The following is a 69,577-nucleotide window of genomic DNA, read 5'->3' on the forward strand; positions in this document are numbered from 1 at the left end:
CCCTATAAAATTGGAACATCTGGTCACCCTACCCTGGTTGTGCCCCTCAAGGGTGTTCACCCCCCTCCCCCTGAGAAGCAATGGCTTTAGCTGGCCATTTAGCCCAGGCATGGGGCAGACGCAGATGCCAGCAGCCATGGCCCGGGGAAAGAGGAGCGGAGGGTGGCGAAGTGCTGTAGGTACTAGTCAGTGGCATTTGAGTGACAGCCCAATGCAATCAGAGTACGTGAGATGGCTGCAGGCTGCCACAGGCGGCTCATCCAGCTCGGGGCTCACCCAGCTTGGGGCTGTGTAACAGGACGGTTCGGTGCTTCTGTCTTGTGCTGACGCACAGCTACTGTCCAGAAGGGCTGGACAGACTCAGAGGGCCTGCCAGGGTCAGGGGTCAGGGGGCTGGGCTGCTGTGACTACNGGGGGGCTGGCTGGGGGGCTAGGCCAAGGGCTGGATGAAGGCTGGGCCAAGGGCTGGGGTGCTCAGCTAGGGGCCTGTACCAGGGGCTGGGTCAAGGGCTTGGGTGCTTGGTAGGGGGCTGGGCCAGGGGGACTGGGTGAGGGCTTTCACTAAGGAGCCCCCCTACCCCCGGCCCTGGGCAGCATGGCCTAGTGTGTCAAGACCTCTGGAGCTCTGGGTTCAATCCCTGCCTATGGCACAGGCACCTGATGCGCCCTTGGGTGTCACTGAGCCTCTCCGGGCTGTACTTCCCCTTGGTGACATGGGGACAATAACCTGTAGCCTATGAGTGCTCCAGGCAGGGGCTGGGGCACTTGGTGTCTGGCCATGACAGTGCCAGTCACTGTAACACCCCCCAGCCGTGCGCCTTGGGCTGCCATGGCTCCACTGGGGCGCCAGGGGAGAACCTGGGCCGGGGGCACCCTTGGGAGGAACCACTCCCAGCTCTCCTTATGACAGGGATACATCCCGGCTGCTAACAGGGGGTGGGGGCTGCACTTGGAACCCAGCAATCAACCCGCTGGGTATTCACGGCGTGCGCCGGATGAGGGCAGTGACAAGTGATGGGTGAGTGTGCAACAGACACTCGCTCACCCGCTGGTGCCCAGCTGGATGCAGCGCCCAGGGAGGATAAAAGCCCTACTATTAGTGGTGGGGGGACATGCTCCATTGGGGGGTGCGGCAGAGGCTGCACTTTGCACCCCATGCTCCCAGGGGCTGACCTGGGGCCATGGCTCAGCTGGCAACCGGGCACGCTGGCTCTGTGGCCCACTGCAGTTTGCCAGGCTGTCCTGGACCAAGACCTCTCAGCCTGGGGTCCTTATGCCCATCTCCGAGCTCTGTGCCTGCCCAGGGCTGGCAGGAGCTGGGCGCCCAGCGGGAGTGTGGGGGACCCCTAATGCCTTGCTTCCTCCTCAGTCGCCCAGGGGCACCGAGGCTGAAAATGCTCTGGGGCTGCCATGAGCCCCCCTCATCTCTGTCCTTGGGGAGAGCTGGGGGCAGCTTCTCAGCCAGCTGCTTCCTTCGGGGTTGTCACGGAGTCTGGCCCTGCACCCCTCTTCCTGGGACCCACAGTGACTTTTATCCAGCCAGTAAAACAGAAGGTTTATTGGACAGCAGGAACACAGGTTACAGCAGAGCTTGCAGGCACACTCCCGGACCCCTCCACTGAGTCCTTCTGGGGGTTCAGGGTGCTTGGATCCCAGCTAGGATCCCCTGAATTCCTCCCCATAGCCCAAACCCAAACTGTCCTGCCTCTCCTCCTCCGGCCCACTCCAAAACCCCTTTGTTTCCTTCTCCCCCGCCCAGCAGCTCCCCCTCCCCCCTGCCGGCTCACATTACAACCTGACTACCTGTCCCTCACCTACAGACATCCCCTGCTTTCCCGTTCCCCACACAGACAGTCCCTACTCCATCACAGGGGTGAATCGGATGAGCAGAGGGAAGCACCCTGGAGGTCAGAGGTCAAGGCAGGGAGGGGTACCTGTCACTCCCACCAGGCTGGTGCGATCGGGTACCCTAAAAAAGGGCCATAGAACTGGGGAAAAGCTGCTCAAGCACATCCCCAGGGCTGGGCAGGGAGCGGGGGCGGGGGGGGTTTCATTTGCCCCCAGGAGGGCAGGGCTGGCACTGATGGCCCTGCCCATTGCATGGCTAACTCCCCTGTGCACATCTAACACCCCCATATCTCCCAGGAGTTGGCCCATCTCCACCCTTCAGGGTTTAGGAAGCTGAGATGTCAGGAGCCCAATTCCCTCCCCCACACACCCCGTGGGACTCTCAGACCCAGAGTTGGTTCTAGCCCTTATGTCACCCGCTGGGAAACTGGCCTCCTGCCAGCCTGAGTGACCCCTGGAGCGCCCCCTGCTGTGGCTACACTTTGCTGCAGATGGGAATGGGCTGGGTGTATGTGAGTGTATCAGCATTTCTGTGTATGGATCTCTGTGTGTGTGTGTGTGGATCAGTGTGTCTGTATGGATTAGTGTGTATTTGTGTGTATATGTATCTGTGCATCGTTGTGTGTTTCTGTGTACCTGCCTCTCCTTTAGAGGGCCCTGCCAGCCTGGCCCAGGGGTGGAGTCTTCTTCTGACGATCCAGTGGGTCCTGAGGCGACAGCGGCGGGGACGAGTCCAGGAGCCGTGGGGTGGGAACAGCTGAAGGAATGCCTAGAAAATATGAATGTGCACAAACCAGTGGGGCTGGATGTTAGGCAGCCGGGGGCATCCTGCAGATCCACAGAACCCAACCCACTGCTAACACCAGCTGTTTGAAAAACTAACAGAGAGCTGGGGAGGGGGGAGTGTGTGTGTGTAACTCTGTGTGTGTGTGTGAGAGAGAGAGAGAGAGACAGTGTAACTGTGTGTGTGTGAGAGAGAGAGAGAGTGAGTGTGTGTGACTCTGTGTGTGCGTGAGAGAGAGAGAGAGAGAGAGAGTGAGAGTGTGTGTAACTCTGCGTGTGTGTGTGGTACCCACCTGCCAGCAAGAAGAGGAGAGCAATTCCTAGCAATCACGGCCTGCTAAATCTCATCAGTCCCAGTGAAATCACCCAACACAGCCTGAGCCTGTTCCCATCCAGACGATAGCAATAAAAACACCGGCCCGATAACCTGATGGGATCTGGGCTAGAATTACCCACCACCTGGAGGAAAGATGTAACATATCCGGAGTTCAGTAAACATGGGATACACTCAGCCTCTCCTTATCTAATCTCCCCTGCCCTAACCTTCTCTCTCCTAATCCAAATTGATACAGTCGATCTAATCTACCCTCTCTCGGCCCCTGGCTGCACCACCTTCCGCCAAACAGAATCTAGAAGCTCCCGCTTTCAAATCAGGTCTTTGCCTTGCCAAACGTTATTCACAAAATTCATTGACTCTTTCCCAGGCCAGGTCTATGTGGGGAAGTTCCAGTGGTTTTATTCAAGTCCATTTTAAAACCGATTTAGAGTTAAACTACTGACAGGCCTCATGTGGACGCTCCTCTTTCAGTTCACAGCGACTCCATGTGGTTTAGCTGAAGTTGATTCCTAACTGAGTCGGGAAATAACTCAGCTGAAATAACCTCCCCCTCCCCCCCGAAACAGAAATGGGCACCTTCACGCAGGGCCCTGCACCAGTTTAATCCGCCAATCACATCTAGAAGCAGAGCGCTGCATCTGTCTCATGCAGACAGTCCCAGGTGCTGATGCACAGGTTCCCACCTGGCCGATGGGAAGGAAATGGCAAATAGCACTGTAGCATGTCTGGGGAGGAGGGTCCAGGGCAGGGCAGGGACCAGAGTCAGGCCCTGGGTTGAGATCTATGGATGAAAAGTGCTGTAGAAGAACGGAGTACGAGCATTCGTTTTGTACAGCGCCTGGCACAACGGGGCCCTGATCTTGGTTGGGGACTGTGCAGCACCGGCCCAATCAGACCATGATCTCAGAGAGTTTAAGGCCAGAAAAGACCACCTCATCATGTAGTGTGACCCCCCGTCTACCACAGGCCACCAACCCAACCCACCCCCGCACACTAAACCCAGCAACTGAAACTGTCCTGCTGAACAACAGAAGTGTGAGGCCAATGCATTGCACCACACCTGTTACCATGTCCGGCCAAAAGCTTCACAGGTTCCTGGATTCCAAGGCTGCAGGGACCTCGGGGATCATCGGTCTGACCTCCTAGACAGCACTGGACAGAGAACTGCCCCAGATTAATTCTCAGAGCCGTTCTGTTAGCAAAACATCTCATCTTGACTTGAAAAAAGCCAGCCATGGAGAATCCACCACAGCCCGTGGTAAATGGTTCCAGCGGTTAATTATTCTCACCCTTAAAATTTACACCTTATCTGAGGTCAGAGTCTGTGCATCACCTGGCACAATGGGTCCCTGATCTCTGGCTGGGCATCTACACAATGCTACAATAGAAATCATCCTTATAATGAATCCAGTCAATGGTCAGAGGACAGAGGTGAACAGCATGCTAATAAAATCAACAAGGTAAAAGGAAAGCAGGAGCTGAGAGAAATGATACAAAGGGAGACCAGAAACACAGGCAGGAAACGCCAGAGTGAGATTCAGGCTGGCGGGGTTGGAGCAGATCAGCCAGTGAGGAACACGGGAACGGGCTGCAATGCAGGAGTCAAGCACAGACCCAAGAGCCCATTCTGTCACCAGCGTGCTGCTCAGACCCCATGGTCACCCCTCTGCTGGGCAGCAACAGGTGTCTGGGGGTCTTGCAGTTCAGCCTGGCCAGTGGAGGAGAAATTAGTGACGTGGAGTCCAGGGCTATTCTAAGCGTATCTTGTGGTGTTACACACATGCACCAGTTCTGGAGCAGGGACAGCCACAAACAGTGCACGAGGCGTCTCCCAGGAATCTCAGCCCAGTGCTAACACCTGGTTCCCAGGGAGTGACTCTGCCTCAGTAATCGATTCCAACCACTCCCGCTGCTTGCACCAAACTCTGCATCACCCATCCATTAACTCCATCACAGCATGTCTCCCAAGAGTCCAAATTTGCTCACACGCGACGAACGAACCCTTGGAAGGCTGTGGTACCGCGTCACCTGGTGATGCCGGCCACAACAGTGCTACTGACACTGACAAGGATTATACAAGTTACTCCTAGAGCCCACAGAAATTACCAGGGGCTCAGATCTGTCCTCTAGGTTTTGGGAACCATCCTATTGCACTCTCTCTCAGGGAGAGGATGAAGGCTAATGATTGTCTGGATTCCCCAGGGGATGTTTGCTGGGCCCCTGCTGGGGGGAGAATTTCACTTTTTGAGTGTTTGTGTTTCACAACTCCCCCGCCCCGCAGCCACGCCTGTTGCTGTTGCACGTCTTGTTGACCTTGGCTCACGCTCACCATGTGTAAGTGAGATGCAGGTTACGGATCTTCCAGTCTGGCAGCAAAACAAACAACTTTTTAAAGAAACAGAGGTGCCAAATATCCTCCTAATCCTGCAGCTACTGTATTCCTTGCATTAGCAGGGCCCAGACAGGGTTTGGGAGCTGCAGAGGGAGCCAGGAGCTAACGCTGATCTGGAATGCAGCAGGCTGGGTGCCACAGATCCGTAGGGTCAGTGCTACGCCCCCCTCTCCCCCCGCCCCAGCTTTGGAACTGTCTCTTGCAGGAACTCTTCAGTGGGCCAGACCCCAAACGGATGTCATTCTTCCTCCAGGGTAAGCCATGTGGCCTTGCCGCCTTCTTGACTGAACCTTGGGGGCTCCAGCCCTCCTGCTTCACCCCGTGGGCTCTGCTCAGCAAGTCCAGCTGAGTCAGGCCCCTGGGACAGACGTGTCCACTCCACAGGGATTTGCGCACCTCTCCCAGCACTTGCAATGTGCAGTATTAGTAGGATGACCAGATGTCTCGATTTTATAGGGACAGTCCCGATTTTGGGATCTTTTTCTTAGATAGGCTCCTATTACCCCCCACCCCCGTCTCGATTTTTCACTTTTGCTGTCTGGTCACTCTAAGTATTAGGTCCCTGGAACCCAGCAGCGGAAATCCTTAGATTAGCACAGATGGTTGCAGCACAGAGCCCAGCCATGCAGTGAACCCCATGTTCAGGCTCTGTCTCTGTCTGACCCCCTCAACTCCCAAGTGAGAGCCCCCCACTCCCTCCACTAACCAACTCTTACTCCTCCCCCCAGATCCACCTCACACCTTCCTAATCCTTTGTTTGTGGGGGTCTGTGCTCAGCTTCCCTGGTGCGAGGCAGGGAAATCCATCTCGCTTTGGGGCATTGCTTGCTGGGTGTCAGTGCCTGGTCATTGGCTTTGCCCATTGTCGGCTCAGCTTCTCCTTTGATATGGGAGTGGCCTCGGCCAGTCCTTTTTAATGAGGCTCAGATGGCTAGGCATCGTGCACTCCTGTGTCTCTCAGCCTGCCCTGAGAGCTAACTTGGGTCTTTTCCCCACAGCGAGTAACCATGCAAAATATAAGGGAAACTGAGGCACACATAGGGTTCCTAAAAAATTTCCACAAGGACTGGAGCCACTGTTTATCTCCCTGGGAGCTGCTGTTTTCCTGATAAAGTTTCTACTGGCCTCGTTGGGCCTGGAATTGCTTCTCTCCATTAGGGTGAGCAGAGAGGAGGAATTAGCTATGGATTCTCTTCACACATGCACCAGCCTTGCTCCATTTGTGCCAGAGAAATTATTCCTGATTTATGCAGGTGAGGCTGAGAGGAGAATTGGGTTTGAGTGGCTGTAATTCAGACATTTGCAGAGACTCCTAGATTCCAAGACCAGACAGGATTATTACGATCATCTTGTCTGCCTCAGAATCACCAAGCGCCCCCAAAATCCTGAGAGCAGCTTCAAAATCAGGAGATTTTTGAATGACTAAATTAATTAACAAAACCCCAACATTTGCCTTCTGGGCTTTGAGCTGTTGGGGAATCACATTTTCAAGCTTTTCTCTAGCACCACAAGAGATAGGGACCTGACTTTTTCATTTAAGTGAATCAGACATCCCCCCATCATCACGGGACTCCTGGAGCTGAGGCCTTAAGAACCTCCCCCCCACACATACAACATATCACAGGAGTTGCCAACATCGCATTGAGCTGTGCAGTCCTGACTGGAATCCAACCTTCCTGTTGCAAGGCCCAACAACTGCTGGTTTCACCGCGTTATCTCCCCGAGATCCAAACTCCAACCCCAGCCCACCAGCCGCCCAAGAGCAGCCCTGGCAGCTGGCCAAGGCAAGAGAATTCGCATCCTGTGACTCAAATCCAGGGCAGGTGGGTGAACGGGCTAATTCCCGCCCGCTTGGCCCCTTGGGAAAATGCTAATTCTGCTTTTGTTGTTTTCATTACGTTGGTTTGCTGTTGGTTTGCTAGACCCTTGGTTTGAATGTGCAAACGACTGCAGAATGTACCTTGCAGCCGGTGTTTGAAAGTCTCTGAGGTCCCCTCTGGCCCAGCAGGCACCTGGCCGCCTGTCACTGAAGTCCAGCCTACAACGTGAACCAGCTTCCCTGGGAGCCACTGAGAGAGCCTCCCCTGTGTACCCCACCGCCCAATGGTTTTTGGTGAGCAAAGGCTGCTCCGACTTCGGCACCGGGAGAGGGCTCACGGCTGACCCTCTCGAGCAGATGGAGGAGCCTAAAGCCCTTTGAGGGCCAGGGTTCAGGCCAGGCCCATCTCCTTGGCATTTCCTGCTCCAATTTCTAGCTTCTGTGCAGCCCATTCTCAGGCACCAAGCTTCCCCTGAGCATGATACAGGGAGCCCAGCCTGGGTGCCGGACGTAGGGCTGAGGACCACGGTGGACAGCAGGCACCTGAAGTTTGGTGTTGCCCACTGAACCTATGTGGATCTAGCCCACAAGTCCCACAGAGAGTCTGTGGTGGGGCAGGGAATTGAAGCACAGCTTTAACTCATACCCTAACCCCTGGGCCAGCTGCCATGGCTATGGGATGAACCCTGGGGGCAGCCCGGGGGACAGCCAGGATCCCAGCCAGAGGAGGAGAGTGAAGCAGAGGGGCCACATCTCATGTCTAACCCCACAGCAAGCCCATGGTAGAGCAGGGGCTGGAACCCCACAACCCACACGTTGCTTCTCCCAGGCTGCCTTCTGCCCGGCAGGATCCCTGCCCTGGTGCCCTGCGACAAGCCAGGCTGATGCGCTGGGACCTAGTCTGGAGCTGGACTCTGAACTCAGCAACCCTCGCCCCTTCCCCCACCCCCTCAGACACAGCAGGGAAACAGAAACACTCTTTAGAAACCTGCTGGGTGGTGCCAGGCCCAGCTCCTGGGAGATAGCCCAGCAGGGTTGGAGGGGCGGCCCAGGGGAAAGGCGCTGCTACTGGGGAATGCAGGGCAAACCCTGCTCTTGTGCCTTGGTTTCCCCATATCTGTAAAACGGTGACAGTGACACTTCCTCAGGAAAGCCCTTTGAGAGCACCGGATCCGAGAGATGGGTATTAATGCTGGGCAGACCTTGCACACCCAGGACACAGGCCCTGGGTCTTCAGCTGTTCCAGGACCCCCCAGCCTCCCATATGGGGGACTCACCCCTTCCTCTGTATTCCCACCCCACTCTCTGTTCTTGTGGGTCCTGCAGCCGCCACTGAGCCCTCCGGGCCAGGCTGCCAGCTCACGCCCCCCACCCCCTCCTCTTGGCAGACCCAGGGCCCCGATCCCACGGGGCGGGCCCGGAGCCTCTCGCGTCCGCCCAGCGAAGCGGGGAGGGCTCGGGCTGGTTTCCCCGGGACGAGGCCGCGCCCCTTTGGAGAAACACCTGTTCCGACCTGCCAGACAGGTTCCTCCCCCCCCTCGCGCCCCGGCGATGTTGGGCGAGCAGCTTGGGGAGCCTGGAAGCGCAGCGCGGCCGAGCGGGGAGCAACCAGCGGCCGGGCATGAGCCAGCGACCCAGCGGGCCCTGAGTGCACGAGGCCCGGCCCCCGGGAGATCCGCGCCCCCAGTTGCAAGGGACCCCCCCACCCAGGGGACACCTCCCCCCGCCAGCCACCGCGCTCGCTCACGGCGGAAGATCCTGGCCCGGAGGGGCCGCCGTGAGTTCCCCACGCGTGTCGTGACAGCGACGTCATGAGCGGGTCCTTCGCCCCGGCCCCGGCCCCCGCGGCTTGGAAACTCCTGCTGCTCTGCCTCGCAGCCTCCGGTGAGTCGCCAGCTCCCTTAGCCCGGCTCGGGGCAGGTTCCTGAGCAACTTGGAGCGAGGTGGCCTTGGTCCTGCCTCAGCGCGGGGGCCAGACTCGGGGGTTCCCCGGCGCCCCCCTAGTCCCCCCCATAAACATTGATCCGGGTTTGGATCCAGGGCTGCCTGCCTGGCTCCTGCCCTCTGCCCTCCATAGCCTCCGACCTCTCCCTGCAGCCATGTGGGGTCCTGGAGCTCCGCCTGAGACCCCTCCTTCAGGTTTTGGGGAGTTCCTTTGTGTAGCCCCCTGAGTGCAGTTCATCCCGCGGCTCAGATCCTGCAGGAAACCTAGTGGGGGAGGGGGGGGGGGCGGGGAGAAACCTGGACAGGATCGGGCCCGTGGAGAGGATCGGGCCCCGTGTGCTTGTTCAGAGTGATATTGTTGTGCCCTTTGGTCATCAGGTGTTTTCAAACATTCTCTTGCATGAAGAGTCCCTCCCCACCTTCCTCCTACAAGGTCTCCCCCCACACCCCATTGCAACCCCCACAAACCGAGCTCCAGGCACCAGCATTCCTCCACCCAGGAGCCTCAGGTCGGTGCCTTTGCCTTCCCACTGGGGCAAGGTTCTGATCCCCCTCACCCCTCCCCTGACCAGCGCGTGCACCCCTGGAACTCGGGGGTCCACCCCAAGCGAAGGGAGCGCCTTGCGGGGCTGTTGGCTGGCTCTGCGGTGAGGGGGCAGGCAGTGAGTGGGCCACTGGCTAAAGGGACTTCCAAGGGATAAGAAACTTGTCTCCTTGCAGAGGGCTCTTTAGGTGTGGAATCCTTGGTGCTGCCTTTCAAGGGTGTGTGTGAGACACCCCCCTAGGGATGGGCCCCATAGAGCAAGCTGCTCCCCAGGCCCACCCTAACAGGGGTTTGCTGTCCCCTCCCCCAGTGCTACGTGATGGCACCTCTCCCGCACTCTCCCTGGCAGCCTCACAGTGACTCGACAAATGCAGCCCCTTCCCAACCCTGCCTCCTCTCAGCTGAGCTGCTGACTCAGGCTTTAGCCCTTTGGTGGTAGCTTCGAAGCAGCCGTGACTCAGAGCACGGCAGGATCATAACAAGCCGGGCTGGGCAGGGCCGGGCAGGTGAGCAGGTCCTCTGTGCCCGTAGAGCGCTCAGCACCACGGGGTCCCGACCTGCTGGGGGTGTCTGCGCCCCACGGCGGCTCACATGGGAAATGCTGATGCCCTGATGTCTCTGTTCTTGGTGTAGGAAAGGGGCCAGAAGCTCAGCTGCTGTCAATCCCCAGAACTCTACTGAAGCCAGGAGGGCAGCTCCACTTGACACTGGCTGAGGATCTGGCCCGAGATTGGGCCTGGACCTCCTCCTCTTGTGCCCAGGCAGTTGTTCACAGCTGGGTCTCGCGAGTGTCCACGGCCCGTTGAGCAGCATGCGATGCCCGTTTTGCACTGGTGTGAATGAAGGCACGTGGTGCAGGGTGGATCGGGCAGCTTGTCTGGCTTAGCTCGGTGTGCTGAGAGTGGATGCGCCAAAACGTGCCCCCCAGGATCTGTGATGGCAGAGCAGGGGCGATGAGAGCAGCTGTTGCAGTGGGCAAAGGCAGAGCTAGCTGACATGGGGGAGGGAGCCCAGAGAGTGCCCTGGGCAGGCCCACTGCATGTGCTCAGGGCAGGCTTCGGATCTTCCCTGTCTTGTGTAGCTGAGCGGAAGCTGCTGTGTGAACAGGACGCAGTTGGCACCTGTTTCTAGGACCAGGCCCGTGGCTGATGATTGACTCTTAGGTGGCACGTTGGCAGGGTGTGGTCCTGGCCAACCAGGCTCTTATCAGACAAGGTGTCAGCTCTGTGTGTCTCTGGCTCTCCAGCTAGAAACAACCACCAACCCCGACCCTACCGGGGGCAAAGTGGGCAGGGGGGATGACCCCCACCCCCTGCCCATAGGCTGCTGAGCTGCTCCCAAGAGCCTCCAGCTTCAACTATTCATCTGTGACTCTCCGGGGCTCACAACCTACTGCCCTCAAGACCCACAAAGAGCTAATTTGCATGGTTAATGAACACCCACCTCTTTTAATCATGGCTGCCATAAATGCACTCTAATCAATGCCTATTAATACTAATGACAATGAGCCTTTATTAATTATGGGGGAAGACTTCCGGTTTCCTCTGTTCGTCAGCCACAGAATGTTGGAGGTATTTAACCTGGCAAAGCCATTTTTGCCCCCGCTGCAGGAACCCAGGCGCTGTTCATCCCAGGGGGGATGGGAGGCCAGGGCTGTGCTGATAACAATCCTGGAGCCCTTTCGTTCTGTCAGCTGTTGGGGAGGAGCAGGTGTTTCCTCATCAGTTTCAAGGCTGTTGCCTTTTAGTGGGAGGCTGGAGTTATAAACCAGCTCTGCCTGTACATTCCTGCCCCATGACGAGAATCTCGTCTGTTTCATCACTGCACAGTCATTAGCTGCTTTCCAGACAGGGGACGGGAGAGTCTGCGCTTTTGCAGATGGTGGCAAGAGACGCTGCTTGTTTTCATTTAGAGAGGGGCCTGGTCCTCCAAGTTCAGATCTGGGTTCAAAGCTGGAGGCTGTCTGGATCCGGAGTTTCAGTGTGCCCCCAGCTATTGTGGGTATGCTAGACCCTGCCTCAGTGTGGGGATGGATCAGATGACCTCTCCCTGTCCCTTTGAGCCCTACGTGTCTATGATTTGACGATGGTTCCCCCCGCTTACTCCCTTCTCCACTTCTGAGCTGATTAAAGGTGAAAGGACATGGTGAATCATGTGCCCTCTTCACTGTTTTCTTTTCACCTTCCCCCGCTCAGCTGGCCTGATGAAAGCAGATGCTTTCCTAGTCAGTTTCACTTCCTGGTTCTCATGTGCCAGCCCCTGCACTGCAAAGCTTGAGCCTGAGGGGGCACGGGGTCACTTGTCTGGAGCCACCTGTTCCTGCCTGACGCCTATGAAACCTGCCATCCTGGGCGTGTTTTGCTCCATCTGTGTGTGTGTGGGGGGGGTAGGGTTAAAACCAGGGCCGGCTCTAGCCATTTCGCCCCCCCAAGCACGGCGGCACGCCGCAGGGAGCGCTCTGCCGCTCGCCGGTCCCGTGACTCCGGTGGACCTCCCTCAGGCGTCCCTGCGGATGCTCCACCGGAGTCCCGGTGGACCTCCCACAGGCGTGCCTGCAGATGCTCCACCGGAGCCACGGGACCAGTGGACCCTCCGCAGGCACGCCTGCAGGAAGTCCACCGGATCCGCCTGCCGCCCTCCCAGCAACCGGCAGAGCGCCCCCCGTGGCATGCTGCCCCAAGCACGCGCTTGGCGCTCTGGGGCCTGGAGCCAGCCCTGGGTAAAACCAACTAGATTTGGGGCAGACTTTGTGACTCACTCACTTGGTGTGACTGTGCCGAGAGAGAGGTTCTGAAACCCAGACCTGGCCAGCCTGACACCAGCCACTGGCTCCGGCACAGGAGACACTTTAGAACCCAAATCCAGCTGCACGTTTTGGAGCCAAACCCCAGCTCCCAGGAACCTGTTTGGATCTGGATCCGAACATTCCAGTCTCCACTGAGATCCTGGCAGGGCCTGAGGGAAGTTGGGGGTCAGGAGGAGGGGGGCGAGGAGATGCCCAGGTTATAATCTCCCTCCTTCCAGCTCCAGGATTCTTTGACACCTCTCCATGTTCTGCTTGTCTTTACCAGTGTTAGTGACTCTTGGGCGTGGGGGTGGCTACAGAACTCATTGTCTTCCCCTCCCTTATTCTCTTTCTCTTGGTTTCTCTGCCTATTGTATGTGTCCGGGCACATCCTCACTCTGATCACACGCAATCCCTGCTATAGGGGAAGCCAGGCGTCTCCTCCCAAAGCCATGCTCCATAATCAGCTCTCAGCAGCCAGAGGGCTGCTAATTGTTTAATGCTCCGCACTTAGTGAGGATCAGTGTGGGTCTTGTTGTAAACAGTGGGGGTGTGAGGGTGTCTGTGGGTGTGTGTGTGAGACAGGCGGAAGGCAGGTGTGCAAGTGGCCTGGGGGCCCTGGGGGCTCTGTCCAGTCTCCAAGGGAACCTCTCCTTTGACTCTGGTGGGAGTTGGATCAGGCCCCAGAAGCATGAACCCCAGTCACAAGCACTAAAGGAGTCAGTCAGTCCCACAACTGAGAGTCAGCAGCCAGCTGGGGTATGTGTGTGTGTGTGTGAGAGAGAGATGCCTACTGAGCCAGCTGATTAGCTGTGGGAGTTGATGGGTGTGCAGGAGCATGTGTGGTGGGATGGACAAGTCTGTGTCACACCATCCTGCACCCCTGGGAATCGCACAGTGACCAGATCTTCCCCCGTTTGTAATGAGGCAATGCTTATCTTTTAGCTCCCTTGACTATGGGCCGGTGGTGAGTGTTGCTTCCCCCAGCATGGGATGGTATGATGGGATAGCCTAATTTTGGCAATTAATTTGGCAATTGATCTTTGATTATCAGCAGGTAAGTATGCCCAGTGGTCTGGGATGGGATGTTAGATTGGGTGGGATCTGAGTTACTACAGAGAATTCTTTCCTGGGTGCTGGTTGGTGAGTCTTGCCCACATGCTCAGGGTTTAACTGATCGCCATATTTGGGGTCGGGAAGGAATTTTCCTCCAGGGCAGATTGGCAGAGGCCCTGGAGGTTTTTCGCCTTCCTCTGCAGTGTGGGGCACGGGTCACTTGCTGGAGGATTCTCTGCATTTTGAGGTCTTCAAACCACGATTTGAGGACTTCAATAACTCAGACACAGGTTAGAGGTTTGTTACAGGAGTGGGTGGGTGAGATTCTGTGGCCTGCGTTGTGCAAGAGTTCAGACTAGATGATCATAATGGTCCCTTCTGACCTGAAAGTCTATGTCTATACGCAAGGGCTACTTCACTAGAGGATAACAACCTGCTACTGCTACCAGCTGTTGGAGCTTCTCCTTTATATCCAATGATTGGTCTCTTTGCTGAAGGTCCTTGTTCAAATCCTGCTAGTGCCGTATGGTGGGGGTTACAGCTCCATGAGGGATTCAAGATGAGGAGTGAGTTTGTTATGCTATACTTCTGAGGGGCAGTCTGTCTTAGTGGCAAAGGCTCTGTATTGTGACTCAAGACACCTGTGTTCCGTTACTGGCTCTGCCACAGATCTTGGGTATGTGCCAGCCCTGCTCTGTGCCTCAGTTTTCCCCTCACCTTTTGTCTGATTACACTGTGAGCTCGTTGGGGGCAAGGACCGTCTCTCGCTGGGTGTCTGTGCAAGACCATGGTGTAATCCAGAAAATAATTCTCCCTGATTTGTGGCATAAAGATGCTCAGCTCCTTCCTGCTGTTCGGGACTCATCTGTCTCCGTTCCTGTGTGTCTAGCATCCCTTGGTTAAGTTCAGACATTTCTCTGACAGATCAGCTGTAGGGATTATGCAGGGGGGCAGATCTTCGGCCTGGGTTAGCCAGGAGGTCAGACAAGACAATCACAATGTTCCTGCCTGGCCTTGGCATCTATGAAGCGACGCCAGGGAGGTCCCTACTGGAGCGGTGAGACCCTTGGCTCAGACTTCCTCATCAGCGGGCAAAACCCGATGGTTGTTGTGGAGTCCAGCCTGGGCTCCGGCACTGTACTGTCCTACTCTCTCTGGCTCCTACACCTCGGCTGACTCATCCCTCCCTCTCTAGGGGATTGAGAGGCCAGTGGGTTAGAGAGATTCTGGCTAATTGAAGGTGCTGACAGGGTGGGAAGGAGCCAGTGGAATAGCTGCCCTGCAGGATGCTGCCTCGGCCGCCTGGAATCTTTAAATCCAGCCGGGGCATCTCTGTCTGACAGAGCCGCTCGGGCTCGCACCAGAGCAATGGGAGGGGACTGGGGTGTGGGAATCCCTGGGGTACGACTAGATCGTCAGCATGGGTCCTTCTGGCTTTGAGAGCTTAGGGTGAACTGGCTCCAATGAAATCAACAGCAAAACTCCCACGGACCTCAGTGGGGCCAGGATTCTGCCCAGTGAATCCAGGAGAGTGGCTGTTGGGCTCCCTCCCATGGGGCTGGCTCGGGTCTGTCGTAGGGGCTCTGCGCAAGGATGGGGGCTTTGGATCTCATATCCCCGGCCACGTGGAACGGGTGCTGTCACCACGAGGGGCTTCATCCCGCTTTGGCTGCCCTAGCACAAACCCTGTCACCGCCTGGGGCTCCCCTGAACGGCTAACTAGGGAGCCCCAGAGCCTAAAACCTCCAGCAGTTCTCCAGGACTCTGGCGTGATTCAGCGGCATTCGCCCTGCAGGGCAGGAGGAAATGTGTCGCCCCGGGACTGGAGTCTTTGCACAAACTCAGCCAAACTGGACCTGTGTGGCCAGAGAGCAGGCAGGAGCCAAAACCACTCATACCTCGGCCATTGGAGCTGGTCGTTTGTCACTGCCAATAAAACTGCCGAGCCGCTGACTCCCCAGCCCTGTAACCGCGCAGAGCAGGCCAGTTAACTGTGGGTTTCCGCCTTGCATCGTGCTGGGAGAGAGGCGTCCCGTGCACCTGTCGGGCAGCTCAGTTGGTCCCAAGAAGCATCTGGGAAGCCCCAGGATTCTTTTGCTTCTCCCCCTTGCCCCGGGGCATTGGGTAACGGGCTAATTTCTCTAGCAAAAGCCCACGGATGGGGGATAGGCCCCAACCCACCCACTGGCCTGGTCCTCCCATGGGGAAATCTGTCCACTTCACTGGGAGAGCTGCAGGCTTCTCGGGGACAGGGCGGGTGTGGGAGGGGGAACCCGGCGGAGGCAGCAGCTGGTACCTCTGGGAGGGATGAGCAGGAAAGAGAACAGGGCTGGGAGTGACTCTTCAGCATAGCAGGGCACTAACTGTGCCAGGCGAGGGGAGGGGATGAGCCGAAGCCAAGCCCCTTCTGCCTGGCAGCAGAGCACGCCAGGGGGCACCGGGCTTTGCAGTGCTCACAGCTTAAAAGCAGATCAAGCCAGGGGAGTTTTCCCCCAAGCCAGAGGGCCCCAACCTTTATCTGAAGCTTCCAGGGACACAGAGCTGGGGGTCCCGGGAAGCTGCCCTGCCTGCAGTAATTTCTCAGCGGTGCTTCTCTGGGGGTCTGGCAACTCTACACCCCGCCCGCTGAGTTCACCTTCCCCAGGGTCCGAGCAGGCTGTGCTGGTGTGCTGGGGGTGGGGGAGATTGTCCAAAGTTCCCAGTGCCTCCCATGGTGATGGGTTGGGTTTGGGGTAAGGCCCTGGGGTGACATCAGCCACCCTGGGTTCAAGTGCCAGCACTGTACCTCAGTTTCCCCCTCTGTAAAATGGGGCAATAATCCCTCCTGCTAATCACTCTGGGTGTGGTTTGTTTACCCAGACTGGGTACAGGCCAGGACTGTCTGGGTATAGCCATAGGGCCAGTCGCTATAGGGTTTGGCAACTTCTAGTCTGACTTTGGGACTTGGATTGTCAGCTCAGTGGACCTGCGACTGTCTCTTGTTGTGTATCTGTGTAGTGCCTGGATGACGGTGGGGCTGCCTGGTCTCAGGGGCTGTGCAGTGCCTGGCATGACAGCGCCCCCCTGCTCCGGTCTCGGTTGAACCTTTAGATGCAACTGTGACAGCAGTAATAATAGGAACCAGTCCCACATCTCTCATGTGACTGACCAAGGTGGCCTGAACTTTGACTGTTGTTCTTCGCCGTGGTGTGTCTGAGAGACGTTCACGCTGACCATGAATCTGCTCCCTCCACTCACACCGAGTAGCCTTACTCCAGAGAAATCCGTGCTGTGTTCCCAGAGGAAGGGATTGTGCACGCACCTGGGGTGAGGCCCTACCCATAATGGGAAAGATTGGGCCAAGAAGTTCCCGCAGAATTTCAAATAACCACCAGGCCTGCCAGCCGGCCTCCCACCTGCAGGAATCATTGGATCTGCGATGGTGCCCCAAATGGGGGGGTGCCCTACACAGCCACATGTGCTGCATATGCCTAAGGACGGCCCCAGATCTGTTCCCCTTTGGTGCCCGCATGCTGAACCAGGGCTCTGGGCACATCAGAGCTGGTGAGTGTGACAAACTGGGACAGTTCTTAATGTTTTCTCTGAATACTGTGTTGGCGCCTCAGTTCCTGGCCGACCCTTTGTCATCTGGCAACTAATGGCCAGGCCCTTCCCCTCCTGCAAAAGGATGCTAAAGGTGTGGGAGACAAAGAGGTCAGGTGATCTCCTGGCCCGGGAAAGGAACTGAGCAGGAGCTGGAGGGGTTTTCAGTCTGGAGCTGGCTGGGAACAAGAAGTAAAGTACAGACATGGGAGTCTGGCTCACTGCCCCCCAGAATGGACCTGGCTGAGGGGTCCGGTTCACGGTACCTACAAGCTCTGTTTTAGACCCTGTTCCTGTCATCGAATAAACCTCTGTTTTACTGGCTGGCTAAGAGTCACGTCTGACTGCAAAGTGGGGGTGCAGGACCCTGTGGCTTCCCCAAGACCCCGCTGGGGCAGGCTCGCTGTGGGAAGCGCACGGAGGGGCAGAGGATGCTGAACGCACCAAGAAGAGACCCAGGAGGTGAAAACGTGGGAGCTTCTTGCCCTGAAAACAGTCTGCACCAAGGGAAAGGAGACTCCCCAAAGTCCTAACTGGCTTTGTGGGAAGCAGTTCCAGAGCATCGCCCAGGAACTCCGTGACAGTGAGAAAAGAGAATTTTTATCTCCTGGGGACAGTCCAACAGTCCAGAGTTTGTTTTTACCCCAAATCGTGACGAAAAGTCCAAAACTTGAAATATTGGATGGAACGAAACTTTCCGGTTCGGAAACACTGAAATGAAATGATCCGGTAATATCCCCCTACTTGATGGCACCTCTCTGTCTGTCACTCTGTCTGTCTGTGACATGCTGTCTGCAGAGCACTTATAGCTGTGTCGGTCCCAGGATGTTAGGGAGACGCGGTGTGGGAGGAAATACCTGTTATTGAGCCAACTTCTTCCAGGGAGAGAGACAAGCTGTCGAGCGTCACAGAGCTCTTCTATGTATAGCGCCAGAGCTTGTCTCTTTCACTATCCGAGGTTGGTCCGATAACAGAGATTACCTCACCCGCCTTGTCTGTCTGTCACATGGTGATGACTTTGCAACACCACAGATGATCAATTCCAAAATTTCAGGGAATGTTCTAGGCACCCGGGGGCAGAACCCAAGTGGTTTGGGGGAAATCTGGAACACGAGAAGGGGGCGGAATGGAGGACGTGCAATTAGCGCAGCCACCGTCGTTATCTGTAGATTCAACAGCTGGCGGATGGCACCCAAAGTGAAATGAAACAGAACGCGGAAGGCGAAACGAGCTCCCCCATTTCCAGCGCGACTCGTTTGGAAGTGTTGGACGTTTTGTTCCGAATGGAACGTGTCGGTTTTGACGAGATGCGGGCATTTTCCAACGGCCCGTTGTAAATATCTCGCCCCGCTCTAGCGCGGGTGGATACAGCCGTTCGCACCGTTCGGTTGGAGCCCTTCATCGGGGGCGTTAGACAGAGGCTGCGTCCGTGTTGTTCCCTGTCGTCCATGACCTGGAAGAGCCGGGAAAGTCCTGCCTTCATTCACTGCCTGACCTGTCTGCTGAGCCTGTCCGAAAGAGGCAGCCCATTGCAGTCCGGGGCTGGGCTCACATAGGCCAACAAGCAACCAATTCCTGGTCCCTACTGCATGAGGCTTTGCGTTGCGTTTTGCCTGCAGGCCCCAGGGGTGCTGGGCACACAGCTGGGGAGGAGCAGGTGGGTGGTAGGAGCAAGCAGCAGCTGTTTTTCTGGTTGAGTGGGTGTGGTCTGCCGGCTTAGGCTGCGGGTGCAGTTAGCTTTATGGGATAATGAGCTGGGAGGGACTCGTAAGGCAGGGACTGGGGGTGGGACAGGCCGGCTGGGTTGCGAAAAGCAGGAGGGGCCCTAGAAACTCTCCCCCACTCTCACTGCACGGGCTGGGGGGTGTTTACTTCTGGGTTTTGTGCATTGACTTTGGGGGTCAAACAAGAGGAGGAAGGAGCCGCTTAGCGGGTCTATAACTCCGGATGGCTCAGGACCCCAGAATGTGAGGGAATCTTTCCTTTCACCCACCCCACAGCTGGGTTTGTTTTGTTAATCCCAGGTGGGGAAACTGAGTCACGGAGCAGGGAAAGTGACTTGCCCAGGGCCACTCGTCCATCTGTCAGACAGGGTGTGGACCGCTGCAGTGTGGAGGCTGCGGTGACCTTCAGTGCAGTGAGATTTGCCAGCTGCACACCCTGCCTGAGGGAACCCAGAGCAGCTGTCTCTGTCCCTTAGTCAGCAAGGCTCTGCCCCCTTCGGGCTGCCCACTGATGCCCATCTCCTGTGCTGGGCATCTGACCTTCTGCTCTTCCCAGAAAGCTGTGGCAGAGAGACCAAGGGTGGAGTGAAGGGCAGTGGAGGTGGTGAGGGTGACGTGTAGGGCATTTGGGGGTTGTGAAAGGTATGTGGTTGCAGTCAGCTGCGGGTGTCCCCTGCCCTCCGCATTCCTGCCCTCTCGGGGATTGTGCCAGGCTCAGCAGGTTTGCCAGCTGCGCCTTGGCAGGCTGCCTCTCTTCCTACGATGGGCTCCCCGTGCCAGCAAAAAAAAGGTGCTTGTGCAACGGGGGCGTGAACCAAACGGGGTGTGTGTGACCACAGCTGGGGGGGGCGGGTTCTGATCTTTCATTCCAACTGGTGGGTCCCCCCAATCTCTCAGGGGTTCTAGGGAGCAGGTGCCAGCAGCATGGTCCCCCCAGCCTCAGCATGGTCCCTCCACAGAGTCTAGACCTACCCCGCTCTTCTCCCGTGGGTGTTATGGTGCCTTTCATTCCCTGCCTTTGCAGAGGTTTATAGGGCCCTGGGGAGAGAGGGGGCCAGGCTCAAGCATCCCCTCTGCTGGTTGGGCAACCAGCGCTGAGGCAGCGAAGCCAGCAGGTTGCAGCCCTCGTTTGGCCAATTAACTTGATTGCAGCCCCGTGGGCTTTGGTGTTACAAGCGTTCAGGAATACAGGGCTAATTGCCCTGCATTTCGCTGACAAACCAAAGGAGCCAGGAGCTGGTGGAGCCAGTTTGAGGCTCCTTTAGTTTTGTTTTACCCTCTTTCCTCTGGTGCCCAGGCACTGTGCCGCTCCCAGCCCAGCTGCCTGGGCACTGCTCCTGGCACCATCTGGCCTGGGCTGGGAGCTCTTGGCGTCCAGCACCTCAAAGGGCGTTGGGTACCTCTGTCCCCTGCAGAGGCCAGGCCAGGCCATCCCCTCACTAAGGCAACAGTAGGCAGTGAGGAGACCCACGCAGGTGCCACGTTGCAGAGGCACTAGAGAGCGCCAGGGGCACTGTAAGGTGTGCCAGACGCCAGACACGTTTATACCCTGGCGGAGCCGGGACTAGAACTCTGGATCTTTGTCTCCAAAGCAACAGGCCTCTTCCCTGGGAGCAGCAGGGGAGGCTCCCCTCTGGGCAAGCAGCGTTAGGGCTTCGATGCTGGGAAGGGGCTTTTCCCGGCCATGTGCAGAGAGCGCGAAGAGCAGTGCTTGTCGGCATGCACGCCAGCAATGGAACACAGGGCCCGCTACGCCCAACCTTTCCGTGAAGCTGGACCAAGTTCTAGGGCAAGCGGGGGAAGTGGCTGGCTGCAGGGAGGAGGGGGATGGCTGATGGGGAGCACAGAAATGCAGATGGAGAAAGAGTGCATGCAGTTTCTGTGCGGTAAATCACCGTGCACGCAATTGCGAGGGCGATGTCTGCGTACATCCTTGTATCTTCCTGCTGGGGCCTTTGCATGCTTGTCTTTCCTGGAAATCTGGCTGGAAGATTGGATCTGGAGGGGCTGGTTCGAACGCACGCTGGGGAGAGCTGTGTGCAGGTTGCATGCCCCAGGGAGGCAGGTGCGATCCAAGAGCCATGAGCAGGAGCTGCGCTGGTTGCCTGGGGTTGGGAGCCGTTCCCAGGTCGCCGAGATCCAGTGGATAGCAGAGCAGCCGGGAAGAGCAGGGAGCCCCAGCCTGTGGTGCTCCAAGCTAGATTAGTGAACATAAGAATGGCCATACTGGGTCAGACCAAAGGTCTGTCCAGCCCGGTGTCCTCTCTGCCAACAGTGGCCAATACCAGGTGGCCCAGAAGGAATGAACAGAACAGGTAATGATCAAGTAATTTCTCTCCTGCCATCCATCTCCATCCTCTGACAAACAGAGGCTAGGGACACCATTCCTTACCCAGCCTGGACTTTACCTCCATGAATTTATCTAGTTCTCTTTTAAACCCTCTTATAGTCCTACCCTTCACAACCTCCTCTGGCAAGGTGTTCCACAGGTTGACTGTGCGCTGCGTGAAGAAGAACTTCCTTTTATTTGTTTTAAACCTGCTGCCTATTAATTTCATTTGGTGACCCCTAGTTTATATATGGGAACAAGTATAAACTTTTCCTTATTCACTTTCCACACTACTCACGATTTGTATACCTCTATCATATCCCTTTAGTTCTCTTTTCCAAGCTGAAAAGTCCTAGCCCTTTAATCTCTCTCATATGGGACCCGTTCCAAACCCTAATCATTCTTAGTTGCCCTTCCTGACCTTTCTAGTGCCAGTGCATCTTTTTTTGAGATGAGGAGACCATCTGTAGCAGTATTCAAGTTTGTGGTGTACCCTATGGATTTATATAAGGGCAATAATATATCTCAGTCTTATTCGCTATCGCTTTTTAACGTTCTAAACATATCTGTTCTTTTTTGGCTGCGCTGGCACACTGTGTGGACGTCTTCAGAAACTACAACGATGACACCAAGATCCTTCCGCTTAGTTGTAGCTCACTTAGCCCTCATCATATTTCAGTATATTGGTTATTTTTTCCAATGTGCATTACTTTACATTTATCCACATTAAATTTCATTTGCCATTTTGTTGCCCAATCACTTAGTTTTGTGAGATCTTTTTGAAGTTCTTCACAGTCTGTTTTGGTCTTAACTGTCTTGAGCAGTTTCGTATCGTCTGCAAACTTTGCCACCTCACTTTTTACCCAGGGCACTGGCAAGCGGTCGGCAGAGAGCAAGCCATCTCCCAGGGGTTTTGTGTCTCTTGTCCCTACAGCTCGACAGCAGCTGTAGGCTCTGCTGCATTACAGGAACGTCTGGTTGGAAGGGACGGGGCATTCTGGCGCATCTCAGGGATTCCTTGGTGGTGTTCCCTGCCTGGAACACTAAGTGGGAGGAGAACGGCACCCTGGCATGGGCTCTGAACTGAGCTCTAGCAACAGTCTCCAGAGCCTGTGCCGCACGCAGCCCTCAGAGCCACTCTGCCTCCTTTGGTTTGTCGGGCTGTTCCTTGCCATACGTGCGCATTCCCCAGTGGTCGGGCTTTACTGGTGCAAACAGAGCAAAGGCTGCAGCTGCTGGAAGAGGCTGCTCCTTCATGCCGGCAGCGTGCCGCCCCTGTGTCACGGGGCATGTGACATGGGGAGACCCCTCTGGATTGGATGGGATTAGGATCAGGGACCTGTTTCTCTCATTTTCTGGCTCCCCATCAATTTCAGGGCTCAAGCATCTGGGTTCCCAGCCCTGAGAGTTGCGGCCTGCTCCTGGGCTGGGGAAACATCACTGTCGCTCACTTCAGTGGGGTCCTAGGGTGGCTGGTGGTGGCGGAGCTGGGGGGTTACACCGCACGAGGCAGGATAGGGTCTGGATGGGACCATGGCAGCACTGACAGCCTGTGAGTGCGTCTGATGCTGGCAGCTGTTGTGCCCTGGCCCTTCTCCAGGCCCCTCTCTGGGATGCTCTCAGGCCTGGATGAATTAACCTTGTGCAGCAGGGCAGCATCAGCCCTCTTACATGGGGGGAAACTGAGGCACAGAGCGGGGACAGGAGTGGTGGCCGAACCAGGACTCCATCCACTCCCCATGGCCCTGAAGACCATCCCAGAGCAGAGATGGAGGCTCTGAAGGCAGCAGTCACACTGGAGCAGGACAGCCCGGCTGGCTGCTTAGGGGAGCCAGAGGGCTAGTGTGGGGAAAGGATGCGTGAGACGCTTCTGTGGTGTGAAAGGCAGTGGGAAGCTCCAGAAGGTCCCGGCTGGATCTGGGGGCCCAGAACAATGGGGGGCTGACGTAAGCCCAGCTGGCAACTCATTCCCCTAAAGACCCAGCGTGACGTTAATCAGCGGGTAGGGCCTGGGGCACCCATTGTTTGCTGCCATCATCAGCCTGTTGGATATTAAAGGGACCGGCTGTTTGCGGGGAGAGGGGATCTAGTGTGGGGGAGCCCTTGGTGAAGGGCTCCCCTAGGGACCAGACCCTGGCCCAGCGCCCCCTGCTGGGAGGGTTCTTGGCTTCGTTCTTGGTAAACCTTCAGAGGATCTGCTAAAGTAAAACAGTGATGTAGTCACACCCGGAGCCCCCCCACAAGGCTGGTGCTCCTGCCCCACTTCCATCCCCACAGCGCCCCCTGCTGGGAGCGCTGGGGCTGGAAGCTCTCTTTACAGGCCGTGCTCCAGCCCCGCTCACCACAGCGCCCCCTGCTGGGTCTAGAGCAGCTGCACATTTCCTTCTGCTGCAGGAGGCTGGGCTGAAGGGAGCTGTGAGCTCTCCATACCAACCACCCACCATGCTGGCACCAGTGCAGGGCCCTCCCCTGGCTCCACGAGAGGGGAGTTGGGAGGCTCAGTGCTCTGAATCAATGTAAACCTTCCGGGCTTGTCTACACTTGGAATGCTTTGGTGCAGACACTCCTGACAGTGACAGAGGGGGTCTCCTGCCTTCGAGGTGGACAGAAGAATTCTTCCATTGGCTGCACTGGGTTTAGGCTGGGGAGTGGATTTCTCACCCCCTCATAGCTGCACTAGGCAGTTCTGTGTGCCCGCTGCCCCAGCTGCCCCCAGAGGCTCCGTGCCAGGGCAGAGCCAGCGTTCTAGGACTCCGTGGCCTGGCTCCCTCGCCCGTACCCTGGGTGGTAGTGGCGGGGTGGAGGGTCACCATGTCCTAGCTGACCTGGGGGAGGCAGAATTGGGTCTGCACTTATGCTGGTTAGCGGGGGAGGGGGGCTGGCTTCAAGGCCTGGCCACCTTCAGCCTGCAGGGCTTATGTGCCAGCGGGGGTCTGGAGGGAAACCCAGCCCCAGGCTCTGATTGGGCCCCTCCGGAGTCTGTGTATCCAGTCCCCTGGGGCTGAACAGCTCTGGGGGTGGGCAAAGTGGTGTCAGTGCTTTGTGAGGGACGACGCTGTGTGGGATTAAACTGCATCCTGCGGGGATGTGGAGCATATAGACTTGTGAAAAGTTAGGGGAACCAAGTTTGGGGGGAAGGTGTAACTGCCCCCCCTTTTCCTGAGGAAGTAACACCCCTGGCGGAGATCCCCCTTCCTTGCTCCGTGGCTCTGGGCTCCCTGAGGCAGGCACCTCTCCCCACCCCCACCCTCGGGGATTCCCAGAGCCCCCACTAGATGTCTGGGACCAGCTAAACCTTTCAACCAGCAGCTTCGAGCCTGGTGGGGCGGAGAGCCGGGCCTGAAAGCAGGGATTAGGGTGACATGGGGCTGGGAGCTGCAGATAATGGCAGGTGATTCTGGTGCCTTCTCACCCCCCATCTCGCCCCTCGGCGAATGCAGCCTCTGGGGATTTCAACCGGCAGCTTGGCAGACTCTCGCAGTGTGTGGGAGCTGGTATGAGGAGCTGGCTCTGCGCTATAGGGAGGGGGGTGGATCTTGATGTCTAAAGCCCGCTGTGCCCCTCCCGCAGTAGGAGGAGCCTATGGCTTCATGTCCCTCCCTACAGAATGGGACCAGGTCACATCTGTCCCTGGGCAGAGAGTGGCACGGGTGAGGGTGTTTGCCCCCCTCCATGGCAATCCGCACCCACATGCAGAACATGGATTCATATGGGTACACGTCAGTGCTCTTGTGTGCCCTCACACGTTCGTTAGTACAACCTCCAGTGTGCACGTGCAACTTGCACACCTGTGTGGCACTACTTTCAAGCGGTCCCTCCTGAACTTGCTGGTATTCTGGGTCTCTGCTGGGCACACTCAGTCCAGATTTGCACATGCATGGACTTTGCATACAGATACACATGCTTGTGTGCTCACACACTCACATGCACACCTGTGTGCCCAAGCAGGTGCTCACACTCATGGGCTTGTGCAGTCGCCCTGATAAGTGTGGGTGCGCATTCACGCAAGCATGTGTGTGAGCGTGGCTGTGTGTGCACTCACTTGTGCAGGAACACTTATGTGCTCACACTTGTTTACATACTCACACACTTGCACAGTTATGTGCACATGCAATCCTGTGCGCACACCCTGTGATGTGTGTGCAGACGCACAGACGTGGGGACATGCATGCAACACACACAGAGCTGCTGCTCCCAGGCTCCTGTGCAAGGGGGCAAGGAATCCAAGTGCGGCTCCGCCTAGTGACCTCTCAGCCAAGGGGCTCAGAGAACAAAGAGGGAGTGGGGAGACTGTGCCAGCATCTGGCCTTCCGCTGCTAAGGCCACCAGCACAGGAGCTGCCCAGGTGTGCCAGGCTGGATGGGGTGTTCCAGGAGCATGCATTTAAAGCAGCCTCCCTGCCCCCCCCCCCCCCCGGGGTAGGGGCAGCAGGAAAAGCTGTGGCAGGAACCCCCCTGTCCACAGGCCTCCCTGGTTCCCCACCACACACCCTGGGACTGGGATGGCACCGTCTGGTGATTTAGGCCCCTTGATGTTTCAGTCTCTGGCCAAGCGCCTCCCCTACCAGCATCACACAGAACCCCCCTCCCCTGCCGCCCTGCACCAGGGGCAGGACACGGGCGAATCAGGCCTTCCACCCACGTTTGGGGACCATGCAGGGTCCAGCCCAGCCTCAGCAGCAGGGGACCTGGGTAAGAGGACTCATGTTTCCAAGTCTGCACTTGAGCGCCCACGCTGCATTGTAAGCCAGGGCTTCCACGGCTGACCCCGGGTCTCACAGCCATGCTAACACGTCCATACTGCACTGCACAGACCTTCTGACTCCAGCCTGCTGCTTGAGCTGCGTCCACACAGCAGGATGACAGGGCTCAGCTCTGATCCACTCCCCAGCAGGTCCTAGGACCCGGTCCTGAGTGCTCGCTGACCCAAGTCACCGATGTGGATGCAGACAGAAGTGCGATTTGGGCTCAAACCTGCAATCGAGCCCAGGCTCAGTGAGCCGTGTAGCCACCCCCATAGAGGGTTTGAATCGTGCTGGGTAGGAGCAAGGTGATGTTGTTATAATGCGGACGGGCCGAGTGTGCTACCGATGTTTTTTTATTGCTCTCTTTCAGCCAGAGTGGAAAGGGCAGGGCAAGGCTGGGAACCAAGGGGAGAGCTCAGGAAGGAACCTGACTAGCTGAGACGCTCTTTGGGGCAGGGAAAGTCTGTCTGTTCTGGGTTTGTGCAGCGCCTGGCAACAGGGAGGCCATGACTGGGACTCCTGGGTGCTACCGTAATACACCAAATAAAATGTACAGCGCCTTGCACAATGGGGTCCTGATCCATGGATGGAGCATCTAGGTGCTACCGTAATACACCTAATAAATAATGTACAGCATCTGGCACAATGGGATCCTGGTGTAGGACCAACATGCCTATGCACTACCGTAATACACCTAATAAAATGTACAGCGCCTGGCACAGTGGGGTCCTGATCCATGACTGGATCATCTAGGTGCTACTGTAATACAATTAATAATAAATTAATACTTTGAGTGTTATCCCACAGGCTGCAGGTAGCTGGTGTAGGGAATAGAGACACGGGAGCCTGGGGGCTTGAGTGAAAATGTCCAGCATGAAAATGAGACAATCTTTCTCCATCATCACCTGTTCCCAGATGCCAATGCTGTTGCGTGGTGTGCAGTGCCTGGCACAACGGGGCCCCAAACTTGGTCAGGGTTTGCGCAGTGCCTGGCACAACAGGGCCCTTAGCTCAGTAGAAGCCCCCAGGTGCTACCAAAATGTATGTAAATAATACCAATGCTTCTGGTCTGCAGGAGAATCTCTGCGGAGGGAGGGGTTCCACTGTCATGCTTCAGGGCAGAACCCCAAGGGACAGGAAGGATTCCCTTCATGTGATACCGGACTCTTTATGGCACCTTCCATCGTAAGGTGCTCAAAGCACTTTACAGACGTTCATTCATTAGGGAAGGAGGTACAGCAGGAATGTTGCCCCCATTTTACAGATAGGGAAACTGAGGCACAGTGAAGGGCAGTGACTTGCACACAGCCAGGGCCAGAGCTAGAAGCAGAACCCCAGGGCTCCAACCTGCCCCCCAGTGAAGTCTTTGACGTGGGCATGTGTCTGAGTCTCTCCTCTTGCATGCCCTGGGGTAAGTCAGGAGTGTTGTAAGGGAGAGCGAAGCCAGGGCTGTGGTGTGGGAGGTTCCAACGGGAGCAGGGCGGGGCCCAGCTGTCTCACCGACTTGTCTCCCATGCTAACCACCAGGCCACACAGCCTCCTTTGCAGCGCCCAGCACAGTCGGCCAGGCGCGTGACGGGAGATGGAACTGACTGGGGGGCAGGACTAGAGGGGGCCATGGGGCGTGTAATGGGGGCTCCTGTGGGCAAAGCAGCCAGCAGGGAGGATGGGCCACCAGTCAGAAGGTGCTTGCTTTCTGCCAACCTGGCAGGGGGCATCGATTTTCCCTCCCCGTGGAGCACAGATGTTGTGGCTGTCCCAGCTCTGCCACCTGTGCCCAAGAATAGTCCCTAGATGTGACTTAATGCTCAGCTGCTGGGATGGGAGAGGACCCAGGTCACACCCACAGCACCACTCCCACGTGCAGGGGCTGTTGAGCCCCAGCTGGCTAGGGGCTTCCCCGGGGGTGGCGAGGAAGAGCCAGGAATCCCCAGGTGCCTAGTCCAATCTTTGTTTATTTACCAGGACAAGGTGGTTCTGTTTACAGCAGCCGTGGCTACAGCAACAGTGAGGGAGGCAAGGGAGATTGGCAGGGCCGGATGGGCTGGGCGAGCCCTTGGCTTGTGGCTGGGCTCCCTGCAGATAGCAGCCAGGGCCTCGCTAAATTTCACGGGGCAGAGAGAGGTGATGGGCTCCCCCGAGCAGGGAACTGGTAGTGGGGAGAGGGGTGATCCCCCAAGGGAGCGACCTTGGTCATTGCCTTCCCATCTCCCCCTACACGAGTGGCCGTCGACATGCATGCATATGGCGTGTGTGTGGCATGCCCCGCATTCCCCTGCAGGGCAGGGAGGGCCGCCCGCCATGGGAAGGCTCGGGCAGACGTCAGGAGCCAGGCTGGTTTACACTTCCCAGAGTGGGGAATGTGGCCTGGTCTCTGGCCCTGGCGATCCCCACTCCGGGTGCTCCCAGCCTGCTGCAGTCCCCACTTGCAGAGCTGCCACTGCAGGAAGGTGAGAGAGCTGAAGCCTGGACGTCATTCCCTGCAGCGCCTCCTGCCGCAGAAGCTGGGAGCCGGGAGCTCCCCCAGCTGTAGCCGACGCTCCTACCTTGCTCCCCACAGTGCCCCTTGCTGGGAGACACTGGAAGCTCTTGAGCACTGTCTAAACTAACTCTTCTGCTGTTGCTCCAGTTCCAGCCTCTCCCAGCAGCGGGTGCTGGAGGGACTGGGGCCGGACCAGGAGGGAATCGCAGGTCTGGTTTTGCTGGTGAAGCCAAGGTGCCAGGAAGCAGATACAATGGCTAAGACTGGGCCAGTTTCCATTCCCTTCCGGAGTCTCCCAACCCGGGTGGGAGGCTCCTCAGCATTGCAGCTAGCAGGGGTTTACAGGGTTAAAGGAAAGTGACCTGGGCGGAGATCTGGTTCTTCTGGTTTGGCAGCTCCTTTCTCACGCACTGGGGAGCGGATTCCTTTTGATTCACCCAGTTTTGGTGGAGACGGCCTGGGGGGACAGGCTGCAAGGGGAGCTGGCTCCACAGCTGATTGGAACATGGGCTCAACCAAAGGGCTGCTTACTCCAGATCCCAGACCAGAGGCAGGATCTGGGCTTGGGTGTAAAAAGTGCCGAAGAAGCCAAGTGTTTGGAGCTCATTCCCGGCTCCTGCTGGGAGCCGAGTTCGGGGGGGCGCGGTTCCTGCTCCAGTGTGTGGCGCTGCCCCGGGTGCTGAGTGATGTCATACAGCGCTGCTGACGCATGGAGCTGGCAGCTCAGTCAGGGCGGCGCTGATCTCCCAGGAACCTCTATGCCCATTGCTGTTTGTTCCGGCGCTCGTCGGGCCAGGAGCTTCGCACGGCCAGGCGGCCCTTGTGTCCTTTGTCCCCGAAGCCTGCGCCTGCCCCTAGCTGCCTGATGGCTTTTGCAGCTGCTGGTGCAATTGACGGCTGAAGACATTTGGGCCCCAGTGAGCACCAGCACTAGGCCCAGCTAGGAAATCTCCCTCTGAAGCTGAAAGGGGGGTTGTTGTCGGTTGTGTTAAGCAAACACCATGGAAGCCTCAATTGGGAAAAGTGCCTTTGAGGTCCCACTCCGCCATGCAGTGTTGAAACCATAGGGATAGGCAGGGGGATGCTGCCCGCGGGCCCTGGGGTGACAGATGTGCTGGTTGCACTTTGCAGGTCTGCTCCCCTCCCCCGGTGCATGCATTGAAGGAACTCCCAGGGGCTGGGGAGCACCTCAGCAGGTTGGGTGCCTAACTCCTATGGTCAGTCAAAGGGTGTTGGGTGCCAGATTTACTTGGGAGTCTTTGAAACCCCCACTAAGCATCTGTCTGCATCTTCAGGCACTGAAATGCCTTTAAAAAGCTGGAGCTAGGTCCTGGAATAGGAATCGAGCCTATTCTGTGATCGGGAGGTTGGGAGCTGAGGTTTGGTTGTTATTGATTGATCCCAGAAAGACGTGAAAAGCTGGAAACAAAATCCCAAGGCCTCAGAAAGCCAGCTGTGCACCGGCCAATGTGACAGAAACACCCACCAGATTCCACGGTTCCTTGCACGTGGGCTAGAGCCAGGAGAGCTGGTAAGCTGCTGTGCACTGTCTCTGCAGATTTCTGATGTGCCCGGTGTTCTCCCTAAGCTCTGTGGTTTGGCCTTAGAGTAGCCAGGTGGTGCATGGTTCTTCTTGTGCTCTGCGGCTGAGCGTGGGTCCTTGCACTAGTGAAGGACCTTGTGCTCAGTGCAAGGATTCATGCTCCTCTGCGGGGAGGTTAAAGAGCACCAGCTGGTTGTGGAAGTGTTGGGAGGGCATGGTCGGATGGGAGGGGAGTTCCAGATTGCATTGGGGGACATTGGGGTGCCCAGATCTGTGGGCTGGACTGGGGATTCTGGGCCAGTGAGGAAGACGCACAAGGGATGCAGGGTCAGAGTTAAGGGTAATGTGTGGAGCTAAGCATTTGCAGCAATTTTCGCACATGATCCTCTGCTACAATGGAGCATTTCATTCCAGGGCACATACTCAGCTGGGGGGAAGTGCTGAGCCAGCAGGAATGCTGATGGGATCAGAGTTCTGCCCTGGACTCCTTGACTGAGCCTCCGGAAGCCACTAGTGGGCTGAGCACAGCTGTTAATGCCCTGGCGACGTGAGGCTTTCCCTCTGGCATCTGTGGGAGGGAGGTGTTCTGGACTGAGCCCCCTTTGCCCTGCTGTGGGTGGCTGGCATATCCCAAGGTCAGTGGGGCAGCGCGGAGGGGCTGTACAAAGGGCCCGATCCTGAGAGGTGCCAAGCACCTGGGGAAGTCACTGGGAATTGTTGATGCTCTGCAGCTTGTGGGGTGGAGTCCCAGCAGTCCTGCCCCAGATCACTCTGTGCTATGCTGGGGGGCCTGGAGCAGGAGCTTTGGGGGAGAGGGGGTTCCCCTCTGGGCAGGTTATTCACCCATTGCCCACTAGGGGGTTTCTAGTCCTCTGGTCTGGATGCTGTCGGAGGCAGGGTGCCAGGCTAGTTGGGCCCCTGGTCTGGCAAGTCCCGAGTCCCTTTCTACCAAACGAAAGGGGTGCATTGAACAGCCTGATTCCCCTTTGCCCTGCAGTTCTGGGTGGTGCTGGAAGTGGCACTTCACCATAGGGTCAGCCCCTTGCCCAGACTCACACAGGGCACATTGGGCCACTCGAGCAGACGATGCCCCTTCCCAACGTCCCTTTTCTCAAGAAAACTGCAGCCCTCTGTCCCGCCCCCATCAGGCAGCCCAGCCCGGAGCACTCTAGGGACGAGACTCTGCTTTAGTGCTGCTGGCAGTGGGGTTTGACTCTGGTGGGGCTAGAGGAACTTCCCTGGATGCAGGGCCAGTGCAACCCATTAGGTGACCTAGGTGGTCGCCTAGGGCGCTAGCATTTGGGGGGCGGCATTTCGGGTCCTTCGGCAGCGACCACAGCGGCCGGATCTTCGGCTGCCCCAGTCATTGTTGGCATTTAGGTGGAGGGACCTGGGGCAGGGGGCACAAGGAGGACCGCCTGCAGCAAGTAAGGGGAGCGTGGCACGCGGGGAAACCGCTCCCCGCCCCAGCTTACCTCTGCTTTGCCTCCTCCCCTGAGCACGCCACCCCACTCTGCTTCTCTCCCTCCCAGGCTTGCAGCGCCAATCAGCTGTTTGGCACTGCAAGCCTGGGAGGTGGGAGAAGTGGAGTGGTGACGGCATGCTCGGGGAGAAGGCGGAGCAGAGATGAGCTGGGACGGGGAGCTCACCCCACGCTCAGGGTCTGTGTGGGGAAAGAGCAGGGCCTAGGTTTTGTTACCAGGGCTATTCCTCACTGCGGGCTCCAGGGAGCGATTCTGGGGGTGCTGGGGCACTGGGAACAGGGTGAGGGGCTGTGCTAAGTTTGCAGCAACATGGCTTGAGCAGCAGAAGCTGGGGCCTTTGGGTCTGTGCATGAGTGAGTCATAGATTCACAGATCCCAAGGCCACGGTGATCATCCGGTCTGATCCCCTGCATGTCTCAGGGCCTGAGAACATCCTGGAGCAGATCTGTTAGAAAAACAGCCAGTTGTGATCTAGAAATGGTCAGTGACGGAGAATCCACCATGACCTTGGGAAATTGATCCAGGGGTTAATTACTCTAGTGGTTAGAAATGTACATTTTATTTCCAGTCTGAATGTGTCTGGCTTCAACTTCCACCCATTGAATCGTGTTCGACCTTTCTCGGCTGGGCTGAAGAGCCCGTTATAAAATATTTGTTCCCCATCTAGGTACTTATGGTCTGTGATCAAGTTACCCCATAGCGTTCTCTTTGTTAAGCCACCTACTGAGCTCCACTAGTCTATCACTATAGGGGAGTTTTCTAATCCTTTCATCAGTTTGGGGCTCTCCTCTGACCCCTCTCCAATTTATCAACATCCTTGAACTGTGGACACAGGGTTTCAGCAGCGGTCGCACCAGTGCCAGATACGGAGGTAAAATAACCTCTCTGCTCCTAGTCCCCATTCCCATTTCTGCCTCCTAGTGATTCCCAGAGTGCAGGTAGGGGTGCGCGTGTGTGTGCGCACGTGTGCGTGTGTGTGTGCACATGCCCATTTCTGCCTCCTAGTGATTCCCAGAGTGCAGGTAGAGGTGTGCGTGTGTGTGTGTGTGCGAGCGTGTGCGTGTGTGTGTGCACGCACGTGCGCTCTGGGTCGCAGGGGGCAGGGCAAGGTACCAACCAGACAACTTCCTACTCCCCTCTGCCTGCGCCATCCCAGGGCATTCCACGCCTTTCCCAGCCAATCACGTGGAGCTGGTGGCCTCCGAATGCCTGGGCAGGCTGCCCAGCTGTGAAGTACTGGGGCTGATGAATGCAGGTGTGTCAAGCGGGAGTAGGGTGAACAGATGTCCCGATTTTATAGGGACAGTCCCATTTTTTGGGTCTTTTCCTTATATAGGCTCCTATTACCCCCCACCCTCATCCCGATTTTTCACACTTGCTGTCTGGTCACCCTAAGCGGGAGTGGGGCAGATGCCAGGGAAGGGCAAAGAATGGTGCATGCTTATTACTAATCCTCCACTGGCGCAGAGCCCCCGGGGTCCTGAGAAAGTGTCTCTAGAGTGCCCAGGGAAATAGCATGGTCTAGTGGGTAGAGCACTAGACTGTGATCTAGGAAAACAGGTTTCTGTTCCCAGCCCTGCATTTGGCCTGTTGAGTGACTGTGGGTGAGTCACTTCCCCTCCTGTGCCTCCGTTTCCCCATCTGTAACAGCAATAATTACACTCGCCTGCTTTGTAAAGCACTCTGTGATCTACCCTGAAAAGGGCTGGATATGGGTTAGGGCTTATTACAAAATTGTGTTGCTTATTTATTGTTGATTTCATAGCAAAGTGCTGCACAGACCCCGACCGAGAGCAGGGACCCGTTGTGCCAGGCACTGCACAGACCCCGACCGAGAGCAGGGACCCGTTGTGCCAGGCGCTGCACAGACCCCAACTGAGAGCAGGACCCCATTGTGCCAGGCGCTGCACAGACCCCGACTGAGATCAGGGTCCCCTTGTGCCAGGCGCTGCACAGACCCCGACTGAGATCAGGGTCCCCTTGTGCCAGGTGCTGCACAGACCCCGACCGAGATCAGGGCCCCATTGTGCCGGGCGCTGCATGGACCCCGGCCGAGAGCAGGGCCCCGTTGTGCCAGGTGCTGCACAGACCCTGACAGAGAGCAGGGCCCCCTTGTGCCAGGCGCTGCACAGACCCCGACGGAGAGCAGGGCCCCGTTGTGCCGGGCGCTGCACGGACCCCAACTGAGATCAGGGCCCCATTGTGCCAGGCGCTGCACAGACCCCAACCGAGATCAGGGCCCCGTTGTGCCCAGTGCAGCTCAGACCCCAACTGAGATCAGGCCTCGTTGTGCCCAGCACTGCCCAGACCCTAACCAAGAACAGGGCCTCCACAGTGCAAAATGTCCTGAGGCCAGCAAGTGCACTTGTTGGACGGTTGTTTCCCTCCATGGTGTTGCTGGGGAGGGTGCCCGTCCCCATGGTGCAAGAGCGCTGGCTTGGCTGGGGCTCTGTCGCCCACAAGGCTTTTTCACAGCTGTGTTTTCTTTCCTGGAGGCTGAACAAACACGGGCTGTTGATGCTGGCCCCGGGATGTTTGCTGCACGTCTCCGGGGGAGCTGACATTGGCTTGCGCTGAAAAGCGCAGAGGAGGCAGGATGCCTCAGTTCTATTCTGGCTCAGCCACTGACTCGCTGGGCAAGGGCCTGCCTCTGTAGAACGAGAACAAACTTGATGCAGCTCACAGGGGTGGTAATTGGCATGGCATTGCCAGGGGCTGTATAGGGGCAGAGAGGTATTGTCTGGCACGAGCCCAGAGTGGGATGGGTGATTGGGCAGGACGTGGAGGTTTGCAGTGTGTGATGAGGGGATTGCAGCATGTGATTGGGTGGGACGTGGAGTTTGCAGTGTGTGATGAGAGGATTTCAGGGTGTGATTGGGTGAGACGTGGGGGATTGCAGCATGTGATTGGGTGGGACATGGGGGATTGCAGCGTGTGATTGGGTGGGACGTGGAGGATTGCAGCGTATGATGGGAGATTACACATGCTCACGGACATGGACACATATTCCCAGAGGCAAGGACACATGGACATGGATGGGCATAAACAGATGTGGGCACGTGCACACACACAGACATATGGACATGGATGGACACACAAACATGGACATGGACGCCCACATGCGGAGACATGGATGCACACGAACACAGAAACACAAGACACACAGGGTATGTCTGTACTGTGGCTGGAGGGGTAATTCCCACTGAAAACAGCAGCGTGGTCCTGGTGGTGCCGGTGGTGGGTTGGGCGAGCTGCCCCGAGTACGACTAGGGTGACCAGCCAGCAAATGTGAAAAATCAGGACTTGGGTAGGTGGGGGGTAATAGGGGTCTATATAAGAAAAAGACCCAAAACTTGAGAACATCTGTAAAATTGGAACATCTATAAAATTGGAACATCTGGTCACCCTAAGTACAACCCTGTGTATATAGTCGGGCACAGGGTCTACATGGGACATAGAGACATGCCCCCATGCACGCACTCAACTGGCACAAGAAAGCCGGGTGCTGCGTACCAGGAGGCACACCCGGGCATGCACAGAGGCACACAGACAGGGTACATCTACACGGCAAGTGCCACGTAGGGAGGTATACCAGCTTAGCTTTAATCCAGCTGGGGTAACAGCAGCCGCGTAGCCGGTTAGCTGCTCCAGGCCAGGCCCGCCAGGGTGCTCGGGAGCTAGCCGGCGCTGAAGCCCGTACTGCTGTGTGTTCACTACCGCTGTTACCCCCTGCTTCCGTCACACCTTCATGTGGGGATGGATGTATCCACGGACTCAGGCGATGCCCCTGGGCACAGTGACAGCAGGGATCTGTGCCCAGCTGAGTTGGTCCCTTGGCAAGAGCTCAGACTGGCAGGGCGGTGCAGGGACAGCAAGCCAAGGAGGAGGATGTGGGCAGTGAGCTCGCCACCTCCCTCTTACATACTGGGCACTGGTCACAGCTGGGCAGGGGGCACTGGACCTGGGCACTGCCTTCCCCTGGCAACGCTGGACATTTCCCTCTTTATCTCCTGCTGGCACTGCCGGGGGAGCTGGGCTGCCAGCGAGTATAATAGCTACTTAGGCTCTGTTACCTGCCAGCTGGAGGCCCGGCTGTGCTGCAGATGGTCTCTTGTAACGTGTACAGCTTGGCTGGACCCCACTCTGGCTTCAGTCCAATCCCTCAGGGTCCGCAGCCCCCTCTGCCCAGGAGCGAATTTCACTGGCCAGTGACTCCAGGGATGGCGTCTCCTTAAGGCACCACTAGGGGCAAACTCTGGCCCATCAGACTCAGTGGGAATTGTGCCATTGGGGTCAGGGCTTCACCCTAGCAGCTGCCCATGCTCAAGCCCCAGGGCGGGGTAAGGTCTCTCATGGGAAGCTCCAGCCTGTGCAGAACATTGGTAGCCACAGTTCCAAAGCCTCCAGCTTGGAGATTTTCAGTTTCACCCCACACAGCTGGCTCCCAGGAATGCTCTATTCCTTTGACCAAGCTGTGCAAGAGTGACCCCTTCATGCTCCCCAATTGGGGCCATTCCTGGGCCACGGGGCTGGCAGAGTTCCTGAAAGCAAATGTTGTATGGTATCTGATGGGGATCCCATTTATATTCCATGGTGAGATCTGCAATTTGTGCTGTCGGCTAGTTACCTTAGGTCACATGGCCTCATTGCTGTTAGCTGGTTGGACAATGTATGTAACTAATTCATACAGCGCAAACCGTGTATTTGATTTACACACCCTGTGACTTGATCATGGTGTAACAGCCTGGGAGAAAATCCTGGGTACTAACAGGCTTGTAAGTGGAGAAAGGCAAAATAAGGATGAATGGCTGGAAGTTAAAGGCAGGCAAATTCAATTAAAAATCAAGGCACGTGTCGAGATTTGAGGGTGATTGACCAGTGGAACAAACTCCCAGGAGAAGTGGTGAATTCTCCATCTTGTGATGTCTTCAGATGCTGAGCGGTTGTCAAGTTATTGGGCTCAGTCAGGGCCGGCGCTTGCATTTAGGCGGCTTAGGCAATCACCTAAGGCGCCAGCATTATTAGGGGGCGGCATTTTGCCGGAGGGGGCGGCAGGCGGCTCCGGTGGAGCTGCCGCAGTGGTGCCTGCAGAGGGTCTGCTGGTCCGCGGCTCCAGTGGAGCTGCCGCAATCGTGCCTGCGGACGATTGGCTGCTCGCGCGGCTGCGATGGACCTACCGCAGGCACGACTGCGGCAGCTGCACCGGAGCCGCGGGAGCAACCGACCGTCCGCAGGCAGGACTGCGGAGCTGGGGGACCAGCGCGCGGGGCGGCGAATGGCCGTGTGCCTAGGGTGCTCAATCCCCTAGCGCCGGTCCTGGGCTCAGTACAGGGGGGAACTGGAATTTACTGGCCTGTGAACTACAGGCGGTCAGGCGAGAGGATCTAACATTCCCTTAGCTTCCAAATCTATGAGCATCAGATTCATGTGACCCATCTCCACACCGAGAATGTACAGGGACGGAATCCCTCCATCATGTCGAATAACAATTACAACCTGAGAATTCCACCATCTGCTAGCGATGAGGGGACTGACCCATTCCTATGGCGGTTCCTTTCAGAGTTGTGATGGGAGGGTCCATGGGTCTTTGGGGTTTCACCAAATCTGTACTTAGAAGAGAAAAAAAAAAGTTTGGTTTAAGTTTTCTGGAGCCATTTTTCACTTGATCAAAACTGATTTGGAAGGAGATTTGAAAGCCCACCAGTTTCCAAGTCAGTGGAAGTCAGCACTGGGTAATAATCGTTAATATAAAAGCAGCAGCAGCTAAGGGTGCAGGTTTTTCCAAAGGAAAATGGATCTTGGAACCCCAAAGGCTCGTATGCTGTTCTAAATCTAGAACCCTTGGCATTCAAATGGGCAAATCCAGAACCCATGCTGGTGGACAGGATTTTTCTAGAATTGCATGTTTTCCAGGGTTCCATGTAGAATCCCTGCTGTTCAGTGGGTAAATCCAGATGCCAGGGTGCCACGCTCCGACTGGTGTCAACGAGCATCGCGCTAGGGATGCTGAATTTACACCAACCGGGGACTTGGCCCCTGATTCCCAGTAGGTGGGATCTCCGATCAGTTATTTTCAATGGCTTCTAAATGTAACAAAGAAACCTCTCTGCTCCCTGGGGGCCCATTGGCCTGGAGAGAGCTCCCACAAGCAGCCATCGGGCCAACTGGGGGACGCTGGGCTCTAACTGCTCTGCCCCCGCAGTCCTGGGTTACTGGCCCAGCTGCGGGACCTGTCCCTTTCCACCTTGTATGTGTCAGTTGCTCAGGGAACTGGGAATGGTGGGGGTGGGCAAGACTCCAGTGCAGGTGGCTGTGAAATCGGACGGGTCTGGTGTATCCGCCTGAAGTCCTTAGCCTAAGAGGCAGCAATGCTGGCGCCTGGGGAACCAGGGGAAATGCACCGAGCCCCCTTCTGAAATTTGCTGGGGAGCCACCAAGGAGGTGGGGAGTGCCTGAGCCCCCTCCAGCGGGGCAGGGCTCTCCCTGCCTTCACCCAGGTCTGAGCCAGCCATGCAGACCCCTCCTCGAGTTGGGGTGAAGGGGAGGATTTGGGGAGAGGAAGGGAGTGGAATCTGCACAAGCTGCTGCATGGCCTCTGGTATCTGAGCAGGCCGGTTTATCTGGACTCACTGGCCCGTCCGCTTCCCCAGAGGGAGAAGCATTCCTCAGCTGGTGGCTCCGGCTGGAGAGAGGCCAGGTCTGAGCAGAGCACGCCCTCCCCCTGCGCGAGGCAGCGATCCACAGAGGCATGCAGTGTGGGCTGGCCTGTCTGAAATGCAGTCAGCGCCTTCCTCGCAGGAGCTGATGTGATCAGACTCGTCAGCAAGGATGCAGGGTCACATGGGCTATCCAACCCCATGCTTCAGGGCACAGGCTGATGCCTGCTCAGGGTCAGGAAGGACTGAGGGTTGTTTGCCATCTTTTATTATTTATTTATTGTTTATCTTACTGTAGCCCCAGCCATGGACCAGGCCCCAGAGTGCAGGCGCTGCATGTTATTTATTAGGTGGATTACGGTAGCACCTGGGCACCCCAGTCACTGGCCAGGCCCACGTTGCGCTAGGTGCTGTACAAATACAGGGCAGAGACTGCCTCTGCCCCGAGAGCTGACAATCTGGGTGTAAGACAAGAGGCAACAGCTGGATGCAGACAGATGGGGGGAGGTCAAGGAAACCTGAACAAAGGATAGGAGGCTGAATGGCCCATTGGTCTCTTCTGAGATGGCTGCAGGGGTGTGGTATGGTTAGTGCACCAGGACTGGGCGTTAGGACTCCTGGGTTCTGTTCCCAGCTCTGGGGAGGGAGGGAGGGAGGTCCTATGATTAGAGGAGGGGCCCAAGTAGCATTCGCAGGTGGGTGACTACGTGGCATTAGGGCATGTTATAGGAATGTAGCTTTGATCAGACTGGCCGGTTGGTGCATGGAGCCAGCTACCCTGCCTCCAGCTGGCACTTCGAAAAATGGTAAAAAGTCCCCCACTGCACTGTGCTTGTCCCAGACAGGAGGCCAGACAGTGATCACAACGGTCCCTTCTGGCCTCGGATGCTGGGGGATGCCAGGCTGGAGGAATTGCTGCTCTCACCTGGTGCAGTGATTCCTGGATGAAGAGGGACTGTCTTGGGTCCTTTGGAAATGTTTCCACCCGTGCTGGGACCCACCACATAGCTGGCACGACTCCCAGAGAACCGACAGCCCAGTGCCAGGGAACAGCGAGGACGCCCATGGACTGTTGTTGGCAAAACAGCCGCTCAGTGGGGTGTGTTTGCATAATGTCTAGGGGCTAGTGGCTCTGGGGGGCTGCAGAGCAAGGAGTGCCTCATGGGCACAGCACAGGCATGGATCAGGACTCCTAGGTTCTAGTCCTGGTTCTGCTGCCGACTCACTGGGTGATCTTCGGCAAGGCACATCTCTGCCCCGTGCCTCAGTTTCCCCTGCTCTAAAATGGGGATGATGATACTGACCTCAGAGAACTGCATCCCCCAGACAGAAGGGTCCCAGAATGACAATCCACTCCCTGCCCTCTGATGGGCTCAGAGCAGGAATTCAGCTCTCACAAGGGTGCTAGAAGACAAGGCCAAGTCATCCATGTGTCATAGAAGGGGAAACTGAGGCAGTGGGGGGTGATGTGACTTACCCAAGGTCCCAGACCCAATCAGTAGCAGCTCCAGAATTAGACCCCAGGATCTTGACTTCTAGTCCACTACACTATCTGTCCCATCCGTGCCTGCCTGAGAGAGCTTTGTTCCCAGTACGAGGGAACATCCCAGGAGGTCCCCCACCGTCTCTGTGGCCAGGAAGGAGCGCTAGTGACTGCCTTCTCCTCCCAGGGGCCTGCTACTCACAGCCACGGGTTTGTGGCAGTGTCACTGCCATCCTGCAAGATTCGCGCCTTTTAGGGCATGTCCGTTCTGTGGAGTGGGACCCCCTGGCCCAGTTTGGTCTAGCATGGGCTGAGCCCAGAGGGTCCCCATCCCCCCAGGTTGGGTAGATTGGGGGCTTGTGGAGTGGGGAAGGGGGGAAGCTTCCCCGTGTTCTTCTGTGGGCAAAGTGAGAATTTCACCCTCATGGATCCTGGCACAGCCCCAGCCTGCTCTGTGGGAGGGAAGGTCTTCCCTCCCTGGTGGCCACGGGTTAATCCTTTCCTTTCTCGTGCCCGTAGGGTCCCTGGCGGGGGTGCTGGAGATGGAGCGCAGTGTCACTGCGGTGCTGGGCAAGGACGTGGTGCTGCCGTGCCGTTATCGGGCGCAGGAGGGCGAGAAGGTGGTGCAGGTGACGTGGCTGAAGCTGGGCACCGACGGGCAGAACGTGGAGATCGCAGTGCTGAACTCGGAGTATGGGGAGCACGTCCAGGAGCCCTACGTGGGGCGGGTGCTGCGACAGGTGCCGGGGCCGCTGGAGGATGGCGCCATCGTGCTGAAGAACGCCGTGCAGGCTGACGAGGGCGCCTACGAATGCCGCCTCATCACCTTCCCCTCGGGCAACTTCCAGGGCAGCATGACGCTCAGCGTGCTGGGTGAGGGTCCGGGCACGGGACACCGGGGATGCCTGGCTCTGCCGCACAGGTGCCTTTGGCTCTGCTGGGCCAGCTGTGGGCAGAGCTGCCTTCCCCACTCCAGCCGGCTAGGCCACTGCAGAGATCGGGGGCACGCAGGGGTGCCCCAGCAACTGGGATGGGAGCAGTCCTGAGCCCCAGTTTGCAGGGGACCTGAACGCTTGGTCTCTGGGCCAGGCCTGTGTTGGGGAAGAGGGATCCCGAAGGGGTGGGGGCTATACTGTGAGTGTAGGGGGAGCTGGATATGCAGGGCTGGCCCTGGAGGGGTGGGTGGGGTGTCTGTGTGGGGCCCTTTGGGGGAGGAGCTGAGCCAGTTCAGGGCCCCCTGGAGTGCGAGTCCCTTGGGGGGCAGAAGCCAGGCCCGAGTGGCTCCCACAGGGCAGGAGCAGGGCGCCCCAAGACAGGAGTTGGGGTTCCGTGGTGGGGACTGTAGCCGGGCTGTGTGGGGCCTAAGGTTGCCAGGTGTCCAGTTTTTGACTGGAAGGCCTGGTCGAAAAGGGATCTTGGCAGCTCTGGTTGGCTCTGCCGACCAGGCCGTTTAAAGTCCAATTGGCAGCGTAGCAGGGGCCCGGGGCTAAGGCGGGTTCCTGGCCTGCCCTAGCTCTGCCTGGCTTTCAGAAGTGGCTGCCAGGTCCCCGCGGCACCTAGGCACTAGGGCACTGGGCAGCCAGGCACTGGGAGGGCCCACGCGCTGCCTCCGCCCTGAGTCCCGGCTCCACAGCTCCCATTGGTTAGGAACCACGACCAATGGGAGCTGAGGGAGAGTGGTGCCTCTGGGCACAAATGCAGCATGCACCGCACAGAGCCGCCCAGCCACCCACGTTCCTAGAGGCCACAGGGACCTGGTGGCCGCTTCCTCGGAGCTACAGTAAGCTCTGCCAGGACCTCACACCCCAAACCCCTCATTCCCGGCCCCACCCCAGAGCCCACACCCCCAGCTGGTGCCCTCACTCCCCTGCATGCCAACCCCCTGCCCTAGCCTGGTGCCCCCTCCTGCGCCTCAAATCCCTCATCCACAGCCCCACCCCGGAGCCTGAAACCCCAGCTGGAGCCCTCACTCCCCCGCCCCCAAGCCCTGCCCTATTCCGGAGCCCCCTCCTGCACCCTAAACCCCTCATCTCCAAACCCCTCATCCCCAGGGAAGTAGCTGGGCTATGTGGGGGCCGGTGGGGTTAGGGGGAAGTAGCCAGGCTATGTGAGACCCCATGGGGGTGAGGGGCAGTAGGTGGGCTGCATGGGGTCCTATGGAGGGGAGCAGTAGCTGGGTGTGCAAACACCCATGGGGGTGTGCAAATGCTGGGCTGCCTGGGGCTCTGGGGGTGGGGTGGGGGCAGTAGCAGGGCTGTGGGGGACCCTGGGGGGGTGCAAATTCCTGACTGTGTGGGGTCCTGGGGGATGCTGCCTTTTACACCCCCGTCACTGCTCTACATTCTCCCCACAGTGCCCCCACTGCCAACCCTGAACCCTGGCCCCCCGCTGGAGGAAGGGCAGGGGAGGACGCTGGCCGCCTCCTGCACGGCCGAGGGCAACCCCGTGCCCACCGTGACCTGGGAGACGCAGGTTCACGGCACCAACAGCACCCGCCAGTCCTTGCACCCCCGCTCGGCCTCCGTCACCAGCGAGTTCTTCCTGGTGCCCGGGCGCAGCATGAACGGCAAGACGCTCACCTGTGTCGTCAGCCACCCGGGGCTGCCGCACGAAAAGAGGATCACCCACGTGCTGAGTGTCGCCTGTACGTCCCCCACCCCGGGGGGCACAGCCCTGGGGGGCTGCCATGGGGAAGAGCAGAGACCCACAGCGAAGCTACCATGGGGGGCAGAGAGCCCCTCAGGAGGTGCTGTGGCAGAGGGACAGAGATCCCTTGGGAAGCTACTGTGGGGGCAGAGATCCCCCCAGAAGGTGCCGTGGGGTTGGGGCAGAGACCCTTGGGGCCTGCCATGGAGGTAGTGGCCCCTAGAGGGCTGGCATGGGGTAGGATGAAGACCCCCTGGGGGTTGTCATGGGGGGCAGAGACCCACTGGGGGTGGTATGGAGCAGGGGGAGGAGCAAAGACATCCAAGGGGAGCTGCCATCGTAGTGGGAGGGCATATACCCTGGAGTGGGAGGCTGAAGGGGGCCCCCAGATCACATGGGGCCCCAGGGGATTAGTTGAGGGGCTTGTGGTGGGGGACACTTTTGCATAGACCAAGGTGGGTGCGGGGTCAGCGATGGGAAGGGCGCAGGCTGGGGGGTGAAGGGAGGGCCCAGGTGGGCGTTTCTCACTCTCCCCTCTCACGGTTGTTGTCCTCTCCCTGCCCAGATCTCTCAGATGCCTCAGTGCGAGGGCACGAGGAGGAGGAGGACTGGCAGGCAGGCAAGGAGGGGGTCTCGCTGAAGTGCCTTGGTGAGGGCAACCCCCCACCCACCTACAACTGGACCCGGTAAGTGTGAGCCCACCGCTTGCAGGCAGGGCGCCCCTTCCCAGTGCAGCTCCCAGGGCAGAGGCGGGGGCAGGGCTGGCCTGTGCCTCTGGCGGGGGCTGATGCTGGAGGGTTGCGGGGGCTCAGGTCTGAGAAGCACCCCAAGGTTTGGACTCGCCACCCAGCCTCAGAGTGGACCAGGCCGGACCAGGTCTCTGGGTCTCATAGGGGAATTTGCCTTGGCTGCAGACTCCAAGGGGTGCCCACTCCCCACCAGCCTCCAGGCGGAATATGGGCACGAGGAGCTGGTGTGACCCACAGGAGAGCCTCCTACAGCTACCAGTTAGTGGAGTTACTCCTGCAGCAGCTGGTGTTCGAGTTCTGGAGGTCCCGGGTTCGAATGCCGCTGACAACCGGCTCACACTGAGAGTCGGCGCTCCGAGAAGGGCTGTGTTCTGGGTCAAAGTGCCAGTCGATGGCTGCCCTCCCTGGCCCTGGCCAAGCCATAGGCCTGACTTTGTTCCTGGCTACCTCAAAGCCAGAGAGTTGGTGATGTAGAATCATAGGACGGGAAGGGACCTTGAGAGGTCATCTAGTCCAGCCTCCCCCACTTGTGGCAGGATTAAGTATGATCCGAGACCATCCCTGATGGGTTTCTCTAACCTGCTCGTCGCAATCTCTAGTTGGGTGGCATATTCTGCATGTCAGTCTCAGCTGAGTTGTTTGAGGTTTGCCAGGTGCTGCCTCTGCCAGCTGTGATTTCACATGGGCAAGCCTCCGGCAGCTGGGACTGCAAGGCTGTGAGCTTCCCCTGAGCAGTGCCCTCCCACTCCAGCCCACAAAATCAATTTCACCTCCGTCTTCTTCCTGCCAGCCAAGGCTGGATGCCCATTAGCCCGGTCCCAGACCTGCGGCTGCATTCCCCAGCCAACAACACTCGTGATCCCAGAGGCTGGGAATCCGGGAGGCTGGAGCGCACAGCTCCCACGGAGCCATTCAAAGGGAAGCTGTGTCCTCCATAAACACTTGAGTCATCGCCCAGCCATCTCTGTTGTCTTGGGAGCCCTTGGAGCGGCAGGGACTGGCTGGGACATGCTGTAGGTCGCTGGAGGCAGCCTGGGGCCACATGCACTCACAGGGAGGAGAGGCAAAGGGGCAGCATGGGGGAACATGGGGCTAGTTGGCTCCCTCGGGGCTCTGGCCATGCCCTGCGAGGAGAGGGCCTTTGACTGGGATGCCTAGAGGCTGGCACGGCGGCCTGTGCACAGTGCCACAGCTGTAATTAAAAGGAGGGTATGTGCCAGCTCCTGGCACCATGGGATGCTGGCCTGGGTCAGCCTCTGGGTGTTCCTGCACTGGGTGTGCTACATAACCAATGGTTGGAGCTTTCTCTCCACACTGAACCCCGAAAGCCAGGCATGAAACACAGTGGAGCTTTGGGGCACCCCCTCCCTTTTCTTTTCCTTTCCCAGACGCTGCCAGGGCTGCACAGGCATTCCCCCATCCTTGGGGGATTTCCCGAGCCGTGGGAGGGGCTGAGGGGCCAAGCCCCTGGGGACTGTATGACCTGAACCCCTGGATCCTGCCTTGTGGGACCTGAGCTCCCTGCTTCATTGCAGGCCTGAAACGGGGCCAAAAGGATGTGTGCTTCCTAGCAGAAGTAGTAGCCAAAGGGTTCATAGACGCAGTGAGTGCTGCAGAGGGAAAAAGGAAGGATTCTATTTGAGTGGCATCCCTTGAGGTCTCAATGTGTGGGGCCATGTGTGTTTGGGCCGGGCAGTGTGTGAAGGTCCATACTCAAGAATGAGAGTGTGTGTGTGTGTGTGATCATGGGATCGTTCTTGGGTGTACCTGGGTTCATGTGTCTGTGTGTACCCATGCGTGGGTGTGATCAGGTGATCTTTCTCATGTGTTCCTGTTTGTGTGTGGATCTGGGTTTGTGTGTGTCTATACGCCTGGGTCTGCAGTTGTGATGTTGGGTACAAATGTGTGCGTTTGTTTTTGTGGTCTGGTTGTGTGGCTGCATGTGGACGTGTTTTTGTATTTGTGCTCATGTGTCTGCCTCGTGTGTGTGTGTGCCTGTGTGCGTGCAAATTAGAGGGTGGGTGCCTGGATAGGCATATGTGTCTGTGTGTGTTGATGCTGTACATTGTGTATATGGGTTTGGAGAGATGAATTTGTGTTTGGGGGTCTGTGTGTGTGTGCATGTGTCAGGGCACGTATGTGTGCGCATTTGTGCAGGGGTTTGTGTTATGTGCATGTGTCTCTCTGTTCACATGCATGTGTGTCTGTGTGTCGGTGTGTGGGATGGAACCGGTGGCCCGGGTCGTGCCGACTCAGTCCCAGTGTGGTGACGCAAGGAGCAGCGTGGCATTTCAGGCTGTGTCTGGGCAGGCCCCGGCACTGGGCTCTGGCAGGGGATCAGCCGCTCAGGAACCGTGGGAAAAGGCAGGGAGCCCTTTGATTTCAGCACCTATTGTTCACAGTGTCCCGGCTCGCCCCACCCACCACAGCTGCCCGTCCAGGCACGTCGGCCCGGGAGGCAACCGGAGGCCACGGGGCTGTAGGGAGAGCCACGGGGCAAAGGGCTGGGAGGGGTGCGGGGGGAATTTCTTTGGGGGGCTCTCTCGTGTCCGTCCATGTATCTCACTGTGTCTGTGTGTCTCCGTCTCTCTCTCTATTCCAAGGGTTCTCAGCCTATCCCAAAGAGCCCCCCTTAGCACCTCCTTCCATTGGAAACCTTCCCCCCGCCCCCAGCGCAGACCCCTCCTCTAGGGCAGTGATGGGAACAGCTGCTGCAGAGACCCTGGTTAAAGCGGATGGGATCACTGCCTCGTGCCTGTTCCCCCTTAGCTCCCCCCACTGACTCTGCCCCTCTGCTCTCCAGGCTCAATGGCCCCATGCCCGAAGGAGTGAAGGTCAAGGGGGCCACCCTCCTCTTCCAGAGACCCCTCATCCCCGACGACACAGGCATCTACATCTGCCAGGTCGCCAACAGGTTTGCGGCCAAGGAAGTTCGGGCCAGCATCAGCATAAAAGGTAGAGTCTGGGGCAGGCAGGGTGGCAGCACCCCCTTATGGTGGGGTTGATAAGGTGATAGAGGGGGCTTCGCTCTGATGGATAGAATAGGGTTGCTGAGTGCAGACACTCCCTGGGGCTCTCCAGCTCCCCGCCTGTGATACCCAGTGTCAGCACATGGGGGGGCCCTCAGTCCCATCCTAGAGCCAGCAGCCGGAGAGGGGGCTGTGGGTTACCCTGCCCACCCATTGCTGGTGCAGTCAGAGGGCTGGCCCTCGGCTCACCCTCGACCCTCTGCATGTGGGTCCAAATCCAGCCTCTTTCGGTTCGGGCACTCTCCCCGCACCAGGCTCTGAGCTCTCCTGGGGGACTCTGCCCGTCTCGTCCCCTCTGCCCAGCAGTTGTTCTAGGGCCCAGCGCTGCTCGGTGTCGGGTGGGCTCCGGAGACCGGCAGAGCATCAGGGCTTGGCTGGGTCAGCACCTGTGCAAGGAGCCCTCCCTGGAGAGCCCAGTGCCGCACGAGGCAGGAATGGTGAGACAGCAGGGAGCGCTCTGCGTGCTGAGCCCCTGAGTGGTGCTAGGGGTGCTGTGCTGCAGGGAGCAGGGTCGGGAATCCTTAGCCCTACAGAAGCAGATTGGATCTTCAGTGCTAGCACCAGCTGGGGCTGATAACTAAACATCAGGTGTCCATCCGTCCATCTGTCCACCCACCCACCCATCCATCCATTTGTCAACTCATTCATCCATCCACCCGTCTGTCCATCTGTCCACCCACCCATCCATCCATCCACCCATCCATTTGTCAACTCATCCACCCACCCACCCATCCATTTGTCAACTCATCCATCCATCCATCTGTCTGTCCATCTGTCCATCCATCCTTCTTTCCATCTGTTGACTCATCCGTCCATCCATCAATCCATCTGTCCATCAATCCGTCTATCCATCCATCTGTCCATCAATCCATCCATCCGTCTATTCATCTGTCCACCCACTCATCCATCTGTCCACCCACCCGTCCATCCTTCCTTCCTTCTGTCCTTCCATCTGTCCACTCATCCATCCATCAATCCATCCATCCATCTATCCATCCGTCTATCCATCTGTCCACTCATCCGTCCATCAATCCATCCATTCATCCATCCATCCATCTGTCCATCTCTCCATCCATTCATCTGTCTGTCCATCCATCTGTCCGTCCAAGTACCTATCTGTCTGTCCAGTCTGATGCCCCTTTAGCTCTGGAGTCTGGGTTCCTGCAGGCCCACCCTTGTTGCTCAGACACTGGCTGTGCCATGTCCCCCAGGCTGCCGTCTCAGCCCCTCCCTGTCTGTCCCCCCCAGCAGAGAGCGAGCTGCAGAAGGTGAACGTGGTCTCGGCCTCGGTGGTGGTGGTGGGCGTCATCGCGGCCGTGCTACTCTGCCTGCTGGTCCTGGTCGTCGTGCTCATGACCCTCTACCACCGACGGAAAACCAGGCGCATCTCCGAGAAATAGTAAGAGATGGAGCGAGGGGAGAGGGATGGCTTCCTGGCACACACGCTTCCCCCCTCCCACCAGAGATACACCAACCCCCCTCACCTGGCTGAGCCCCTGCATAAATCATTGTAGCAGGGAGCCTGCCCTAGCGTGAAGCTTAGTCACTGTTGCTTGCTGGGTGGTGAGCCTCAGGCCTGGGGACTGGGCTCCTGAGCTGGGCTGGTCGAGCAGCAGCAAAGAACCGGATGGGAGGCCCAGTGGGCAGCGTGGGACGGATGGTGCTGGCTACAGCTGGGTCTGCTGCAGAGAGCAGCTGGGCAAGCTTCGCCCCCTGCCCCGTCCCACAAACTCTGCCGATTCCCCTCAATCCCGACCCATAGCCCTCTGCTATCCCAGCCCCAACACACACATAGCTCTGCCCCTCAATCCCAACCCACAGCCCCCTGCTATCCCAGCCCTGGGCTCCCCCCACCGCTCTGCCAGTGCCCCTCAATCCCAACCCACAGCCCCCTGCTATCCCAGCCCTGGGCTCCCCCCACCGCTCTGCCAGTGCCCCTCAATCCCAACCCACAGCCCCCTGCTATCCCAGCCCTGTGCTCCCCCTGTGACTAAGTCGTAGCATGATCCAGGCAGTTGTCATTTTAACCTCTGCCAGCACCGCGTCAGGTGTCACCTGGGAGTCGTTCTGACCCCCGACTGGGCCTGAGGTGGTTTGAAATGCCTCCCTTCACCCCAGTGACGACCCAGTGCTTGGCTTTACCTGGTCGCTTCAGCCCCAGGAGGTGTATAAGCCCTCTACCCTGCCTGGAGGTGTAGCTGCTGACTGACTATGACCAGAGCCCTGCTGAGACAGACCTTGATCCAGGCCCTGCAGACAGGCTCCTCTCCCTCCTTGCCCCTGACTGGGCAGCCACCTAAACTCTGGCACCCAGATCCTGCCTCAGGCTTCCCTTATCACTGCGCTAACCTCTGCCAGCCAGGATACAGGAGGCTGGGAGCAGGTCTCATGAGCAGCCTTGGAGGCCCAGCCATGGGGTTTGATGAGAGCACACAGTTCAGCCAGGCCACGGGGCTCCCGGGGCTGACCAGGATGCGGATCTCACTGCTCACCCTCGTGTCTCTCTACCTGGCAGCGAGGAGGAGCTGACCCTAACAAGGGAGAATTCCATCAGGCGCCTGTACTCCAGCCACAGTGCCAGCACCCGGAACCAGGTGAAGAGGACGGGAGAGTGGGCCGAGCCCAATGGGGAGGAAGTGGGGCACTGGCGGGGATATTCAGCCCCCACACCCACAATCACACTATTATGATGAATTTTCTCCCCATCCGATTTGCAGGGGAGCTGGCTCACTAAAGAGCCCAGCACCCCCTGCAGGAAACATGTGGAAAGACGAGTGAAGTTTGGGGATGGTAGACAGGGCAACCCAACCCCATTGGGGCCCAGGCCGCATGCAGTGTAACTGGGGACAGCTACGCAGAGCCTGTAGGGGTCACGGGGGAGCAGCTGCCTGGGACCCAGAGGGAGTCACAGGAGAGCAGCTGAGTGGCCCCATAGGGGATCACTGGGGACGGCTACTCAGCAGTATAGAGGTAATTGGGGGCAGGTTTTTGGATGCCCAGGGCAAAATCTGAAACCAAGCTCCCCCCAGCCCCCTAAAATGACCCTGGAGACAGAAGAAGAACCCTGGCCACAGGTGCAAAGACACTGATGGGAGGTACTGGCCTGGGGGCAGAGCCCGCCCCGCAAGGACCCTGCAGCGGTGACTCACCCGTCCCGCGGGCCTGGGCCTGGCTCCCTGTGTGGGGCATGGGGACCCAGCACGGGGGGTCACAGTGCCGCTCAGCTTCGGCCCAGCTGCCTCTGCAGTGCAATGAGTCTGATCCAAGGAGCAGCCTTGTGCCCTGGTGCCGCAGCACCACTGATTTTAGTGCCACGGGCTCGGGGGCCCCCTCTAACATGGGCCTGGGGCAACCTGCCCCTTTCGCCCTGCCCTGGCTGGCCCTGGTGAGGCAGAGGCTGCTGGGACCAGGCGTTTGTCACCCTCCCCCTCTCTCTGTTTTTCAGACAGAGGAAACCCTGCACCTGCGGGGGGACAGCCGGCAGGGAAGCCTGCGGGGGGACAGCCTGCGCGGCACCAGCATCTGCTCCGTCATGGTGAGGCGCGGCCCTTGGGGGGGCCCTCTCAGTTGCTCCTGTCCTCTGCTGATTCCCTTTGAGCTCGGAGTCGCGGCCCCGGGAGCCCCATGCAGAGCCCCATGGGGTCAGGAGTCGGGTGGGGATTGGCCTCTGGGGGGACCCCTCCCACCCCTTGGAGCCCCTGCAGCTGGTGGCTTGGAAAGCGATGATCCAGGCCCCCATGATGCACCTCCCCGTGGCTCCCCCTGGCCAATGCTGCTGAAGATGAGCTAAAGGAGCTGGTTAGCAGGGATGTGGCCTGGGGGGCAGGTGGTCCCTAGTGAAAAGCCCCATGTGTAGCCAGGGAGACATGAATCATATATCGGCCTGATGCCAAGCAGCCTGGACACCTGTCGCCCTCTGCCATCGGCTGGTGCTGTGCCAGCCACAGGCCCCTTGGCATTTCCAGCAGGCGGGAGAAGGCCGCGCCCAGATAGACCTGCTGCGGGCAGTGACAGCAGGGCCACATGGCCCCCACGGGCCTGCGGAGACGGGCTCCCTGCTCTGGCACACGTGTGGACATGCTCACGCTAGCTTACACCCAGGCACCCTCACACGCATCCCTCCTCACACAGATCCTCACACCCGCTGGCTTACGCACCCACACACCTCCGCTTGGGGGGACAGTCGTGTGCCTCACACTCACAATCCCCTTCCACCCCCACCCAGTGCCCGCACACCCGTCCAGCCTACGCCCACCCCCACCCACTTGCATGGATGTTCACCATCATCACAGTTCAGCCCAGAGCAAACCCCTGGTACCTCGGGCCCTGAACCCTGGCAGAGCAAAGGGGAGCTGTGCTCAGACCCCGGCTGCACCCAGAGAGCTGGCTGAGGTTACGCTGACCCCTACTGGTCTGGGCTGGGAGGACTACAAGTCATGCACTGACAATGGATATTCGGACTCCTATGGCTCTCCCCAGGATGGGACAGGGTTTCCCAGGAGGTGTGTGTGTGGGGGACGGTAATGCTGTTCCTCCGAGTCCTGACCTGCTCTGCTCAGCTAGTGGCTAGGCAGCCCTGTCCTTAGCCACAGCGCCACCCAGTGACTGCCCCGGGATCTCCAGAGGGTGGGGGTGGGAGGAGGTGTTCTGGGAAGGGGACTCCCTCCCCGCAGCTCAGCCGTTGTCTCCCCCGGCTCAGAGCGAGGAGGCAGAGGGGCGCAGCTACTCCACCCTGTCGACGGTGCGGGAGATTGAGACGCAGACGGAGCAGCCCCCGGCCCCAGCGCCCACCCCGGAGGAGGAGAAGGAGGAGAAGGAGAAAGAGAGGGAGGAGGAAGAGGAGGAGGAGCGGGAGGAGAACACCATCAAGGCAGCCATGACCCACTTCGTGCAGGAGAACGGCACTCTGCGGGCCAAGCCCACCACCAACGGCATCTACATCAATGGGCGAGGCCACCTGGTGTGAGCCCAGGGCCACAGGCACAGACTGGCCTGGTGCCGCGCAGGGCCAGATCCTGGACAGGTGGATGCCCCCTGCAGCCTGCCAGCCCCTCCCGCTGGGACTGACCCACTGAGCCCTTGTACAGACAGCCTGCCCCAGCTCTGGATTTCTGGGGAGGGCGGATCAGGTTCACTATGGGGCAAAAGGGCCCTTGGCCAATGGGGGGTCCCCTGCCACCCACGTTGGTCCTTGCTTCAAGCAACAGCCTCCTAGCTTCTCTGCATGGGATGTTTCCTGGCTGGCCCCGAGGGCCCCATGCTGCTCACAAGTCAGCTCCTCCCTCCAACCCTTGCCGCAGTGGGGCTGGAGGATATGGTACCTGCCGGCCCTGTCCTCTCTATCCCCAGAGGCAGGACTAGCCACAATCGGCTCTGACGGCTTGGGGGGCTGCCTACATCCTGACGGGGGATAACGACTGTGGGATCAGAGGTGGGGAGGGCACTTTACGCTGCCTCCTGTAGGGGGCACTGTCAGAGCCATTGCATGTGGCCCCGACGGCACTTGGAGACGTGCCCCCCAGCATGGTGTGAGGGTGGGACCCCAGCCCTCTGTCGAGTCTGTCCTCTGGGCGACCCTGGGGACAGGCTGCCCCATGCTGCTCCCCTGAGAGCCCCCAGCTTCCTGTGCCATTCCTGAGATGTCTCCATACTCTGCGGTGCCCACCAATGGCCGCGGGCGGACTGGCGTCAAGGGCAAGTGACCATGGAGACACCCCAGCAGGGGCACTTGGGGGCGGGGGAATCGGCATCACCTGCAGGCAAGAAGAACCCAAGCGCCTTCTTCAGCCCCATGCACACAGCCCGCCCCATGGGGCTCAGCATCTTGGCATGATGGGTGCAGCGCCCCTGTGACCAGGCTGTGATGAACATTGGGGTGTGGGAGGGTCTGAACCAAGACTGAGGGACCCAGACAGACCCTGTGGTTCTTTCGGCCCTCTAGCTCCCTGCCTGGGACCCACAGCTACAGATGGGGCTGCTGAGAACACTGGAGAGCGCTGCCCTCCTGGCCTCACCAGCTCCCCAGCGCCATGGGGTCTGGCCCCAGGAGCTAATCTGAGGCCATCTGAGGTTCAGGGGTGCTTGTCCTGGGTGGTTTAATGGAGGTAAAACTCCTCTGGTCCTGGGATGGGGAGCGGGGCTCTGAGGGTCTCCAAATACTTTGAGAGGGTTCGAGTTCACCAAAGGTTTTTTTCCTGGTTGCTTAAAGCCATTGGGCTTCCCCTTCCCCCACCTCAGTGTAATGCACAAGTATTTTAAACCCTCAGGTTAGTGAAAGGGGCAGCCCACCCCACCACAGCCAAGCCTCACTCTGTGTGCCTATGCGGTCGGGAGCAGGGATTGAACTGGGGACATGCAGAGCTAACAGGCCAAGTGTGAACCGAAAGGCGAAGGCCCCTGAGCAGCATCAGGCACTGCACGGCCAGGCCCAGCAGCTGGGGGTGGGTGACACTCCCTGGGTTACACAGCTGGGCTGGGTTTGAGTCTTCCCCTGGGGTTTCTCTCCTTGGCAGAGTACAAACAGGCTGAGCCCCAGTGGGACCCCTCCCCGGCAGGTTTGAACCTGGGCCTAGTGCATTCTCCCAGCCCTGGTGCACACAGCCCCATGGCCAGATCATTGCACTCCCGGGGCCCACTCTCCTCTGTGCCCACACAGGCTGCTGGCATTGGCAGAGCAGCTGGGGTTGAAGCCCGAGTGCTGTCCCTGCCCAGAAATGGCCTTATTCCTGTTGGGGTAGGGGCCTGTTGGCAGGCCCAACACTCATGGGGGGTGAAGTTTTTGTAAGGGGGGGAAGTTGGTCCATTTGTCTAATTCCAATGATGGTTCAGTGGCCCTTCAGCGGATGCTGGGCCACGGTTCCCCCAAGGTGGCCTCACCCTGCTCCCCTCGGAGTTGGTGGCAAACCTCTCCCCCATCTGGTCATTGGCAAAGAGGCTGGCTCATCCCCACAGGACACTGACGCTGCTGGTCTGCACAGGAGGGCAACTCATGGCTCCACCGAGGGACCAACCAGAGCCTTGCCATTGACATCCCCCAACCCCCCGGGCTTTGGATCAGGCTCTGTGTCCTCTTCGCCCCACGTCCAATATTTTGGGGAGGGCCCCTCCAGAGCAGACCCCGTCCCTGACAGCGGAAAGTAGGGTGACCAGACAGCAAGTGTGAAAAATTGGGACGGGGGTGGAGAGTAATAGGAGCCTGTATGAGAAAAAAAACCCAAAATTGGAACTGTCTCTATAACATCGAGACATCTGGTCACCCTAACGGGAGAGCGCACGTGGCCCGGAGGCGTGGCTGGGCTTAGCATCAGGCTGGGTGGAACCTCCCGCTGCGCGATGTCCGTGGAAGGGCGCCAGGGACGGATTTGGATCCTGGTCCCTGGTGGTGGGTACCGGGAATCAGACCAAGATACTCCAGGCCTAGTGTGGCCTGGTGTGGAATGCTGCTGCCCCCTGGTGGCAATATTTATAACGTTTTTATGTATGGTTTATTTCTATGTTCTGCTGCCCCTCCATGGGCCACTCTCATGGCAAGAAAGACCTAGGGTGGTGGGGTCTAAAGCAATGAGCGTCAGCCTAACCCAGCTCCGAGGTGAAACCCCTGCTGGCTTCAGCAGGGGTGGAGTTAGGGCTCCAAGAAAGCCCTGCTCAGGACACAGGTAATGCTCCCTATCTGCCTGGCCAGCATGATGAGGCACAGGGGCTGGGCCCTAGGGGAGCTGAGAGAGGTGGGAAAGTGGAGGAGTGGGGATGGGGCTTTTCCACGCTGTAGAAACAGAGGGTTTGCTGCATTGGCTCAGACGCCTGGCCCATCTCATCAGGTCTCTTCACCCCCCTGTGAGATTGGACCAGACCACGGGTTTGTCTAGGCCCCAATCCAAAGCCCACCAAAGTCAGTGGGTGTCTTTCCATTGACTTCTGGGACTTCTGGCGCAGACTTCATGTCCCGCATCCCACTTCCACCAATGGCCAATACCTGATCCTTCAGCTAAAGGCAAGCCCTGGTGCTAGTAGCTGACTTTGCCATGCCCCCGGCCCCCTGCAGTCTGGCGCCCCAAAGTGTGAGATTGGTTCTTACCTTCAAAGTGGCTTGGGAAAGGAAAGGAAATCAGGTTTTAAAAAAATCCCAAACGTGCAATTTGGAGTCCTGTCTCCAAAGCCACCAGTGGCAGAGACCCACAGACAAACAGGCTGGCTGCCAGCATCCATTCCCTGAGCCTGGTTTTGCCAGGTTTGGCGGAGAAGGAAATACCCATCTCTCGAAAGCAACGCTGGGCATGAGCCCAGGTCGATTTCAGAGGGGGAGTGATGGTTTGATTGTGTTGCATTTTTGATTCCGAGGGGGTTGGGGGTAGTCTCTGGAGTTAGCGGAGGGGATTCCATGTTCTGTAAATGTATGTGTATATAGAGCCCCCTATCTATGTGTATATAGATGTATATGCGCGTTCTTTTTTGTTATATGCACTGCTGGTTTCGTAAATAAATTCCCGATTTGGCACCCTGGGACTTCTGGGTTAGTCCCGTTTGCTTGTCTCCTTGGGGGCTCCTAGCCTGGCTGAAGCAGCCAAACGGGCAGGGCAGAGACCAGAGAACCTCAGAGCAAATGGCCTGGAGGAGCAGAGAAAAGGAATGATCAGTGTGAGCACTTGGCTTTCACCCACATGAGCAGTGACTGGGTTTGGTGCCCATGGCAGGGTTGTGTGAGACGGTGAGAGAGAGCGGGAGCGAGAGAGACCTGTGACTTGTGTGTGTGTACATATAGTTACATGGTCATATATATGTGATTGTACATGCATGCACTTGTGATTGTGTGTTTATATGTGTGTGATTGTGTTTACACACATGATTTATGCATGCATATGTGAGTTTATGTTTGCATGCATGTGAGTGTGTGTGTGCACATACTTGTATGTTTTATGTGTGTAGTTTTGTTAGAATCATAGAATATTAGGGTTGGAAGGGACATCAGGAGGTCATCTAGTCCAACCTCCTGCTCAAAGCAGGACCAATCCCCAACTAAATCATCCCAGCCAGGGCTTTGTCAAGCCTGACCTTAAAAACCTTTAAGGTAAGGAGATTCCACCACCTCCCTGGGTAACCCATTCCAGTGCTTCACCACCCTCCTAGTGAAATAATGTTTCCTAATATCCAACCTAGACCTCCCCCACTACAACTTGAGACCATTGCTCCTTGTTCTGTCATCTGCCACCACTGAGAACAGCCGAACTCCATCGCTTTTGGAACCCCCCCTCAGATAGTTGAAGGCCGCTATCAAACCCCCTTCATTCTTCTCTTATGCAGACTAAATAACCCCAGTTCCCTCAGCCACACCTCGTAGGTCAGGTGCCCCAGCCCCCTAATCATTTTCGTTGCCCTCTGCTGGACACTCCAGTTTGTCCACATCCCTTCTGTAGTGGGGGGACCAAACCTGGATGCAATATGCCAGATGTGGCCTCACCAGTGCCGAATAGAGGGGAATAATCACTTCCCTCAATCTGCTGGCAATGCTCCTACCTATACTGCCCAATATGCCATTGTCCTTCTTGGCAACAAGGGCACACTGCTGACTCATATCCAGCTTCTCGTCCACTGTAATCCCCAGGTTCTTTTCTGCAGAACTGCTTCTTAGCCAGTCAGTCCCCAGCCTGTAGCAGGGCATGGGATTCTTCCATCCTAAGTGCAGGACTCTGCACTTGTCCTTGTTGAAGCTCATCAGATTTCTTTTGGCCCAATCCTCCAATTTGTCTAGGTCACTCTGGACCCTATCCCTACCCTCCAGCATATCTTCCTCTCCCCCAGCTTAGTGTCATGTGCCAACTTACTGAAGGTGCAATCCATCCCATCATCCAGATCATTAATAAGATGTTGAACAAAACTGGCCCCAGGACTGACCCCTGGAGCACTCTGCTTGATACTGGCTGCCAACTAAACATTGAGCGGCTGATCACTACCCTGAGCCCGACAGTCTAGCCGGCTTTCTATCCACCTTATTGTCCATTCATCCAATCCATACGTCTTTAACTTGCTGGCAAGAATACTGTGGGAGACCATAACTTTCACTCCATGCATCTGAAGAAGTGAGTTTTTTTACCCACGAAAGCATATGCCCAAATAAATCTGTTAGTCTTTAAGGTGCCACCAGACTCCTTGTTGTTTGTATCAAAAGCTTTGCTAAAGTCAAGATATATCACATCCAGCGCTTTCCCCATATCCGCAGAGCCGGTTATCTCATCAGAGAAGGCAATCAGGTTGGTCAAGCATGACTTGCCCATGTTGACTGTTGCTGATCGCCTGCCTCTCCGCCAAGTGCTTCAAAATGGATTCCTTGAGGACCTGCTCCATGATTTTGCTGGAGACTGAATTGAGGCTGGCTGGTCTGTGGTTTCCCAGGTTCTCTTTCTTCCCTTTTTTAAAGATGGGCACTATATCTGCCTTTTTCCAGTCGTCTGGGACCTCCCCTGATCACCACGAATTTTCAAAGATAATGGCCAATAGCTCTGCACTCACATCAGCCAACTCCCTCAACACCCTCGGATGCATTAGATCCGGACCCATGGACTTGCAATTGCATCTGGGAGTGCGCTTGTCTTCACTGCAAAGTCAGCTTGTGTTCTGGCAACACGTCTTTCGTCTACACACACAAGCCCCTCCTCGGGTGTAGTGGTGCCGGGCACTCAAGCTGGCTACTCCTGCAGGGCTAAATGGTAGAGCCTAAGTGAGCCCAACCTGTCAGCTGTTAACACGACCACTTTGCAGTGTCACTGCAGGGGTGGGTGGGTGTCAAAGTCTGTGTGTGTGTGTGTAGCTGTATATGATGAATGTGTATGCGTATCAATGTGTGAGTATGTGTATCTGTGTGTAGCAGTGTGTGTATCTGTATATGATGAATATCTGTGTGTGTGTGTGTATAGCTGTGTGTGTGTATCTGTATATGATGAGTATCTGTGTGTGTGTATCCATGTACGTGTGTATCAGTGTGTGTGTGTGTCTGTATATGATGACTATCTGTGGGGGGGAGGTGTAGCTGTGTGTGTGTGTGTGTGTATTTGTATATGACGAGTGTGTGTGTGTGTGTATGTATCCATGTATGTATGTATCAGTGTGTGTGTGTATTTGTATATGATGAATATCTGTGTGTGTGGGGGGGTGTAGCTGTGTGTGTGTGTGTGTGTGTGTATATGATGAGTATCTCTGCATGTGTATCTGTGTGTGTGTGTGTATCTGTACATGATGTATGTGTATGTATTTGTGTGTGTGTATCTGTATATGAATATCTGTGTATGTGTATCTGTGCGTATGTGTGTATCTGTATATGATGAGTGTGTGTATGTATCCATGTGCATGTGTGTATGTGTATCTGTGTGTATGTATCCATGTGCATGTGTGTATCAGTGTGTATGTATGTATCTGTGTGTGTTTGTGTATCTCTGTGTGTGTGTACATCTATATACGATGAGTATCTCTGTGTGTGTATCTGTGTGTCAGTGTATGTGTGTGTATTAGTGTGCATGTGTGTATCAGTGTATATGTTTATCTGTATATGAGTATTTTGTGTGTTCATGAGTATCTGTGTGTGTATATATGTATTCGTGTGTGTATCTGTATATGATGAGTATCTGTGTGTATGTATATCTGTGTATCAGTGTGTGTGTGTATGTATCTGTGTGTGTGTATCTGTATACGAGTATCTGTGTCTGTGTGTCTGTATATGAGAGTATCTGTGTGTATGTGTGTGTATATCTGTATCTGAGTATCTGTGTATGTGTATCAGTGTGTGTCAAAGTCTCAGGGCCAATGGAAATGTTTCCTTTCAAGCCCAAGTCGATGCTGTTGGAAGAGCTGATCCCTGTCTTGCATCCTGCAGCATCTTCCCGGTGTGCAACATCCGTGGCTAGGGGCCGAGGGGGAGGCTGGCGCTGGAGGACTGAGCCGCGACGCAGAGGTGGGAGCCCCTCAGCTCTATAAAGGGAACTGAGGAAACTCTTGAGAGCTGGGATCTGGGCCAGCCTCCCTTGGCTTCTGGAAAGGCAGAGCAGCTCCTGCCTTGGAGCTCAGGGACGGCAGCGGTGGGGGCGGGCGGGCGTGGGTCGAAACCTGCTGTTCCCACCCTCACTCCAAGGGAGTTTGTTAAACTTGCATGAGAGCTAAAGTGATGACAAATCGCTCCCTGGCGCGCCGTGCAGCAGGCTGCTGGCGCTTTCCAATGCATTTCTACCTGCCTTTCACTAGCACGGGCCTTGCTGGCCTTTAAACTCCCCTTCCTCTGGGCAGTAATCCTGTCTGGGCTGAGGGATGCTCTCCTGCCTGTGGAGAGTGCCTGGGGTCTCCACTGTGCCAGCACCCAGCACCGTGGCCTGGTGACCCACATGAAGACTGGTTCCTAAGGGCGCCCCTCTTGGTACATGTAGGAATTGCGCCATCCCCAGTTCTCCCAATGTGGAAGTGAACTGGGGGGGGCCTTCATCCAGGGAGGTGGCCTGTAGTAGCACCGCTCTCGCCCAAGCTAACGAAGGGTTGGCAAAAGTCTAAGACCACAGGTCTGGTGTCGAGGGAGAAGAAGGTGAGAAGACACCACTCAATGTCAAAACTTGGGTATGTGAGTCTCTGTGTGTGTGTTAGATTTGGATACCTTTCCAAGGTGTGCGTGTGTGAGACTCGGTGTGTGTGTTGAATTTGGATCCCTTGTGTTTGTGACTTGTGTGTGTTAGATTTGGATCCATTTCCAAGGTGTGTGTGTGTGTGCTGGATTTGGATCCTTTGTGTTTGTGACTCGTGTGTGTTAGATTTGGATCTATTTCCAAGGTGTGCGTATGTCACTCTCTGTAGGTGTTTGTGTGTGTGGCCGGGTGTGTGTCTTGTGTTGGATTTGGATCCTATTCTCTGTGTGTGTGTGTATCTGTGTGTGAGTCCATGTATGTGTGAGTCCATGTGTGCATGGGAGCAGATGCGTGGGTGAGTGACTCAGTGTGTCTGAGTCTGACAGACCGTAGGTGTGAATCCATGTGTGCCGGCTTTGGATTCCCATCCATTGGAGTGCGTGCGACCCCGGTGGGGTGGGTCTGTGTGTGTGTGTGGTATTTGTTTTGCACCCTGTGGTTTCTTGAAGATGCTTGGGCAGGAAGTCAGCTTGGAGGCAGCAGAACTCACTTCCTGCCGGGTGCCGATCCCCAGCCCTGACAGAGAACAGGAGTGCAACGGTGCAACGAGTTTTACGTCAGGCCTGGGCCTCGGCAGCTTCCTCTCTTGGGTGCTGCTTCCGCTGCTGAGCCGCCCGGCCGGGGGCTCCCCACACCCTGAGGCTGGGCTTTCAGGGCTTCGTTACCAGGCCACAGACGCTCTCTGGACTGATTTCTCGTTTGGATCCAGCCCAAGGGAAGATTTCGGCAGCCAGAGGTTGATGCTGTAGAGGCGACTATGGGATGGATTTGAGGAAGAGACACCTCCCGCGGGCCGCTCGGTGAATGGCAGCCATCAAAGGGGCCGTGGGCTGAGGATTTCCTCACTGGCCCGCCCAGCCCCCATGTGGGCCAGGTGGTCCCAGCGGCAAGGGCTGGGGCTTGTGCGTTAGAGCCCGGAAGCCCCCAGGCTGCTCCAACCATCCCCATGTCTCTCGCCATGAAAGCTCGGCAGAAGGTGAAACGGAAAGGAGCAGCCAAGGACCGGGTCTTTGGGTGTGACCTGCTGGAGCACCTCCAACATTCTGGCCAGGAAGGTAAGGGCGGTTTGCTCCTCCAGTGGCTGAACTTCCATGGGGCGGCAGCAGGGAATGGGCCAGGAGACACCTCTCTGGGTGCTGACCCATTGCTCAGTGGGGACCCTCCCAGAGCCCCAGTCCTGCTGGGCTGGTGTCTCCAGCACAGAGCCATCCTCGCCGCCAGCGGTGGGGCTGGGCTGGTGCAGCCTCGGCTTTCTGTGAACATCGTTTGCCTCTGCACTGAGCCTCTCTGGGCGTGTTCCTGAGCCTCCCACTTTGCTGCCTGAGAGCAGCCTGGGCAGATGGAACAGGAGCCTTCCAGGTGCAGCTTTGAGCCAGTATTGCAGAGTCCTGGTCACACTTATCATCTGAATCAAGGCTGCACTGGGTATGGGATCAGCCCTGAGCCGTCACAGAGCCATTACAGGGCCCCATTATGCCGGGTGTGGGGCTGGCTCTGAGCCATCACAGGGCCCCAGCATGGTGAGCATTGGGCTGGCCCTGAGCAGTCACAGGCCCCGTCGTGCAGGGCATTGGGCCAGCCCTGAGCAGTCACAGGCCCCGTCGTGCCGGGCATTGGGCCAGCCCTGAGCCGTCACAGGGCCCCGTCGTGCCGGGCGTTGGGCCAGCCCTGAGCCATCACAGGGCCCCATCGTGTCGAGCGTTGGGCCGGCCCTGAGCCGTCACAGGGCCCTGTCGTGCGGAGCGTTGGGCTGGCCCTGAGCTGTCACAGGGCCCTGTCGTGCCAGGCATTGGGCTGAGCCGTCACAGGGCCCCGTCGTGCCGAGTGTTGGGCTGTCCCTGAGCCGTCACAGGGCCGTCGTGCGGAGCGTTGGGCTGGCCTTGAGCCATCACTGGGCCCTGTCATGCCAGGTGTTGGGCTGGCCCTGAGCCATCAGTACAAGCTAGCTTGGCATGTAGAATTGCAGGATTCCCACAATCCCACTGAAAACCCGGGTCCCTGAATCAGGCTCCTGCAGTCAGGGAACAGTCACATCCCACGGGCCGCGTCTCCAAGCAAAGCATCCCAGCCCAGGGGGACCCCTGCCCTCCCTAGGGACTGTCATAGCTTGGGGCCCATTGCCAGGGGCTGGGAGGCTGGCATGCTCTGTGGGATAACCACAGGGTTCCAGTGCCCAGGGAGCCCCTGCCTCAGTCTGGAGTCCAAAGGTAAAACAGACAGAACCTGGGCTGCTGCTTTCAGATAGACTCATAGACTTTAAGGTCAGAAGGGACCATTATGATCATCTAGTCTGACCTCCTGCACAACGCAGGCCACAGAATCTCACCCACCCACTATTGTAACAAACCCCTAACCTGTGTCTGAGTTATTGAAGTCCTCAAATCGTGGTTTAAAGACCTCAAAATGCAGAGAATCTTCCAGCAAGTGACCCGTGCCCCACGCTGCAGAGGAAGGTGAAAAACCTCCAGGGCCTCTGCCAGTCTGCCCTGGAGGAAAATTCCTTCCCGACCCCAAATATTGCGATCGGCTAAACCCTGAGCATGTGCGCAAGACTCACCAGCCAGCACCCAGGAAAGAATTCTCTGTAGTAACTCAGATCCCACCCCATCTAACATCTCATCACAGACCACTGGGCATACTTACCTGCTGATAATCAAAGATCAATTGCCACATTAATTGCCAAAATTAGGCTATCCCATCATACCATCCCCTGCATAAAACTTATCAAGCTTAGTCTTGAAGCCAGATATGTCTTTTGCCCCCACTACTCCTAGTGATGTGGCCAGTGCCAGGGCTGGAGGCTGGGCCTGGCATGGGCCACTTGGCTCCCATTCCCCGGTTAGAGCTGGAGGGGTGAAAGGCAGAGTCCTGGGGCAGCTGGCACCCAACAGGGCGAGAGCCCTCTTTGCAGTGCCCCAGGCACCCACAGGGATTGAGCCTGCGCTGCAGTCCCCCTGGCACTCCACGGGGATAGAGCCCTCACTGCAGTGCCCCTGGCACTCCGCGGGGATAAAGCCCTCATTGCTGTGCCCCTGGCACCCCCATAGGGACAGAGCGCTCACTGCAGTGCTCCTGGCACCCCACAGGGATAGAGCCCTCCCTGCAGTGCCCCTGGCACCCAACGGGGACGGAGCCCTCACTACAATGTCCTTGCCCCACCCCCTGGTTCTTAGGGTCGGTTCGGCAGAGGTGGCATCAGGGTGGTGATAGGAAGGAGATCTGCATGTTACACACAGGAAGTTGAGTCTGTGTAGCGGGTGCCAGGTCCTGCCACTGGGCAGAACAGGCAGCTCGATGCACAGCAAGAGGGGGGTGGAGGCATGAATCATGCTGCTTGTTTTGCAGTTGCTGGGCTCTTGCTGACAAGGACACTTGCATCACTGCAGATTGAGCAACAGCGGGAGCTGCAGAAGGAAATGCAAGCAAGGCCCTAGTGGAAGTGCTTAGTAAACACACTGAGGGACCCTGGGCTACCACAGGGGGTGCCCTGCAAGGCCCTGTCCCACACCTGAGAGCAACACCCACAGGTGTTCATGGGAAGTGGAGCAGACTGATGTCACCCAATGCTGAGGTGCAGCTGGTCGAGTGGTAGGTATCCCAACATGCATTGCTTTGGCCTGGCTGCTTCAAGCTGACTAGAGCATTGCATGCTGAGATGTCTTGTCACCAGCAGGTACACCTGTGCTAGAACCACACTAACTTGCAGTTATGTCCCAGTGCCTCTTGCCTGAGGAAGACAGACCTATTTAAAAGGTGGGGTGATTAGGGCTATGTCCATTTTACAGATGGGGAAACTGATGTTCAGGGTGTCTAAGGCTGACATTGGCAAAGTCAGGAGCCCGCAGGCAGTTAGGTAAGGGATCCGATTTGTAAGCTGGGAGCTGTGAAAGCTCTTTTAATGACCATCATCTCAGCGAGACTTGTGCCAGGCCCTTCCAGAGCTGGCAGCTGGGCCTGTGCAGCTGGAAAGACCAGAGGACTGGGGCTCCCTAACAGAACAAGGTTCCCATCCCACAAATACTCTGGTGATTTTGAAATGTTTCCCCCTCTCGAACTGGGACAGAAAATCAAAATCTTGGAAATCCTCATGAGTGAAAAAAGCTAATTTGTTCCTGTCGGGTCAGAGGAAACATTTCATTTGGATTCCAATCTTTTTTTTTTTGGTCATATTAGCGTAAATTTCAAACCAAAAAATTGCTTTGAGACAGAAACTGGCCTGGTGCATTTTGAAAATGTCAGACCCTGCTGGCCATTTCAGGGCTGTTTTCCTCAAGGTTTTCTCCCGTTGGGAGATTCAACCCTGACCCATGAACCAGTTTTCGTTTTGACCAATCTGCATTTTTTGGTGAAAAAAACAATTTGTTGAGAAATTCCCCAGCAGCTCTCCTGAGCCGCTGGGTGCTGTTGAAACCCCTGTGGATCCAGCAGGTTTCCTGGCACCCCCGGCACAGTGGGTTACACCCAGCAGCTCTGGAAGCCAGACTGCTTCATCTATCTCTTCCTTTCCTGATTGGTTGCCTGCAGCATCTCTCCCTGTAGTGGCCTAGATCCTCAAAGATATTTAGGCTCCTAACTTCCACTGATTTCAATGACCACAAAGGCAGCATGGTCTAATGGATGCAGCACCAGACTCGGACACCTCAGGGATCTAGTGTCAGCTCTGCCACTGACCAGCTGTGCAACTGTGGGCAAGTCATGGCCTCTCTGTGCCTCAGTTTCCCCTCTCACGCTTTGTCTATTCAAACTACAAGCTCTTTGGGGCAGGGGCTGTCCTTCAGTGTGTGTGGGGACCCTGATCGCAGTTGGAGCCTCCAGGTGTTACTTAATCCTAGTGGGCTTCCTAAATCTGGATTTAGGCTCCTAAATTTGCTTATTCTGGCCTCTCGTCATCCCCTGGCAAGTGAGCAGCAAGAGGCAGGGTTTAAGAGCCAGATGCCTGGTCACACACAGGTTGGGTCGCAGATATGATCATCAGGTTGCAGCAAAGGCTCTGATACTGCAGTAACTCTGGTCTGCTCCTGAGTCGCTGGGCAGCACTGAGGGGTGTGGAAGGGAGGGGTTGTAGGATTGGAATCAGCACATGTCCGCCCTGCAGTCGCCTCCTAGTACTTTCCCCATCCCCACAAGGGCAGAGCTCGCAGCTGTTAGTCACTTTCCAAGAAGGCCGCCTGAGCTGAAATCACCTGGTCGGGCAGGAACCACATTTTGCTGTGCAGGCTGGTGCGCCCGGAACCGTGTTCAGCGAGCGTTATCCTCTCCTCCAGCCACACACGTGGTCAGCGGCAGCCTATGCCTGGGGTGGAGGCAGGAGAGTTTCTGCCTCTTGGTGCCAGGCCATTCTTGTTGCTAAACTGCTTCTCGAATGGGCAGGTCGGCTACATCAGGAGTCACTGACCTGTCATGATATGAACAGGGATAGCTTAGGAGGGCACCACCTGCCGTCACTCCAAAGTGCTCACTTGTGCCCAGAAGCCCCTGATACTCCACCTGTATCTGTTTCCTGTCCCCGGATGACCTCGGAAATTCTAGGTGCTGAGAAGGGAACTAGGCTGATCAGAGAGATAAAGGGCCTGTCTTACAAGTGCAGACCCAACCGGCTTGGCTGGTTTCTGAGAAGGGATGTGATGGCTGTCCGTAAACACACAGGGGGGAAACGCCAGGGAAGGAGAAAAGCTATTAACTCCACAGTTGGCACAAGAACAAATGGCGATAAACTGGCCTGGAATTAATTTAGGCTGGAAATGAGACCCGGCGAGGGGGGGTCTGGACCAGCTCCTGGTGGAAAGAGCTGGAGCAAACAACGTAACTAGCTCTGAGATGGAGCCTGATACGTTTCCGAATGGGTTGCTATGAGGTGGCTGCCTCTGATAGCAGGAACTGGGCTCCTTCCAGGCAGTTAATGTTGAAGATCCGATTGCACAGGGCCAGTCGTCCTGGGGATATAGTGCTTTCCGGGAGACGTATCGGGTCCTGGACTGTGAATTACAACCCCCCACTGGGGTTCAAATGGCTCCATGCTCCTCAGTGGGAAGCATCTAAGAGAGATTGTCATGCCCCAAGTGATCTCGAAGGCCAGTGTTTTCAAAAGCAGCCACCACTGAGATGGGGTGTCAATTCTGGGGCATCCAACGTGAGACCAGCGAGATGTGATTTTCAGAGGTGCCGAGCACCCACAACTCCACATGGGAGCAGTGGGTTTGCAGCCCCTTTGGAAACCAGACCCTCTGTGTCTCACGCTGGGATCCCCCAAACTGCTTCAGCAGCCACTTTGGACAGGTTGGGCCTAACTCTGTACAAGTAGCGCTTCACCCAAAGAGGAAATGCAGCCACCTCTGGGGTGGAAGGTTGAACGTCTGCAAGGCAATGCTTGCACGGCAATCTGGAATTGACAGAACAAGGAGTAATGGTCTCAAGTTGCAGTGGGGGAGATTTAGGTTGGATATTAGGAAAAACTTTTTCCCTAGGAGGGTGGTGAAGCACTGGAAGGGGTTACCTAGGGAGGTGATGGAATCTCCTTCTTTAGAGGTTTTTAAGGTCAGGCTTGACAAAACCCAGGCTGGGATGATTTAGTTGGGGATTCGTCCTGCTTTGAGCAAGGGGTTAGACTAGATACCTCCTGAGGTCCCTTCCAACCTCTCCCCCATTTAGGGGGGAGGGATATTGTGCCCAACTGAAAGTGGGGGAGAATGTAGGGGACCAAAATGTTCATTCCCCCAGTAGAAATGTGGGCAGGACATGAGCATAAAAAGTGACCAGGGCCATGGCATGTCAGATGTACAGAAGAGGCCAGAACCTCAATCAGAGGATGGTTCCCCTAGCACCATGCCAGGGAGGTGTTCATTAATGAGAACAAGAAAAGGATGCATCTATAAGTCACAGCCGCCACTTCCTGCAGTACCTTGGGTTTTCCCTTATTTGTGTACTAACGAGGTCAACCCTCTTAGCTGATGAGTCCAGAGAGAGGAGATCAGGGAGTGCTAGAGGCTGTGAGAGGCCTCGCTCTGCCCTGATTGACTGTGATCCATTTTCTGTCTCTTGTTGCAGAGACAATGGTGGCGGGTAGTTGCTTGGTGTTCGTACAATGCCGCTCCTGAAGTGAAATGTTGCAGGAAAAGAGCCATGTCATGGCTGTAATTAGATGGCATCTGTTAATTGTCTAGATCATTGGCATGCGCCTTGTGAAATCAGCCTGCGATGAAACGCTGGTTGCGTTGGTTCTTAGTGTGAAGCCCATCCAGCAATCTGAAACTCACGTGGTCACGAATCCCTGAGCTGCTCAGTCATCAGAGCGGCTGGTGGGTCGTGATGCAGCGTGGCAATCGCAGCTGTGGGTGATAGAGCAAATGGGGGGCTGGGCTTTAGCCCTGCCCACTCTGGAGGACCTCTCAGCTTACTGACACACTCAGACGAGTTGGTGGGAGGTGGGCATTTGCAGATGCAGTAGCTGCAAGGTGGCAGGTGTAATCACTGTATATACGGTAGCAGCCAGCCAGCCAGCCACAGTTATGGTCACTCAGAACTGCATGGCCCTTGCTACATGTACCAAAGAGAGGTCCCCTTTTGCTGTTTGCAGTCATATAATAATCAGAGCTAGTCTCTCACCCAAGGCCTGAGGGAGGTATAACCCCTCAGGCCCCTGTTTAGCACCCCAGCTCCCAAAGGCATGTGATAACACTAGCTCAGTGCTTGCTTTCAAAAGGGTGATGTCTCTAGCCCTTACGGGCACAAAGAAAACCTTGAAAATGTGACCTGGTGTAAGTGCTACAGTGATGCTGCCTGAGTCTGCAGAGAGCCTAAGCCCATCGCTCTGAGGGGTGTGTGCTGCCCCATGCATCTCAACAGGTTAATGCTGATACCTGCTGCTTTGGGGCCTCTAATGACACAACCACAGCAGGGACTCTCTCTGCAGCCATTTGGCTCTGCTGGGGTCACGTCTCCAGCCTGCCCCACCCCAAAGTCCTTTGAGAATAAAGACGTCGTGTCCTCCCTTCTCAGGGATGGACCCCACCTGCTTAAGGCAGGGGCTATTTGTTTGTGGAGGCGAGACACCCAAGGCTGCTCAGAGAGGAAGCAGAGCAGGGCTCCCACAAATCCATCTCTTGTGCAGGTAGCTCCTGATACCACAAACCAAACAGGAGAGGGCAAAGGTGCAGGGGCTGGGGTCACAGGTTGCCTTAATTGCGTGCTGGAGGGAGAGATTTAGGGTGAGCACCTGGTGGAGGAGGAATTTAGAGTGAGCACTAGGAGAAGGAGGAGAAATTTAGGATGAGCATGGAGTGGGGGGAAAGATATTTAGGGCGAGCACCAGGAGAGAGATGTTTAGGGTGTCTACTGGCGGGGCGGGGGGTAGCCCCTTCATGGTTCTGCTGCAGGGTGAGGGGGTGGGGGTCTTTATGTGCCCCCCCAGAGAGCCCTCTGCTTGAGTGGGTGGGGGAAGAGCCCTCCCTCCTCTGGGACAAACCAAAGCCGTCTAAGGCAGGGAGTATCGGTCTGGTGTGCGGGAAGCGCTCCCCCGCACTAAGAGACTAGTGCTGGGCCCCCAGAAGACATCTCTTGTATGGGTGTCCCTGCAACTGCCACTCTAAACAGGGGAATGGGTGGGATCATGGGGACCCCAAGTGGGTCTGGATCTAGGATCCTGGATTGCAGTTCTCTGGCTCTGGTCTCTCCCTCCCCTGGCATCTAAAATCAGTAAAAAATCAGCCTCGATTGAATGGAACTAAGATGTTCAGAATCAAGCTGGGAGTCTCCACACGCGGGCTGAGGCTGAGACAGCCAGAAGGGGGGATGACACCTGATCTAGTTCTTTTGGTTCCAGTCTGAGTGTAGATAAGTGCTGAGCTCCAGGATCACCTACCCCAAGCGTTGAAAAATCAGGAGCCCAGCCGCTAAAACAACTTGAGATCGGCTTCAAAATCATGCAGTGTTAAAAAAAATAATACATTGCGGGGTCTCTTCCTTTGCTGATTTCAGGGGTCACATTTTCCAGCTTTTCTCTGCAGCTTTGAGGCCTAAGAACCTAGGAATTTTTGCATGAAAGCTGAGCTCTTCATGCAATCCCCTGACTCCATCCGCTGGAGCTTTAAGACACCAAATATCACGAGATTGGGAAAGCTAGTTATCCAGTTCAGTGGAATCAGTGCCCAACTGTGTATGGTTGCTTGTAGATTGATTGAAACATGACATATTGGTGTATCTTGTGCTGGTAAACGTACAGTCACAACACTAGAATGGGTTTGAATGGGTTTGAATAACTAGAATGGGTTTGAAACTGGTTTAAGCTGAGTCAATGCAACTTCTGAATATAGGTAACGGGTGTCTCACCCTTTCTGTGTCTCTAGCCCCTTTGCCTGCATGGACACACACACACACACACACACACACACTGGCTGAGCACAGCGATTTCGCTCTGCGTTCTGGGAGTGCATTTCATTTCCTGTGTGGTGTGCAGAAATGAAATTGGCCAGTGACTCCACCCAGTCGAACCTCCCCAACCAGAGACCAAGCCAGCAGACGCAGATTTGTTCCTTTTTCACTTAATGCCCTGTACTGAAAGGTCCCCATAAGTAGGATCTGAGGGGTATGGAGGGATCTGCACCCTATGTACAGAGAGAGCAAGACAGAATCCATGTGTTTCCATGGTAATTGCAATGAGTACATTGTTATAATTTGTTAGTTCTATTATGATAGAGGCCCCAACTGAATTGCAGTGCTAGGTGCTGCACATACATATAAGTGACAGCTCCCAAAAGAATCTAAATGGACATTTCACAGATGAGAAACTGAGGCACGGGGTCACGTAAGTGACTGGTCACGGTCACACACACACACAGGGTAGCTAGTGTCATGCTTTGGTCTCCCTTAGCCTTGTAAGGCCTGGACATGCAGTCATGTTGTTCTAATCCCAGCCAACAGGGGGCGATGGTCTCTCTCTCTCTCTCTCACACACACACATTTTCCAAACGGTTCCCAGAACCCTTTGCAAGGAGGACTCAGGATGGTCAGAACCAAGGATTCTGAGGGGGGGGGAGCACCAACCCTCGCTGCACCCCTCTAGAGCAGTGGTTCCCAAACTTGAACAACCTGTGAACCCCTTTCACTAAAGTCTCGCGAACCCCCTCCTAAAAATGAATGTTTCCAGGCAATTTTCTCCTTTACCTGAGTATAAATTATAAAAGCAGTGATCTTGGAAATATAAAATTTGTTTTTATGACATGCTTATTACACACTATTTATTATTAATTACTATTTATCATGACAGTGTGTTTTTACATTATGAAAATGGCAACACTCTTCCAAGATCTCACTTTCGTACCTTGTATCATTTGAATAAGCCTTTTATAAGACAAGGCTCCTATGTTTCATCAAGGAGTATCAGATGTGAAACAGCACGAAGGGATTTAAGAAGCCAACTCAAAGAGTTCCTCCTACACAAGCATTCAGGTCTTGAGCAGTCCAGGCAAACAATGCACGCTACAACAAAGCTTAAACCTGTTGTTCTTCATAATTTTCAAAACAATACTAGCTGCCTATTTAATTTTAAAAACAGCAAAAAAAATATCCACCTTCCTTTCCATTTCTTTTAAGGAGTCTTGAAGTTTAAATCTCCTCAGTGGGATAGAGATGCTTGCTTTGATCTGCTCAGCTCTTGGAAGTCCAGGGGCTCAAGGCTGCTGGCCCCGTGCTGCCCGGGGTCCCTAGCGACAGCTCTGTCCACCATTAGGGAATTTTTTCCCGAGAACCCCCTGTAACATTTCGTGAACCCCCAGGGGTTCACGAACCCCAGCTTGGGAACCACTGCTCTAGAGAATCCAACCTCCCTTGGGAGAGCAACGTGGGTCTGACGGCTGTGGCTGACCCCCGAGGCCCGGAGAGGTGGAAACTCCTCCCCAGCTGCCCACCTGAGAGCAAGGCATCATGCGTCTCCGCTGGGGAGGAGCAGGTAAAGGGGGACATCGCCCCACTC

General features: G+C 56.8%; 2 protein-coding genes across 3 annotated transcripts in view; both read left to right on the plus strand.

Moving 5' to 3' along the window:
* Positions 1–8,946: 8,946 nt before the first annotated feature.
* On the plus strand, positions 8,947–53,578 carry NECTIN4 (nectin cell adhesion molecule 4). 2 transcript variants are annotated; one of them, XM_032781281.2, is made up of 9 exons: positions 8,947–9,062; positions 40,054–40,407; positions 41,888–42,178; positions 42,746–42,866; positions 45,733–45,884; positions 47,207–47,357; positions 48,474–48,552; positions 49,404–49,493; positions 50,658–53,578. In XM_032781281.2, the coding sequence occupies exons 1-9, from the start codon at positions 8,990–8,992 to the stop codon at positions 50,922–50,924; spliced, it is 1,578 nt and encodes a 525-aa protein (XP_032637172.1). In that variant the 5' UTR covers positions 8,947–8,989; the 3' UTR covers positions 50,925–53,578. The 2 variants fall into 2 exon arrangements, with proteins under 2 accessions (XP_032637172.1, XP_032637173.1); XM_032781282.2 differs by having other exon boundaries at positions 47,210–47,357.
* A 5,594-nt stretch (positions 53,579–59,172) lies between these two features.
* Positions 59,173–69,577, plus strand: part of ARHGAP30 (Rho GTPase activating protein 30) — a 48,303-nt gene continuing 37,898 nt past the window's right edge. The window contains exon 1 of the mRNA XM_075071122.1: positions 59,173–59,666. Coding sequence (XP_074927223.1) covers positions 59,558–59,666 — 109 coding nt within the window. The 5' untranslated portion in view covers positions 59,173–59,557. The remainder of the gene's footprint in view (positions 59,667–69,577) is intronic.

This window comes from Chelonoidis abingdonii, chromosome 11, assembly GCF_003597395.2.
Source record: "Chelonoidis abingdonii isolate Lonesome George chromosome 11, CheloAbing_2.0, whole genome shotgun sequence".
Classification (NCBI taxonomy): domain Eukaryota; kingdom Metazoa; phylum Chordata; order Testudines; family Testudinidae; genus Chelonoidis; species Chelonoidis abingdonii.

Excerpts from the sequence above, each read along its gene's own strand:
- NECTIN4 (XM_032781281.2), top strand. The coding sequence starts at position 8,990 with ATGAGCGGGTCCTTCGCCCCGGCCCCGGCCCCCGCGGCTTGGAAACTC. Across the intron at positions 40,408-41,887 it reads CATGACGCTCAGCGTGCTGG|TGCCCCCACTGCCAACCCTG; the intron begins GTGAGGGTCCGG and ends TTCTCCCCACAG. Across the intron at positions 42,867-45,732 it reads CCCACCTACAACTGGACCCG|GCTCAATGGCCCCATGCCCG; the intron begins GTAAGTGTGAGC and ends TCTGCTCTCCAG.